The sequence below is a fragment of the Eucalyptus grandis genome, chromosome 11 (genome assembly GCF_016545825.1).
Source record: "Eucalyptus grandis isolate ANBG69807.140 chromosome 11, ASM1654582v1, whole genome shotgun sequence".
NCBI classification, from domain to species: Eukaryota; Viridiplantae; Streptophyta; class Magnoliopsida; order Myrtales; family Myrtaceae; genus Eucalyptus; species Eucalyptus grandis.
Window position 1 is genome coordinate 7,582,557 of NC_052622.1, and position 69,274 is coordinate 7,651,830.

A 69,274-nucleotide genomic window follows, 5' to 3' on the forward strand; every position below is an offset into this window, starting at 1 on the left:
TATGCGACACAAGAGGGAAGAAGATGACAGCTATGAAGAATCTGGATCGGTTCGTGTGTCAGGTAAGACAGTACCCGAAATGGAAATGCCCATCTGATCTGTTCGTGCGGCGTAGCTTCCGCATAGATTAGATCGATATTTGCGTGGGGGACGGAGGATAGATAAGCCCACGAAAATGTTTGTAAAGCTGTAAAGCTTCAACCCAAACGAAATAGACCCTGGAATGGAGGACAGAGAGGCAACGGTGGGGTTTTAGGACTCGAGCAGAGCTGGATATCTTGTCTCTGTCTTGCCTTTTCCACCTCTTTGGAGGAGAAGGAGGGTCAGGAAAGGGAAAAAGGACACGGTGGTTGTGATGTGATGATCAATCTGCTGCTCCGCTCATAGGAAGATTGACCTTTTTCTCCGGGTCGCTGGGGCTGAGGTCTGCGTAGCTCTCCATTCGGCGCTTGACTTTTAAAGTGTAACATGGACGCGATGGGAGACGTGCGTCTTCCCGTGATTTTGCGGAAGATTTTCTTGACCCAGAAATGGCAATTGCGGATATAGATTGATGGGCTAGTTGTGTGCACTTTTGGGGGGGAGTTCTTGCTGGATCGACAGGGACAGGTGGGCTGGTGAAAACGATGGGGGCATCTCGTGGATAAGCAGTAGGATAAAGGTGCTGAGAACGATGTCGGTTCTTGAGGATCGAGAACTAACTCGTGGATGATTTCAGGGTAAGCCCAAGTTTAAGAACCCAAAACGAGGAGAGGCCTCAGGAACCGCTCAGTGCATTAGTGGGTGCCTTCCCATCTGCCCTCGATTGGGCTTTAAGCTGTTCAGGACAGGACTAATTTTCACATTTGAAAAGATTTGGTTTCCATGCCATTATTCGGGAACATATTCTATTCAAAAATATATATTTTTTTCTATTTTTATTCTTTAGATACGCTCTTGAGCAAAAGAAAACATGTGGTAATTGTACAAAATTTATATTTCCGAAATAGATACGTGTTTGGTATGACACCTAAATAATTTTATGACTTATAATTTCTTTTAATTTTTAAAATAATTTTATGAATTTTTTTTCTTCTCTCTCTTTTCCTTTTCTTCTTCTCCTTCTCCCTTTGATCGGTTGTTGGCCTCGTCGGAGTGGGCCAGCTCATGGTGAGGTTAAGCTTGTCCAATCGCTGTTGAGGCTAATCTTGTGATGGCTTAGCAAGGTCGATCCTACCTAGCCAAGGTGAGGTCGAGCCTTACCTAGCCATGGCGAGGCTCAAGGTGACCTCACTAGGGACTGGTGATGCTCCGGTGAGGTCATTGGGCCTCGTTTGGCTAAATGCCAGCCATCGTTGAGGCCAACGATCGGCTTGGGGAAGAAAAGGAGGGAGAGAAAAAGAAAATTGGGTTTGATTCTTGAGTTGTTGTTGGAAACAACGAAGTAAATTTTTTTTTTATTGTTTTTGTTTCATATCTATTTTTAGGAACAAATTTGTTCTCAACAAAAAAAAATCTAGACAAATGGATTTTTGTTTTATTTCTGTTTCGAGGAAAAAAAAATAGAAAAACGGGAATATTACCAACACATTCTTAGTTTTGTAGCCTGAAACATGTTTTCATCTTATTTTTGACCCAAGGGATGGATCTGGTCGACCTAATTACCGGTTCCTGGTTTTGAAGCCGGTACTAAACTAGTACTAATAACTCTGGAGTGAAGCTGCATACGGGAATGGTCGGCGCATGTCTCGTGCTTTGCTGCACTGACTCGACACGCACAGCATGTTGACCCAACAAATGGGTGGCCGACACCAGAGAGCGAAGGCGCGGCTCGTGGCATGTTCTGTCCCCAGAGGCGGCTGTGTCCGAGGGAAAGCGGACTTTGTCTGTCGTCTAGGATGCCCTCCCCTTTAAAGATCTCATTCCCCTGTTCGCCAAAAGATAAGCGCAAAGTGAGATGGCATTCTGTGCAGGCCTGCTCAATTTTTTACATGCTTAAACAAGCCCAATTCTATTGATCAGCGTGATGCATTCCGACTTAGGAATTAAAAGATTTAGGTCCTTTTGTTTCGTGAAAAATATCACATTTTCGAAAAATATTTCTAGAAAGTCATTTTTCAAAAAAAAAAAAAAATAACTATATTTTCTGGTATATAGCTGAAATTTGAAATTTGAATGGATAATATTTTTCATTATTCGTTACCTAATTTCATTTTTTGGAAAAATTACCAAAATTTTTAATTTTAATATATATATATTAAAAAATTGAATTTTGATTATTTTTATTTTTAAAAATCGAATTTTTAATATTTTAAATTCAATTTAAAAAAAGAAAAAGAAAACATAAAAATAAAGAAGAAGAGGGATAACAAAGAAAATGACCAATAGTTTGAATTAAAAAAAAAAAAAAAGAAGGAAGAAGGAGGAGCTTAACATTAGTACGAGTAGGAGCTTAACATGAAAATGGTGACACTGCTACAATAAGAACATCAAGCAATCTGCATAGTGAAGAACCATGGAATGCCGATGTATCCACTCATGTCCAATCCTCAACTGTACTCCAAAGTCCAGTGGGCGTAATGCGATTGTAGAGTATGGGTAAAAGAGACGATTCTCGTTAGCCCACTTGTTGGATACGTTGGGCTTTGATTGTTCAAAATCTTATTCGCGGTTCTTGGCAAATCTAAAAATTATACTTTCGACTCACTAAATTATTGGAAAATTGCTTGTTAATGTGGTTGTGGATTTTTTTTTTCTTTTCCAAATTTTCGATTGCGACCATGTGTCGAATTTTCTTATTTATTCATTAGCAAATCCCAAAAGTGAACATATTCGACAATTAAAAGTTAGGGAAAGTAAATTTATTGCATTTTTGCCAATTGAGTTTATTTGAAAAGCGTTATATTGATCGTACTACATGGCACGAAAGGTGCTGATATAGATAAATTTTACAATTTTTTTATGTTATTTTTATTTTATTTTTTATTATGGTTGTAGTAGACCTATTAAACTGGTAGGTCGGGTCGGGTTTAGGTCGGGTCATAAATGGTCCGACCCAAATCGATCCATTTAACCCGTTTATGACCCATTTATTACAATACAAAATTTTAGACCCATACTCGACTCGACCCATACCCAATCTATACCCGACCCGTTTAACTAAATTTAATAAAGCTTATTATATATATATATATATAATTTTTAAAAAATAGTATTGCTAAAATAGTTTTATACAACATAAATTTAATGAATAATTTTTATAATTTTTAAAAAATTATTTTAAAAATTGAATTTTAATTATTTTCATATTTAATTATTTTTTTTATTTTTAGATATAATTTTCATTTTTCATTTTTTATTTTTCTTCTTCTTCTTTTTTTGGCTAGCCATCGGCCATAGGCCAGGCGAGCCTTGAGCCTTGCTCGACACGAGTCTCGCCAGCGAGGCTCAAGCCTCTCAAGATTTGGTAAGCTTGAGGCTTACTGGCGTCGGGCAAGCTCGAGCTCGCCCCTCGCTCGACATCGATGAGTTCGTGTCTCACTAGATTGGTGAGGCTCGAGCCTCACCGGCGTCGTGAGACCTCCGCCTCGCCGGTCGGCAAGCTCAAGCTCACCCGATGTTGGTGAGCTCGAGGCTCGCCTAGCCAATTGCCGACCATCGTCGTGCGGCGGCCGGAAGGAGGAAGGAGAAAGAAAAAAAAAAATTATAATTTAATTTCGATTTTTATAAAAAATATTTTTGAAAAGTTAAAGAGAAAAGAAAGAAATTATAAGGCTTTGGTCAAAAATGGATTATTAATCCAACTCATTTAAGACTAACTTAAGACCCACTTAAGACCTACATATCTTTAACATTTAATTATGAAACACATTTAATTACTATTATCTAAAAACAAGTGACCCATATATGACCCATTTTAACACCTCATTGGTTGACAAGAGCTCTCGCCACCAAGCCCTTGCTAGATTTGGCAAAAGTGGACCTCACTTGGCTGTGGGGGTTGAGCTTTCTGAATTTGGCAAGGTCGGCCCTTGCCTGCAGCCTATTATGGCTTGGGCAAGGGCTACGACTCTTGCCAACGATTAACGAGACCACATTAAAAAAGAAAAAAATAATAAAAAATTCACAAAAGAATATTTACAAAATTTTAAAATTTGCAAATATTGGTACTTGTCATGTCATATGGGATAACCTGCATCTAAATCAATAATTTTTAGTCAAAATTGGAAGGATTGACTTAATTGCAACAATGCAAAAAGTCTAATCGAAAGTCTTTATACTAAATCGGTTGATTTTTCTAGTACTTTCACATCCGAGTTACCATTACTTTTTCGAAATACGTCAACTCTCATTATTTGATTTTAATTCAACGTGAAGCATGAAGATTATTGAATATATACGGATATTCACATGTAGTTCGCGGCTTCTATAGTCTCCTGAAATTTAGAGCGTCTTTTCAAAAATTTCCATATTTTAGAAAAAAAAAATCATTTACCAAAAGCGATAAATAATTCTTTTGTGTAATTTAAGCCGGCCGAAAGAAGAAAAGGAAAACAAAGAAAAAAGAAAAAGAAAAGAGAAGCCTAGCCTCTATATTAATTTCATTATCATACCAAATTAATAATCTCATAAAAAAATCATAATTCCAGTAGGAATCAAACGCGTAAACCGCACGAGAAAACGCCACTCCTCGCGTCGGCGGCCACCGCCCATCATCATCTTCTTCTTCTTCTTCTCCAATTGGGGCCAGAATCGGAACCCTAATCGCACCTCCCTCCCCCAAATTCCCTCAAAGCTCCGATCTTTCTCTCTCCAGCAACGATGCTCCTCTCTCCCGGCCACTCCCCCGCCACCTCTCCTCGCCGTCCCCCTCGCCGGCCCCCGCCGAACCCCTAAATCAGCAACCCCCGCCGCCGCCGCGGCCCTCCGCCTCCGCCGCGGCCCCGAACCCCCGGAAGCGGGCCGCGGTCCTCGACGAGGACGCCTACGTGTCGGCCATCGAGGGGATCATCGAGCGCGACTTCTTCCCCGACATATCCAAGCTCCGCGACCGCCTCGACTGGCTCGAGGCCGTCCGGACCGGCGACCCCATCCAGATCCGCGATGCCCAGTTGAAGATCATGGAGCGCCGCGGCAGGAGGGCGGCCGGCGGCTCGAGCGTCCGGGGCCGGACGCAGACGCAGACCCCCGGCTCGACCTTCGCGCGCAGTTTCACTCCTCTCGACGAGTTCGACGGTAAGACCCCGAGGACTCCGGGCGCTCTGGGTGGGGACGGGGTAGGTGGTTTAGAAGCCGGGGAGGGTGATTCCGGCGTCGACGTCTCGCTGTCGTTGGACGAGTTCTTTAGGCGGTACACGAGCGAGGACAACGAGAGCTTTTCGAAGATTCTGGAGAAGGTCAATAAGAAGAGGAAGGAGAAGTACGGGTACTTGCTGGAAGGCCAGAATGAGGGTGTGCAGGCAATTGAGGATGCCGAGAGGGACAGAATTACCGATGGGTATGGGACGTCGGATCAGCCGGCGAGTACTTTAGAAGGGTGGAAATACACGGCGAAGAATCTTTTGATGTACCATCCTGCTGATCGGGGGGAGGCTCCGTTGACGGCGGAGGAAATGGCTGTTAGGCTCAACGGTCTGACTAAGGAAGTGAGTTATGCTAATACTAGGTTTCATGGTAAAATAATGGATTCGAGGCCGAAAGATGATGGTACAGTTGAGGTCTTGTATGCGCCGATTGCGGGTGCTTCTCCGATGCTAAAGTCAGCTAGGGATGGGGACAATGTTAAGAAGTACGACCTGGATGACTTGAGGAAGACCCCCAATCCGTTTTATGTGGAGTCAGGTAAAAAGGCTGATAATGGATATAGTTTTGTTAGAACTCCTTCGCCTATGCCAGGTGCTGATGAGTCGCCGTTCATCACTTGGGGTGAAATTGAGGGAACTCCGTTGAGGTTGGAGCCCGAGGACACACCTATTGATATCGGCGGTAGTGGAGACGGGCCTCACTTCAGGATCCCATCGGCACCAGCACGAGATGTAAAGGCTCATTTGCTTTCTAGAGAGGCTGCTCGAAAGTTGAGGGACAGGTCTAAAATGTTCCAGAAGCCACCACTGCCATCACCTGTCAGAGGGGGAAGTGCCAGTCCAAGTATGCGGACTCTTTCTCCCGCTGCCCAGAAGTTCGTGAGAAATGCAATTTCTAGGTCGTCATCTTCAGTTGATGAATCACTTCGAGCTAGTTATCGAGGTGCAAGCCCCGCTCGGACTCCCAAAAGTGTCAGGAGCATGTCCAGGTTTGGTAGAGATGGGAGTCTGGAGTCCAGATCTCCTTCTGTAAAAGAGAATTTGAACCCTCCTAGGTAATAGGTTGTGTGCTAAAAATAAGCAAACTGTGATAGTCTCTGGAAGTCTGGCTTTATGTTATTACTGGAGCATATATGTTCTTTTACTTTCTAAAAGATGTGGCTGTTTCTTGTTTAGTATCTCTATTTTCGTAATTATCACATTGTTAAAGATATTTGGTCAAAGGCTACAGTTTCAATGTAAATTCTAAGGATACTTAAGGACCCAGGGAAGCTTCCTTATTTAGCAGTACAGTATACTGTTGTTTTTTTCCCAGAGAGAAAAGAAGGTAAAACTGAATCCAAAAAAGGTCGACTGGGAGCCTCTGGTTAGATTATCGGCTGATGCATTTTGAAATTCGAGATTGTGATTGGAATAAAACTGAATCATTTGTGGCTGAAGAGCAAGAAAAGGTATATATATAAAGAAAGAAAAATAGGTAAGCCGTGTATAATGTTTGTTTTCAACATCTTCTAGGATGGGGAATTTGGAACTTTAATCTGCTCGAGGCTTATGCATATAAGCTAATCTAACCTTATCACTTTGAATATGGAGTTTTCAGCTTCAGTCATTAGGACTCCTTGCAGCGGTTGGATGTGTAGTCATCTTCATCAACTTTATATATGTCTATGCTGAGGTTGAGGGGGCTGTATCTCAGAAGTTGCTATATCTGTGTTTTTGTCGCTTCTGATGATGTTTCTGTCGTCACTTTTAGAACCATTATGTCGAATGAGCTAAAAGCTACTTTTCTATTTTTTCCTTCTTTCTTTTTCCTTAAATGCTATGGTGCCAGTGTTTAAGATTTTTCCTTAACAGCTGTGGTCATAGCTAGGTTGGCAACTGTCTGTAAAACCAAGTAATAGTGTTGACAATGAATGGAGAAAGATTTTTTGAAAGCCAGGGCTGCTGAAGTTTTAGCAGTGTCACTTGCTTTCCAGGATGTTGCAGTAATCAGTTTTTGAAAGTTTTGCAGACTGTTTAAAAGCTTTACATTGTTACCATAGCAAAATTGGTCACAGCGGGAACCAAACAAATGACATTTTTATGTGAATATGAGATTTTCTACCCTTGGTTTTTGCTTATGGTCTTTCTTGAAATGGGACTGCAAGCTAGAATCTACAGATGTGGTGTTTGTGGAGGATTTTGGCATGTGGGATTGGTAATTTTTTGGCACTAGTGAAGGATGGATGCTGCTTCTGTATTCTTAAAACTCTGCTTCTTTGCTGCAATCATCGATTTAGTAAACTTAGCGAGGGGGTAGGGGCTTTTTACGGTCACCGGAAGTTCGTCATTTGTTTCTTCTGTGGTAGTTTTGCTCGCGTGGGTTGGTACTGAAGGTGGCTGCTTCTGTTCTCATACGTTGCTGGTTTGAAGGTAAAGGTGGGCTTGAAAATTAAAACAGAGGTATTGAGCATCAGCTATTGGCAGTGAACGCCAGACTGGTCTTCTAAATGAAGAGGTCTTATGTTTGAAGCACGCGCAGCGATGCAAACTAATCGACGATGGACATAATTACGCGTATCTGAATTCTGATCTGAACTACTCGGGCACATAATCTGCAACCCGCAATGAGCTTCTTGTCTTTGTTCTAACAAGTAGTGTAGACAAACTGAGTCTCCGGTAGACAGTATGCAACTAATAACGCCGTACCATTATATTTCTTTTAAAACTCTCCGCCTAAATACAACTTAGGAATCGAGACTCGATCAATGAGTGGGTTTGAGTGGGGTCGGATCATGCCGGGCCGAGTTGGTGCCCGAGCTTGCAAGTGCTTGCTCAAGTCCTGCCCCTTGTACATTAACTTATCAAATGTCAAATGTCATTCACAGGCTACAATGACAGTATTAGGGTTGCTGAGAGAGAGAGAGAGAGAGAGAGAGAGAGAGAGAGAGAGAGATTGTTTGCCTGCCTTTTGGATAGAAAGAGAGTGGAGGTGGGGGTTGGATGCTTCATAATCACATGATGAGCTCAAAGAGCAAAGGGCTCTTTCTTCCTCTTTCTTTTCACATGTGGATGTGGGTGAGAGCTGTGATTGCTGTGTGAGTGGGTAACACAAGAATTATGCCTCACCGGTATCCCCTTCTCTCTCTCTCTCTCTCTCTCTCATTAAATATTTATTTTGGGGGCTTCCCTAGGATAATTAGTTATTAATTACATCAGAAAAATAGATTACTTATACATTCATTGCACTCCTCAACCTATGTCTGCCTGTAAAAAGCAAGGTGCTGTCTGCTGCAGTAGAGTGGAATGTACCATCATCAACCAACCCTAGCCACCAAATTGAATAATGGAATGGAATGAAACATGAGATGAAGTCGGTGGTAATGGACGGAGTTAAGAGACTTAAAAAAGCAAGATGGGTTTGATATTTTACCTCGTCCTCGACTATCTTTTTAGGGTACCAGCGATCCATTTAGATAAAATACATCTTGCTGAGTCGCACCATACGAGAAATGCATGTTCGTAGAAGAGACGAAATGTTTAGGGTGAGTTTGAGAGAACCTTAGCATTTCAGAAAGCTCGTTTGGAGAAAAATGGTACTTTCTGTTTTATGAGGTCTTTAATGTGACGAATTTGAGCTTTTTACTTTTAAATTTGTTTAAAATTGAAAGAAACAATGATTGCAATTTTTACAGTTTGAGTATTCAAAATAACAAATCTATAAATGTAAACGAAAAATCATACACGACAAACATAGCATTGTATTAACAAATTGATGAATGTAAAAGGAAATCACATTGAAGTGGGCTCTTTCTCAATTGAAAATGGAGTAAGTTTGTTATGACAAATATGGTCACATATGCCCTGTGGGAGAGAAGGCAAACTTTCCAAAATTATAAGCATCCTCAATTATTTACTACAACCTATACCAATCTTCGTAAACTCATTATGTCATACAATACATTATAATTTGAAGTACTAGCCTCTCATTTAAATCAATGGTTCAAATACGTATCCAACATTAGGATCCAACTTTACCTTTGTAAAATGAGTACCATTCATGGTGTTTCTTTGTATATAATTATGTAAAGTCAATGCCATTGCCAATGACTTTTAGTTGCCTTTTATACGGGTAGACTATCATTTTTTTTTCAGAATCTTCAACTTTGTTTATAATATGCTAAGGGCTTGCTTAATTTTTAAGCACAATGAATAATGGGAATAATGGGCTTGGTTGAACACTTCATGATAGCCTATAAACCTAAAGTCTCATTGAAACTCCAATGGATGAAATTAAATTTCTTTATATGCCTCGAAATACACTTTGGAATATGAATATCCAGTATTCATTAAATGATATCTACCCACACTAATATAATGCAAAACTAAATGGAATGTACCACATATATACTAATGCTTTTGACTTGGTACTCTGGAGATTAGCTAAATGCTTGTGGCTATTACCCTACGAATCATCTTTACCCTTGGTAACTCTAAATCTGAACTAAACAATTAAGGTCAAAACGCATTCATTAGTGTCGCCAATTATAAAATGTCAAAAGCACTCTTGGCAACTTGCAATCAATTCTCTTGATCTCGAAGCACCCAATGATTGCTTTCGAGTGTTGAGTTGTTGTTTGTTGTGTGGGTAAAAAATAGAAGGGTCGCAGATATTAATGTGCATAAATCAGGCGTTCATAAAGAGGCAAAGCCAAGAACATCGTGGTGAATTAAAAATTAACCTCGTTGCGGAAGAACAGCTAACATGCCAGCTTCTATCTTATCATTCTTGAGCTTGACAACCCCAACATATATATTATATGTATATATAAACCTGTAAGTCTCTCCTATCCATCCAAAGATTCTAAGTTAAAAGAGTATTGGCCCAAAAAAAATATACTTTGCCTATGCTTTGTATATGTTATTTCCACATCATTTATATGTGAAATATCATTGAACTTTCTCCCCCTTCTTTAAATACAATATCCGTTGTATTGTCGGTCTCACACCTCAATATTAGTTGACAATTTTAAATACTTGCTATTTAAAATACACCATATTAAATACTTTATTAGATACATGCTTTTTAAAATACATTATCAACTATATGACATGAGTACATGACTCAGCTGCGGTATAGAATTAGTAAATTTGGGTTTGCAATTTCTGTGCGATAATTACGTTAGCTCTAGCGACACAATTAATAAACTAATGCATGATTACCTGAAAGTAACTGGTTTAGTCCATTTTTGCAAAAGATTATGTAAGATCGCATAAGTCGTGCATCCATAATTACACTTAGTATATATATATGATATTTCGACTCTTAATTATAACTATGTTTCGGTTACCCTTTTGTTTCTTTCTCTTATATATTTACTATTGAATTTCATTTTTGACTGCGTGAAGCTAAAGCATAATAACCAATCCTGAAAAATGGGCAGTTTTACTTTTTTTACGATAATTTTGACTGATATGACTTCGAGAGCGAAAAATCATTTGCCGTGTACAACTGAAGCTTAGATGAAGAAAAGAAGAAAAAAGAAACAAATGCCAGCATTTTCTTCTTGAAAATTATTGCGTAAGGCACGTTATTCTTCCTCCTGAATAAGTCCATGTGCTTGAATTTATTCAGGCATTGCAGGCTGACTAGACGAGGACTTTCTTTTCTTCTTTTCTTTATTATTATTTTTATTTTTTTGCTTATTCTCCAATAAAATTATATTTGAACATGAGGCAGAGAGAAAGCAGACCCATTCAAAATCTCATTTAATTAATGCTTCATCGGTTACTATTAGGATGAGAATTCATCACAAACGTGACAAGCAAGTGATGATGTACGATATCTTAATGTAAGATAAGTTCATCAATAAAACCCTCACGACAAATCTCAAATCGAGAAAATCCGATTTCGGTCATACCCTCGGTTGAATTCTTTTTGATGGTATTCCAGTTTCAAGCAGTCTGAATTCTTTTTCTTTTTCAGAGGTGCTATGAGCTCCTTCTTTCCATAAAAATCTCCAAAATGCCACGATTTCAGACCGTTCGAAAAAGCTATTGGATCAAGTCAAAAACCGATCTGTTTCACACTAGAGTTCATCTGGAAATTTGTGGATAAACCGAGCCCTTTCGCTTGGATCCATAATTGAATTCGGTGTTGACCTCCGGATTGATCATAAGCCATTTTTATAAAAATTAATATCTCTTTGAATATATAAAAAGATAAGAAGAAAAAGGACATTGAGATGAAACGTTCTTGCATGCGATCGCAAAAGGGCGTCGTCATGAATAGCTGAGAAAAAGCAAGGCCGGCCATTTGCCACCGAAAAATCCCTGAAAAGAGAGGCTTTTTTGAGTGGGGTGCACGAAGGGGCGGTGCTTGACCTAATTTTGCCATATAGATTCAGTCAATCATTTCAATTTATTAATTTTTTTTGCCCATTTATAAATGATTTCGTTTATTAAAAATTTCAACAAAAAATTGGGTTTTCTTCATCCTCTTTTGGAAGCCCAGTTGCACAAAATAAGTTGATATCGTTAATCCATGATCTAGTGACTTAAAGATAAAGTAATCAATTTAAGCAAAAACAAAGTCTGCCCGATTTAGCCAGAGCGTCAATAAGAGGAAAACTTAAAGTTTCAATGCTAAGGAGTCTCGGGTATTATCTTTATTTCCCAAGAAATTATATATTTTTGGCAGTTAAACCCATAAAAACACTATTAATTTTGGGCACATCTCCTTAAATAAAAAACATGAAGATGGATGCTAGGATTCAGGAAATAAAAAGGGAAATCAGACAGTAGAAGAAAAGTCGTTATTACAGAAATTAATGAATTTTGTGTTTGGACGTCACAAGAGAAAAAGAAAATAGCGCAAGAAAATGACCATCGAAAATGTAAAAAGAGGGGTACGCACGATAGAAGAAAATGACCCCCAGACAAATTAATATCGACGCAACTCCCTCTCTCCGCGTACGGGAAAAGGCAGAGAGGAAAGGAAAAAGTGGGGGCAAAAAGACTGCATTGACCCTTCAAAGTCAACGCAATTCTCAATGTATGCCACCCCAAAATTCAACATCATCCGCGAGAGATTTCCATACAACCTTGTTTCCCTAACAACCTTTGCAATCAAAAACATTCTCCTGGCCACTTCCCTTGATTTGTCCCCCCCCTCTTTTGATGTGTATTTTTGCCCCTTTCTCCTCCAATGTAATGTAAGAGGCCCTCTCGCACGATCATTGTGTCCATGGCTTTGGCTAAAAGAGGCAAAGTAATCTTTCATTCTTTCCCCATATGGAGTGCGCATCGAAATGGAGAGAATCGTGCCCTTCTGATCGGAAGGGAGAATTCCGTATTTAAGCCTAGATGAATGACCGGAATTTCGAAATTGGATCTACTAGGGATATGGCGTAACGATGAAAGAGTTGCTTGTAGTCAAGCTGTGTTGGCGAGTGAGGTTGATATGGTAAATTGGTGAAATTGCACAATTGTTGCCTTGTTTGGAGTGGCTTTCCAACTTCTAGCATGGGCTTGTTAATCTCATGACTATCCTTTTTATCGAGGAGATACGAAAACATCTAACACATCAACATGTTTGGAATGTGACATTCATATCTTGTTTAGCGAGATAAATTTAGGAATGGGGATGTAAAATCATAATTACATACCCCCGATGTCGAGTTTTAATTGGACACTACTTGCCAAGTCGGGTGATGATAGGATACATAGTAATTGGGCTTGTACTCTTGAGAAGGTAACACTTATCTTGTTTGGTTTAAGGATGAGGATGTAGAGTCACGATTACATATCGAATTTTTATTGGACACCACTTACCAAGTCGGGTGATGACGTGACATATAGCAATTGAGCTCATACTGTTTGGAAGGTAACACTCTCATCTTGTTTGGCGAGATAAATTTAAGGACGTGGAAATTGGATCATGATAACATACCCCTGAATGTCGTGTTTTTATCATATGCCACTTACCAAGACGGGCGACGATGTGACAGGTAGCAACTGGGCTCGTATTATTTAAAAGGTAACGCTCACATCTTGTCTAACGAGATAAATTTAGAAATGGAAGCGCATAGTCGAGATCACATACTCAAGAATGTCGCCACTTGCTAAGTTGGGTGGTGACGGGACAACGTAGCAACCATGCTCATACATCGATCCCGAAGCCAAGGATCCCGATCCGATCGGGCGATCGCGGCCGCCCGTGGCGATCGACTCCCGAAGAGAAGTCAGCAAGATCAACGGCGGAGGCTCCTGGGCCAATGGGATCGCGGGGAGGGGGACAGATCGGTGTGAGCACGCAAACACGGCCGTCTCTCTCCAATAAGTATAAAAGGGGACGAAAAGCCAACCCTCTTCTCTCTCTTTCTCTTCCTCCATTTTTATCACCAGATCCCGCATAAATACCGAGGAAAAAATTCCTCTTTTTGCTGCGCTCTCCTCCTCCTTCTTCCTCCTCCACCATTTCGAGTCTTTTTCTATTTCCTTAAGAAAGGGGGAAAAAAAATCGAATTTTTATCGAGAAATTGTGAAAAAGATTTAATTTTTTTTAAAATTTTATTTATTATCAAAGTCTATATATACTCCATTCACCGGATGCTGCAATCCTTCTCCCTTTCTCCTCTGCTCTTCCTCCTCGTCCTCTTCTCTCTCTCTATCTGAGGAAAAAGAAGGAAGAAAGTGGGAGGAAAAAAAAAAAAAAAAAGAAAAAAAATAATACGGGAAAAAAGCATATTGTTTTCCTGGGCACTTGAATATGCATTTGGAATTTATCGGGGAATAAAAACGATTGATTCACGGACACGGGCGGCTGTGGTCGGGAGGGGGCATATGGAGATCATGCCCTCGGTTGCGGTTGTTGTTGTTGTTGTTGTTGGTGGTGGTGTTGTTCCTGTCAGATCTTAGGCGGTGGCCGTCGCGAGATTCGGCGTCTCCCCCGGGGTCTGAGCTCCGATCGGTGCGAATCTGGAGTTGGGTCGTTTCGATTTTCAGGAATTTTGGGTTGGTTCTTGGATCTTGATGGATGTGGGTTCGGTTGTTGTCTGATTAGGTGGGATTGCGTTCTTGGGTCGGCTGGACGAGGATCTTATGTTTCGGTCTTGAATCTGAAGATTGGTTCTTTTGTTTTTTGATATAAATTTTTTTTCGTTTGGCTTGGCATCGAGCTCGCGGTTCGTACTCATCTGTCGACAGAAGGTATTGATATGCGTTCTGGGATTGGTCGTGTGCGTGCATTTTTTATTGTTCCTTTCCCTTTTTGGAGTGGATGGTGTTTGGGCGAATTCGATTCTGGTTCCTGGGTAGCTTTTGTTTGCTCGATTTGGATGGTTCATCGGTTTTCAATTGTGGATTGAAATCGGGTGGATCTTATACAGACTGTGTGGTTTCTAGTGGAAATGGGTTTTTCATTCCGTCTTTAAAGGGCTCGCCTTTTGCTTTCTTGGTATCGTAAGTGTTTTGGATTGAGTGGCGTGTGTTTTGATTGATGCGATGGTAATTTTTAATTGTAGAGGCAATGCAATCTGATAATGGGAAGCTATTTATCGGTGGAATATCATGGGACACAAATGAGGAGAGACTGAAAGAGTATTTTGGTGCTTATGGAGAGGTGGTGGAGGCAATCATCATGAAGGATCGAACCACAGGGCGTGCCCGCGGTTTCGGTTTTGTCGTTTTTGCGGATCCGGCTGTTGCCGAAAGAGTCATCAAGGATAAGCACAGCATTGATGGCCGGATGGTAAGTGAGTGATCTCCGCAAGTCTACTTATTACTGTGGCATTTCTTTTTTGAGGGTTAATTATGATTTGTTATACCTGATGATGTAAATTCTTCAACTTTCTATTGAGATTACAAGTCCAACATTGTGATTGCAGGATTCTGTATTCAACTAAATTTGAAACTCAATGTAATATTTGTCAACACTTCCTTTTTCGTTTTTCCCCTTCTCCTTCTGTATGAGTACATCCTTTCTCCCATATTCATTCAATTGGCGGTTTCTTTTCTAGTACATTACAGTTACATGAGGTGTATTCTTGATCATCAAGTTCTGTATCCTCAGGTCGAGGCTAAGAAAGCTGTTCCTAGGGACGACCAGAACATTCTGAGTAGGAACAGCAGCAGTGTTCATAGTTCTCCTGGCCCTGGCCGTACCAAGAAGATTTTTGTAGGAGGTTTAGCATCCACAGTAACTGAGAGTGACTTTAAGAAGTACTTTGAGCAATTTGGTACGGTCACAGATGTCGTCGTAATGTATGATCACAACACCCAGAGGCCCAGAGGCTTTGGGTTTATCACTTATGACACAGAGGAAGCTGTGGACAAGGCGTTGCTCGGTACCTTTCATGAACTGAATGGCAAAATGGTTGAGGTGAAGAGAGCAGTTCCCAAGGAGCTATCACCAGGTCCAAGTCGTAGCCCACTTGGTGGGTATAACTATGGGATGAGTCGTGTCAATAACTTTCTTAGTGGATACACTCAGGGATATAACCCAAGTGCCGTGGGAGGATATGGACTTAGGATGGATGGTAGGTTTAGTCCGGTTGCAGGAAGTCGAAGTGGATACCCAGCCTTCGGCATGAATTTTGAGACAGGGCTTAACCCAAATTATGGCGGGACTACAAATTTCAGTAACAACATCAGCTATGGCCGGGGACTGAATCCTTATTACATTGGCAATTCCAATAGATTTAACAATACAGTTGGATATGATGGAGGCAATGGAGGAAGCTCTTCTTTCTTCAGCTCAGTGACTCGGAATCTCTGGGGAAATGGGGGCCTGAATCAGGCCACGAACCCTACAAGCTCTAACACCAATACGGGAGGAAATTTGAGCATTGGAGGAAGCAGCTTTGGCGGTAGTGCCGTTAATTGGGCCTCTTCACCAATTACTGCTCAAGGTGGTGGTGGTGGAAACAGCGCCTCCAATGATAGTGCGAATTTTGGTTATGGAGGTGGTAGCAACAGCTACGCATTGGGCAGTGTGGGGTATGGAAGAAACAACAGATCTGGTGGGCCTCTGACATCATCATATGGTACATCAAATGGTGCCTACGATGGTGCCTTTGCAGACCTCTATGGAAGTGCTTCAGTGTATGGTGATTCTACTTGGCGCCCGCAAAATCCTGAGAGGGGAGGATCTGGTTCATTTGGTTATGGAATTGGCAATGCTGCTTCAGATGTTTCAGCTAAAAGTTCTCCAGGTTATGTTGGTGATTACAGCGTCAATAAGAGAGTGAACTAGAGGTAATGTCTCACTTTAAGATCTCCATGTAATTTCTTAAATTTGTTTTAGTACCTCTTAACGATTTCTCAATAAAGACTTTTTTTTTTTGGGAAAGAAAGTTTTATTTTTCCTTTTCATATGTTGAGGGAAGGACAATTCCTTTATCCTGTTGTGTTTGTTTGATCATTCTGCTAGGACGCATTTCGGCTTAGCCAGTTGTTTTGGTTCTAATGTCTGCAAAATTTGAACAATATTGCTTTGAGACAAATGGTCTACACTGTTAAAAGTAGTACTCATTATCCATTAATTTCGTCTCCCCTATCTCTATTACAGCCTATCACAAATGCAACCAGTTCTTCCCTTCTTTTGAATTGCTAGCTATCATTCTTCTGCTGTGACTAAGCCTGTTCCTGAAGGAGATGATTCTTTGTCCTCAAATTAAGAAGAAAAATATATTAACTGTTACCCGAGATTCTAATCTGTTGGGAATCAGGATCTTTTCTTAGCATGATCATGAATGATGAAATCCCAGGGATTGATGTGTCCCACTGATACCACCGATCCATTGTCCTAGAAAATTAGTTTACTTAATTAGGTATTTACTTTGTTTACTTACGAGGGTGCTTGGTATGTGGAAGTTTTACATATGGGCTAAGTACCCTATTATGTCATCCCTGAAGATCCTTTGGACCATCCAATTTGACAGTGTTGGCTGTTAAGTTCTGGTGTTGCTACACCATGCTGCCATGATTTATCCTTGGCATTTGGTGATATGCTGATTGCACTGTTTACTCCTTCATAGTGTAATGTCTGCATGTGATTCTGTTGTTGGGTGGATAAGTAAGTGCGTGAGAAGCTTAATTTTCCCCTGGTGAAGCTTTTCCAACAGCGTACGGGCTGAGAATTTTCTCTGAGGCTTTATCTCCTACTACGGTTGAGTTTGGTGAGTTTGTGTTGGGCCAGATAGTTGTGTTAAGAAGCTTAATTTGAGCTTTTAGGTAGCAGCTGTATGTGCAGGAGAACTTTCATGAACTTCTGTAATGAATGAAGTTGCACATGCATTCAGAATTGAAAATTGCAAATTGAACCCTTATTTTGTGGTTGTCTTAAAATTCCATTGCAAGCATTTTCAGGGATAATCAGGTTAAACGTAAAATTTGTCTGTCTGCTCTTTTGGTGCAATCAGTACCAGCTGTGCTGTGATTCCTGGGTTAACACTCACAAATTCATCTGACCCTTGATTCTGGATTGGGATGTCAAAATGTTTAAGCTTGTCTCGGGTACTATTTGCCCTTTGCATGTACTTAATATGACCCAGAAGTGTAACTAAGATCCCTCACTCAAGTGGAACTGAGGTCATGAAACTGTCAAAACTTTCATGAATGAAATGGTCAATACTTATTTTTTATTTTTCTACTCATGTTTTGAGATAGTACCTTGGAAAATTTTACATAATTTGCAACAAGATTTATCCAATCAATTGATTCAGCTCGGTTTTAGAAGTCTGTGAGTGAGAATGTACGTGCATCTGGATGCAAGGAGCGCATCTAGATCTATCTAGTACTAGTTTCTGGTTGATTAGTGGATAATACAAAACACCAAAAACTTTTTCATGTCTATGTGTACGGTCTGATTGCTTAATATACTAGTGCAGGTTAATTTTTTCCCCCATCGTAACAGAGCACAGAATGAAAATGTCAACTTGTGAAATCATGAACTTTGTGCTGTTTTTGGCTTAACTTTAACTTTTTTTTGAAATTGTGTTTAAAATGCTAGTTTCTAGTCCATAGTGACATTCAAGTTTTCATGCTAGGGAGCATGTGTCATAGTGCTATTGTCACCCTCATATTGACAGCTTCTGGCACATCTGTTGTTGTGCGCCTCCCTCCCTCCCTCCCTCCCTCTCCCTCTCCCTCTCCCTCTCCCTCCCTCTCTCTCTCTCTCTCTCTCTCTCTCTCTCAGAGGTGGCAACCGCTAATGTATTAGAAATGTTATTTGAAGTGCTTTTATGTTCCAAGTGTCTGTTGCATTGACTTTGTCTGCTCTGCAATCCATGTGTAGTATGCTCATTTCTTTGTTTCCTACTTGAAAAAAAGGGAATACGCCATAAGAGCACCCCGTTTAATGAAAGTTGATGGACACCCCATGCTTTCTGAAATCTGCTTTGCACACCCGTTAAATGTGGAGGATTGGTTCCTTTTTAAAGGGAAATACCCCTTGTGTGTTGGACTGCAGTAGCAAAATACCTCCTAATTTCATTAGAGTAGAGAGAGTTCATGAAATTATCTTTATAATATTACATTCAATTAGGCTTTGGGTTTGTTTAATTCAATCTGGGATTGATCCGTTATGGCCACACAGGAGAAAATTCTTTCATTTTTCTTTTACTGAAACTGACAATATAGTTAAGGTCCTGTATGCGCATTCAATTATATCTTGATATCCATCTAGTATGATGTATAGAATATATGACAAGGGTGGGGAGTTGGAGGATGTCGATTGATAGGTCATGTCTTAGACGCCCGAATTGTATGTTCAAATGCTTATTTCTACACCAACTAATACTCCATGTTTGTTTATGTTAGTGTAGGGGAAAAGGATAATCTATGGTCTTTCCAAACCATGTGAGAGTGTTTAATGTACATATGTAATTATAAATTGTAATGTCCCAAAGTTGCTTCTGAATTTGCTTTGATCAATTTAGAAGAAGAGAGGTGCATTTTCTTAATCAAGGAAAGTGGAGCCAGGAGTGTGATATTAGATTTTGACATGTTGATATTAGGGAGGAGATGGTTATAACATTATACATGCAATGAGGGCATTGAATACTTGTTGCATCTGAAGTTGAATTGCTTTTATAGTGTGCGGTTGTGGTTGATGGACTTTGTTGTGCTTAAGCATTTATCTATTGGGATAAATTAGTAATTAATGTTTTCCATATCATATTAATAATTTATAACCATTTCATGGTCCAAGTTAAAAGTTTGAATCACCTTTTTCACACGAGACATCTTAGCTAGTACTTATTGGTTTTTTCCTGATGGTTGTGTGTAACATATATGCATATGTGTTTCACGAATGCTTCTGTAGTGGTGTCAATTTCCTGTGAATGAGGTTGATGTCCTTCTGCCCTTGTCTACAGGTTGAAGTTCAGGCAACCTCATATATGTAGAAAGTTTATTTCTTGTTGGAAAGTGAAAATCTTTTGTATCACCATTTCATGTTAGAAGTTGCTTTTATTTTCAGCAGTAATTTTTCATTACACATAGATCCATCGTTTCTCTCTTCAGTCCAAGTATTTAGTAATTGTGTATACAAAATATTCGGCATTTTAATCTAACAAGGTTGCTTTTTCTTTTTCATCAGGCATTGCTTCCTAGGGAGATTGTCTCCATACATTCAGAATTCGATAGGTGAAGAAGAGTTTGGTGAAGCTGGTGAACTATGATTTGGGATATCTCTCTAAAACTTTGGTCAAAGAAATTGGTTGTTTAGAGCTAACGGGAGTGTCTTTTGGAAAATTAAACTTACAGATAGAAGTTACACAAGGATTTTGTGTTGAGGCTTGATTTTTTTGAGGTACAACTTTAGGTTGTTTTCTGCTACTTGAGTGATGTAAAATTAGATTTCGGATATAGTCGGAAATGTATCATGCATCTTTGGTGAGGTCGCGATACATAGAAGCATAGACTGATAAAATTTTTCCCCTAGATTTTTATTTGCTCAATTGTCTGGCAAGGCTGTGAGTTCTTGTCCAGGTTCCTTTCTTTCTGCAGATTGTAACTGGAATTCTTGATTTACTAGTGTGAAAACGTTAAGGGATACCCATGTAGGGTCCCGGGAATAAGCTACTACATAATTCGATTCTTTCTTCCGTGGATACAATTAATGAGACACATTTCAGCTTTATTTGATTGCAAAGTCTTAAGTTTGTGTCCTCAAGTAGTCATTTATACACTCCATATTCGCTTGGTTAGAACTCTATTTCATCTCGTGGTATGAAGTATTTTCTCAACATAATGCTTATATGGTTAGCTTGTGGTGATCCAGGATTTCGTGCAGATGAGTTTCTTGTTCTTGGGAAAAGTTGTTTTAATCCTTGTGAACTTAACTTTTGCTTTCGTACACATTTCATTCTGTTGACCAGTTTCTGTCGCTCTGGTTATTGTGGTTGTCATCTAATTTAGTTTCCTCACTGGGTTAGCCAGATCTCTAGGATAAGCATCAGTCGCTGATGTGTTTGTATACATAAGATGTCAACCTTGATTTCCTTTTCATGTGGGGATTTTCCAGCACAGTGCTCTCTCACTGGTAATCATGTGTTTGGTGGCCTAACATAGAAGAAAGTGTATGGGACAGAGCAGATTTGTAAGTTGTGATGGATCTCTCAGGTCCCCCATTGGCTCAGTAATATTTTCTTCTTAGGGACAATGAGATGATGATGATGATGACTGAATCTTCTCCTGGTCCAACAGATCATACTCTAGCTATGCTCAGGTCCCAATAAGAAGTTTTCTTTATGAAAGACATCTCTGTCCCTCTCTCTAGCGGTCACCCTTTATTGCACCATCTCTTTGAAATTCATCTAATGATGAAGATGACCTAAAGAGAGACCGCCTTGTCTTCGCCGTAATTGATGGCGATTTCCATGTCGAAAGAAGCATCATGATTTTACAAAAGAAGGCACTTCTGAAGGTGGAATGTCCTTTGTACTCTTTTCAGTCTTAAATCTAAATTTGTGGCCAAAATTCCTGGCGTCACAACAGCGGATAATCGATTTTATGTCCTTTTCATTAACGAAAGCTGGTGATACAAAATTTGAGCTAGTAATTATCCACTAACTAGTTGGGAATGTCGTCTTCCTTCCGCAATCTCAAATCCTTGTTACATAAATACTGTCACCTCTCATTGGAGGTTTTGATTCTCTTGAGCAATGTCATTATATCATTAAAGAGAAGGCTAGATCCAAAACGGCGCGCAGCGGAGCATGAGGAACCATATTGCTGATCTCTTGCGATAGGACCTTTTTGGCTGCTGCTGTCGTCGAGTTGCTCTAGAACCTCGATGAAGTGCTTTGAATGTGCAATTCACTTCTCATCAGTGAGAATTCATTAGCTAAAAAATTGTGTTTTGGACTAAAGTACAGAATCCTCCCATTCAGCTGTCATGTTAAGTGTACTCTAATGTGAGTCGACGAGTTTGGTTCTAAAACCGAGTCCTAAAACCGACGAGTTTGGTTCTAAGACCGACTGCGCAAGAGCAAATGCACCAGATCGAAAAGATGGATAAAATCAGTCGCAAAACCACATACGACATCATCGGCTCTCGCATAATTAGGAATGAGGATAACAGAGGAAATGGATTTCTTGACATGAAAGTTTGCATCTGATGAGATTCTTTAATCAGACAATACTTATATTTCTTAATGCGATCGACCGATTTAGGAAAAATGAAAGAAAAAGTTTCACATTACACTCAAGAGTTGCTATCAAACTTTTCTGTGTGTTAATTCAATCTGTAGGTTCCACTCTCTTTCTCAGAACCACCAATCAGTCCCTCTCTCCTCATCTTGTCTTCCTTGGACTTCCTACAGAAAATCACCCAGCTGTTGACCTCTAACGCTATGCAGGCACCAATCAAAGTGGACAGGCAGAGACAATAGCTCAGCTTCTCATAGGACCTGCCTAAGCCCATTGCTTCAAATCCTTGGAAGACATTCACGACTCCTATTACCACACAAGCATACCCAACAAAATGGTGGTACGATTTCCAGTACTTCCTGAACTTGTTCGTGGTCCGAGGCCTGAAAAGAAGCGCCAGCGTCTGGAGCGCGCCGAGGCAAAATGCCGTGAACCCGAGTTTCCGGTGGAGCCCGTAAACCACTCCTGGAGACAATTCCCCGAGCCTAATCCCGATGCCGAACCCGACGGTTCCTAGGAAGAAAGCGGACAGTTGTATCCCGGCATGAGCATAGAACCACGAGGGTCCTAGCGCCTGCACGTGCCTCAGGTACCGGGCGATCACCGCTCCACCAGGGAGAAGGATTCCCCAGGCGATGGCGTTTATGATCCCGTGAGCCGTCTTTAGAGTTCCAATGTTGCCGTGCTGAGAGGCGGCGGATCCCGACAGGACATCGATCGTGGCGATGGACGAGAGATCGTTCTCGGTGGTTGGGTGAATGGTCGGCGAATAGCCTTGAACATATAGTCCGCGGTTCCAAACAAAATGGATCCTGGTCTTGTTCGGAGTCAGCTTTAGTGTGACATAAATTTGTATTTGAGCTCCATTGTGGACCGTGGCCAGTTTCCCGCCGTAGAGCGTGGCCGAAGACGACAAGAGGTGGATGTCGTCGATCGGCTGAGAGAGAAGTGGCGCCTTTTGGAGCTTAACCGTTGGGTCCAGGACGAACGGGAGGAGCACGATCTGGCCCGAGTTCGGGTCCGGGAAGGCGATGAGCGCGCGAGTCCCGGTCATCTCGGCGGAGGTGGGATTGATCCCCCACCCGACCCAACCGGATGGAGAGATGAAGGAACCGAAGAAGGCGAGGTCGAGGGTGGCGTTGCGGGGGTGGAAGGTCCAAGCCAGGGAAGCCTGCTGGGTGGGGAGGGAGGTGCATTTGTGGAATGACTTGGTGGATGTTGTGGTGGTGCAGTGGGCAGAGAAGGCAGGCTCAGGGCAGGAGGACAGGAGGAGGAGGAGGGAGAGGAAGATCAGATGATGAGGGATTGGCATGGTGAATTGTGAATTGTGAATTGTGGAAGAGAAGATGGGGGTGGGATGATGGAGTTGGAAGATGAGCTGAGTGCTCTTGAGTGACAAGCTCTTGGTGGGCATTTTTATGTGGTGGGTTGGTTGGTTCAGCAATTTTTGGGAAGTGAAAGTGATTGCTCATGATAGCAACCCAGTAAGCTCATGAGAGAAATGCCTTTCTCAGTGCTTGGCTTTGAAGGTAAGATAGTCCTTAAAGATGGCAATTCTTATCTCTTTTTTACTTCTACAAATGTTCTTTTCATTTGACATAAGTTCATCATGTTTTGCTTCACTTTGAAGCTAAGCTAAGCTAAATTATTACACGTCTAAAAAGCTCTTTAATTCTTGGCATGAGAATAAGAGATTCGGCATTCTTTGGGTAAGCATCGTACCCTAATAGAATATTGTAATTAATGCGACGATAAGGACTGATTGTCAAAAACCTTCCTACGGAATCTTGAGTAGGCATTATGAAATTCACCATAAATAATTGATAATGATTACTTAGGATAATCATGAGATAAATTCAAATGGTTCTTCCAATCATGGCGTTTTGCAATATGATAATGCTATTTTCATTATATTCGTTTGATCATTTATAATTGCGCAATCTCGAGTGTAAAATGCAATTTAACGAATATCATATCAATCGATCCAAATCTTGACAAATCTATAGATATGAATGTATTTTCATTATCGATACCGTTGATTACCATCTAACGTAATTTCTGCGATGGTGATAAATTACCGTCAGTTTGTCCCAAAAAATAATTAAATCACGTTGATCTTGGTGGTTATTCGATCGGGCTTTCTGCGAGCGACGGCGGGTCAAAAAGGCCCGACCCGTCTCGTTCGAAGACGACATCCGCGGCGGCCGTCGAGTTCGAAGTTCGAACCCCGTAAACCGAAACGAAGGAGAAGAAGAAGGAGAAGGAGATGGGGAAGGAAGCGAGCTTGGAGGGGGAGAGGGTGGCGCTGGTGCCGTACACGGCGGCGCACGTGCCCAAGTACCACGAGTGGATGCAGGACCCGGCCCTCCTCGCCGCCACCGGCTCCGAGCCGCTCTCCCTCGATCAGGAGTTCCAGATGCAGCGTTCTTGGACCCTCGACCCACTCAGTCGGTCCTCTAATCTCTCTCCGTGCGTCGTGCGTGTTGGGTGTGCGTGTTTTGATCTGGGTTTGTACATGTATGTACGTTCGAATCGATTCGCGCTTGCCAGGTTCCCTGAATTGCGCCGGAGGATCTGAAGGGGGCGGTTCTTGCGGCTCGAATTGTTGATTAGGCTTTCAAATTTCGTTTTTTTCTTTTAACCCTTGTTTCTGAGCAGTGAGCTGACTGTCGGGGTTTAGGGTTCTTTCCTGGCTGAGTAGGTGTGGTTGTTTCGGGATTGTGTCGTTGCTTCTGCATAATTGACATTGCTAGCATGGTTCTTGCAGAGCAGACGTTTATCATATTGGACAAGGAAATGGTGGACGGGAAGTATATGCAAGGAGATCCCCATGTGGAAGGTGAGCGTTGCGGCTATCCATTTCTTCATGTATATTTTCTCGTTAGTTAGACAAGGAATTTCCCGAGAAGGGCTGGGAAAATTGGAGCTTTGCGATGCTGTTCTCCAGGGTCAGAAAAAGGAAGGTTCGCCTTACCCATTATTGATCAAATGAAGGGTCTGATGGTCTGCAGTAAAATGGTGCTTGTGTGGACCATGTGTATTTAGTCGGGGATGCTTATTTTTCGCGCCAAAAATATCAACTTTAATGTGATTTCTTGTTCGGTCATGAACGATTTGGACCTTCCAGTTGAAGTAGGATAATACTCTGTTGAATGTAATCAACCGATGCTGCAATTCTATAGTTAAAAGAGTTCTAATCTTATGATGCTTAATCCAGCCATGGTTGGTGATGTGAACATATACATGAATGATTTGGACGATCCCCAGATGGCAGAGATTGAGATAATGATTGCAGAGCCCAAGAGGTACTTGATTTTCTTTTCGAGCATTCCTGATTGATAGGATGAGATTGCTAATTGGTAGCTTAACTTACCTTCTTAGGTGAGGCAACATGTTGAATTGAATGAGTATCCTGAGCAATCAAATTTATTGGCTTAAATATTATTCTAGATGTGATGGTCCTCTCAAAGATTTTCTGAAGCTTTTTCTTTAACAATCAGTTACCTAATTGGTCCAATCCTATTTCTAAAATATCAAAAAAACAAGTGCAGGTTTTCAACATGACAAGATTTTCTTTGAAACATATAAGAAAACTGATGAGTGCCGAAACCAAATGTTGAGCAAATGGCTGGATTTAATTTTAAATGTAATATTTTTATCCCGTTTTTGCAGGGCATTGTGATGAATCATAAACTGCATTGATCACTACTCTTAGCAGTTGCAAACTTTCTTTTGTCTCTTCCATAATATGAATCTACAGGAAGATCATATTTACTACCTTAGTTATTTTGAGATCTCTTTGGTTATCTGTTCCTGTTGGTCCTAGGAGTGCATAACTTTCTATAAGTGACATGAGTTTGTCTATTCAGAACATTAGGGAAATCATCCATACTCAATTAGTTTGGTATAATTAAATTCTCTGTTGACTTTTTATGTTTGAATTGGTATTAGCTGCATTTACTATTGTCTCATATCTTCTAGCTTAGCCGTGGCAAGGGACTTGGAAAGGAATCTGTTCTGATGATGATGGCTTTTGCAATGAAAAACTTTGGGATCCACACTTTTCGTGCAAAAATTGGAGAATCGAACAGAGCATCTCTTCATATGTTCCAGAAATTGGTCTCTCTCTCTTTCTCACTCTCTCCCCTTCTCTCTCTTGGTGCATGTGCATGCTTGTGGGAGTGTGCGACTTTGGCCCACATCATGGTGATAATACCTTGAGATTGTTGTTGCAGGGCTTTGTGGAGTCGTCTTACAGCGAAATCTTCAAGGAGGTTAGAATCTTTCCCCTTCAGCTGGCACAGATCCTGCTGTATAGTTTTCATTTGTTCTGTATGTACCAGTATATGAAAAGTGAAAGTGTTAGTCGTCTGTTTGTTGTGCATACATTTTCTGGATTTGTATTTTATGTTTGAGTGCTGGCACGTGGATTGTCAGTTGGCCGCTGGAAATTTTCACGAAACAGCAGAACTGTCGTCCCAGTTCTATGCTTTTAACTCAATGGCACTCATCGGAATGTTGCTCCATGATATGTTCATTTCTTTATTTTTGCTTATGAATGAAATGGAATTCCCATATTCTGAGCTGTTTTACAGGTGACCTTGGAATTAGATGTTACGAAGGCGAAGCAGGAGGAGCTACAGTGTCTACTTGGTGATGTTAACCACGAATAAGAGTGAACGAATGTGGTCGCCCTTCTTATTTAGCTGTGAGCAGTTATCTTCATTTGGGGGAGTGTTGCTGACGTGCACAATGATTGGCGCTGTAAAGAGTTGAACAGACAAAGTAACAGTTTGTACTACATCGTATTTTTTCTCCCCCATTATGTACATAGCAATTTGCGTGCCCCACAGATCGCTGTTCATCTCTTCATTGACAAGTATAGAGGCAAAGTAGGCGAGTTATGGCAATATCTTTTCGGCTACATCGAGGGTCACTAGGGCATTTTTAGCAGCAAGCAAGATGAGAGTAAAGTCAGAAACGCCCTCATGAAGATGGCCGGATGGTTCACTGCTAACCAGATTCCACTGGGTAGCTGAGTTCGGTATTGAGTATAGGTTCTTACATTGCCTTCAAGTATAAGAAATCCCAACATAAGCTCTAGATGTTGATTGAAAATTAGGGAAGTGCACGCGCAACGAGTTTGGAATGCTGCGGACTTTCTAGGATAGTATTAGCATCAAGTAAGTACAAGCAATACGGAGAAAGGCGGCAGCATGGTGTAGCCTTGTCTAGTTTTGCTCCGTTCTTGAGTAGCTTTTCTCGTGATTATTCCCATTGGAGAATTACCGATGGAATTTCACGTGGTTGAAAGTCATTTGGGTTCTTCTGGATCATCAAGATCGCTTGTACAGTCAGTCACCCATTTCTCGTGCACTTTTCATCTAGATCAATAAGGGCCTGTTTGTTAAAAACGATTTATGTTCCCCGGAACAAAAATTTTTTGTTTTAAAGAGCGAAAAAATAATATAAACGTGTTTGGTAAAATTTTTGTTTTCGGGAATAGATTTAGAACAGAAACAAGAAGTAGAAAAATGTGGCTTAAAAATTTCTAGAACTAATTTTTCTCTCTTTTCTTTTTTCTTGTCTTTCTTTTCTTCTTCTTCTTCTTCTTCTTCCTTGTGCCAGGGCCGGCAACCTCTGACGAGGTCAAGTTCGCCCAGCCATCGGCGAGGCTTAGCCTTGCTAGGCCAGGGTGAGGTTGACCTCGCGCCACTTGAGCCTTGCCTAGATTTGGCGAGGCTTTGCCGAGCTCGCTGGACATTGTCCAGTTGGTTGTCGGTCGCCGCCATGGCTAGCGACCACCAAGGAGGAAGAAGAAAAAAAAAGAAAAAAGAAAAGAAAGAAGAAAGAAAAAAAAAAGGAAAAATATAATAAAAATATTAAAAAATTAAAAGAAACAACAAAATTATACAATTTTACCAAACACATTTCTATTCCGGGAATAAAATTTTTTATAGTTATTAAGTGCGTTTTTATACTCAAAAATTGTTCCCGAGAACAAAAATAAAAAAAAACTATTTCTTATAAAAAAATATTTTCCAGAACAAAATCGTTACTAAACGTGTCACTATTCAAGAACTGTGCTTGAGAGAGGATGAGTCTTTTAAGGTGTATCAGCAATCTGAAAAAAACAAGGGGTTGCAGCTCAGGAGCATCGTGCCGTGAGTAGGATTTGGTTGTGTTTCATCGAGAGCTAGTCTTGCATTTGCGGCGACCACCCCAGGGGGCATGTGAACGAGTTCTTGATCGATGCTTCGGAAGCAAGGAAGCAAGCTGCATCAGGTTTCATCCGCGCAGAGGGGGGAAAGAACGTGCATCCGAAGCATGTGCGTCGTCGTCGGTGTGGACGCGACCGGAAGCATGTCTCGATTCAATGTTCTTGCGCAACTTGTAAACAAAGTTTGGCTTCCTCATTATAATAATCGACTGCAAAGGCTCCATGTTGGTTCAGCTGAAAGCCAATGAAGCAGCGGGGAAGGGACGTGCTTGTCACTAGCTGCTTTATTATATTCGTTTCTAACATCTTGAAATGGGACCTATTTGATTGCTCGGGCGATGATGCCATCTCGGCGTAATACAGAACAAACTGTGGGCCAAAGTTTTAATACAGAATAAACTGTGGGCGAAAGTTTTACTTTTTACGCCTGGTTGGAACTTGGAAGCGAGGAAATTGCTTATTTTAATAGCATCGCTTACTCGAAAATGCCTCTTTCTGATGCAATCCCTTCGAGATAAGGCGTAGTCAAACTCGCCTTCCTTAAATTCCTCCTCCTCTTGTCGATGAAGCTGATTGGTCATCCGGAAAAAAAGAAATAAAAATAGAAAACAGAGGCAGACCAAGAAAAAAAAAAGATAATTATATATACATATATATATTAAGGTTAATACAATGAAAAGTCTTAAACTGATATATTTATGATACATTTATCAAAAACTAATTTTTAACTACAAAAAAATCTAAATTAATTAGCTTGTGAGACTAATTTATCTTTCATTAATTTTCCATTAAATTTTACTATTGAATTGCCGAGTTGGATGATATATGATAGTTTGGGGTTAATTTAATTTAATGAAAATTAACAGAAAGTAAATTTGTCACAAATATACTTATTTGAGATTTTCTGTGGTTAAAAAATCAATTTGAGTTAAATTTGTTCATGTGTACTTATTTGGGGATTTTAGTGGTCTAAAAATTAATAAATTAATCACAATTATATTGATTTGAGGCTTTTTGTGGTTTCAATCCAATATTCTAATGGCTAACAACAAGTACAATTCCACGTGGTCAAGAATGTGGTGCAGCTAAAAAAACGACAAGGCAAGACAGAGCACTTGACGTGGCTGTTGCCTCACGTTCTTGGCCAGGCTGTCGATCTAGCTGTCTATTGCTTATTTTTTACTGCAAATATTTGGAATAACATCAAACCTTATAGTTACGCCTACGGTTTCTCTTTTTTTTTTTTTAATTGGGCAGCGCATGGGAGCCACACGCCATTCTATAAATTTTCCTTTTATTTTGGTGGGACGCATTCAGTTCTAGGTTGTATCTTGAATAATTAACCATCTTTGTTTATTTTTCTAATTTCTTATTTAGACCCCCCACCTCGGATAAAGAGAAAGTTCAAAAGCGAAAGGGACCCCACACCCACATGCCCGACACACGCCACTGATTTTTTTTAATATTTTCGGACGCGGAATCAACCTGACTCCGCACATAGAAAGGAGAACCCGAGGACTCCCTACTAAACTAAATTATCACATATTATTATTAATTATTATTATTATTATTATTCAATCGCCAATTTTTCCCTTTGACCAAATGCAATCTTAAGTCATATATTCACAGAGAAGAAAAAAAGTAATTCTCTATTCTTTTTTATCTGTTTTATAATTTATATCCCACACACTTTCAAATTTTATCTTGATATATAACTTAACACACACGATAGGCTAATAATCAAATAATGTAATTTTTCTTGGCTTATTTTCCCTGAAAATCCTTGATTTTTCTTACGCTTATCTATTGTGAGAATATTCATTTATAGAAAAATAACATTAAAAACCAACATAAGGAATGACAATAAAGTGCTGCAACGGAATGTTCGCTCGTCTTTCCTTTGATTCTTCTCGACGGAGTCAAAATAAACGACGCTTTGGCAGCGGCTGGAAGTATGATTTCCCAAACAAGTTGACATATAAAACCCTAAAGAAATTCAGGAAATTTCTAGAACAAGGAAGGAAGACTTTCTAGGCAAATTCCCACTTCCCGCAACACACCTTACCCAGTACTCACCTTTTATGTATATAAATCTTGATTAATTCTCTGGTGGTGGGAAAAAAGAAAGAAAGAAGAAGAACAATAGAACGATCTTGGCCACTCATCATGAAAGAGACACCACTCTATATAAGGAACCTAGTCTTAGAAGGATCAGTCATTAATATCAAACCCTAACTCGATCACTTCTCCTCCATTTCTTGATCATCTCATCTTGCATTTTTCGTCCACCAAACTTAAAAAATTCTCTTTAGAAAAGGTACTATGCAGAGTGCTTCGATGAGGTCCGTGTTTTTTCTATGGGCCCTCATGGTGTTTTCTCTTTGCGTTTCGCGCTCTCGTGCGCAGACCTGCCGGAACTACACGTTCACCAACAAGAACACCTACGCCTTGTGCGTCGACCTCCCCGTGCTGAGCTCCTTCCTCCACTGGAACTACACGCAATCGACCGGCACGGCCGACGTCGCGTTCCGGCACACGGGCGCCTCGACTTCGAGGTGGATCTCGTGGGCGATAAACCCCAAGGGGCAGAGGATGGTGGGGTGCCAGGCGCTCGTGGCCTACATGACCACGAGTGGGTCGATGTACGCCTACACGTCGAGCGTCGACAGCTACAGCACGGACTTGCCGGAGGGGGCCCTGAGCTTCGGGGTGCCGAGTATATCGGCGACGTATGAGAACGGCGAGATGACGATATTCGCGAGGTTGAAACTCGGGACGAGCATGACGAGCGTGAGCCAGGTGTGGGAAGAGGGTCCGATGAATGGGCCCGGAACCCCCGGCAGGCATTCCATGGGAGGAGCCAATGTGCGATCGACGGGGACGCTCAACTTCTTGTCTACGTCTAGCACGTCGGGTGGCGGATCGCCATCGGGATCATCGGGAATCAGCTCGACGGAGCGGAAAAAGAATGTAAGGTTTCGTTGCGTGAATTAGCTTTGAATCTACCTCTTTGGCAAGGTTGACTTTTTGTTTTACCCTCTTTACGTCTATGATGGCTTCGTATCTTGTTACGCATGCATGTGCAACCATATAATCTATTGAATGAACTAGTCCATCTATACTTAGGTCGTGCAGGCCATTTACAGCAATTATAGGCGGAAAATAATATAAACATATATAATATATATAATTAGCTATACTTGTACATGTACTGAGTGAATGGTGTAAATATTTTTGTTGTCATCGTAGCTACTATACATATAAAGTGGTCGGTCTATTATTCATTTGATTGCTTACTTCTTTTTTTGGTTGGGAAAATTTGTGCAGGTTCATGGGGTTTTGAATGCTGTGAGCTGGGGAGTACTGATGCCAACGGGAGTGCTGTTGGCGAGGTACTTGAAGGTGTTCAAGTCAGCAAATCCAGCTTGGTTTTATCTCCACGTGACGTGCCAGACATCTGCCTATGCCGTTGGCATCGCCGGTTGGGTCACCGGCCTGCGGCTCGGCGACGAGGGCGGAGGCAGCAGCGTGGGCACTCATGGCAACATTGGCATGGCCCTCTTCATCCTCGCAACTCTTCAGGTAAAATTTTACTTTATATTTTGGCAGTCATGACTATCAACTATTCAAAAACTATATCACAATTTGGTGGTCACAAATTTAACCTAGTAGTCAAATTGCAGCCAATGGAATCTTTTTCATGTTCAAATAACTTCTTTTATAGATATGATTTGAATCATGTCTATCTCCTCTAGAAAAAAGAACAATGCTAGGAAATCGCCCATAGTATTGTCCCTCTAAAAAGATTCCCACTTACCCTTAAACGCTTACTTTCCACACTGTTCTGACTCTAGTATAATAATTAGTTAAGTGGAAATGAAAGGATGATAAGAAAATGTAATTACCTGGTTCCGCCCATAATAATATATATCAGTGGCGTAACCATAGGTTTTTAATAAATTTATGAGCATAGAGAAATGATTACATGAAAGTATTTAATTTAGTGTGAGAATAACAATATGTGTTAGACAAAAAAAATTAAATAATAAATAATTATAAATTGTTATTGAACCCATTTCTTAAAAAATTTGTGACTCACAAAAAATAATTATTTTTACAGTAACCTAAAAATTGTTATATTGGCAAAGCTCGTAAATATAATACAAAGTCTTCACAGGAATCTCAGCCGTTTGAAAGCGGCATGGGTGATGTCTCTCCTCAAAAGTCCTTGCTTTCCTTTTCATTTAGGTCGATTTCTAAGTGAGGCATCGTCGCGTGATTAATGGGTCAAAGCATCTGAATTTCGCCTCTTTCGGTTAGTGGGTCGATTTGTGCCGTCTCATTTTAAGTAAAGTCAACTTGCATTACATATTGCAAATTTGCGAAGCGATGCGTCTTGAGCGATCTCGCTCTCGTGATTTTCTACTAACTCATTCACCAATCCTGTATGGCACGTTGCGATTCTTTAGTAATGCTGACTTACCCATTTGCTTAATCGATCATAAGAATCGATACGGCAAAATGGTTGTTCCGTAGCACCATCACGAACAGATCCATTCTCAGAAGAAGAGTTCATAATACTCCCAAAAGAGTCTGTCGAATTGCTCAGTCCCAAAGATCAATCCTGCGAATATTTGTTTATTCTGATCACCGAGATTTACGATTATATTTGGTGAAATTAACTGGATGGAACGTAATAAGGGCAAGGATTATTGACGAAAAGAGTACCAGTTGGAGAACCAAACGTGTCATATATCCTTATTTTGTGGATTCTTCTTCTGACAAAACGAGGGAAAAACTCTTGCAACTAATGAATGTGCTTTGGATTATTTTCTCTAGGTTTTTGCTCTTCTCCTGAGGCCTAAGCCGGACCACAAGTACAGACTCTACTGGAACATATACCACCACTCTTGTGGGTACACTGCGATCGCGCTGAGCATCGTCAACGTGTTCATTGGCTTGGACCTTTTGGACCCGACGAAGGTGTGGAAGCGGACGTACATCATCATCCTTGTAGTCCTAGGCTGCGTCGCCCTGATCATGGAGCCGGTTACGTGGGCCGTCGTGATCAAGAAAAGGAGGAGAGAGAGATCCCAGAAGCACCCGGCCGTCGGCATGAACGGTGCTCATAGCAATGGCTATAACGGCAGATCCCATGAGGACGGTGTTTAGATCCGTTGGTATCGTGTTTGATTAGCATATGTACCGCGTTACGAGCAGCTATTGCGTTCGTACCGAGGACACTCACGTCTTTTATTTTGACCGTTTCTTGTTCTTCTTCCGTTTCGATAGATCCCGTGTTGGTAGGTCGTACATGTCCGATATGGCTATCGTTGATACTTTGTACTTTATTGGGTAGGTATATCATATCATCATGGTTATTCATGACGACGATTTTGTACCTATTAGGCATTGACAGCGCTTTATTTATCATAATGTATCATGTCAATCGATACGCTTTCTCCTACTTTTCTTTTCTTATTTCTTTGTTAGGGTTTTGACTATCGTCCCAATTAGATAAAATAAAGAGGAGGAGGATGAGGAATAAAAGAATAATCTCTGGCATCATCGATTGGGTTTTTCCAGGACAATGAGGTAGGTTAATTCATCTAACATTGAAGGACTATTTCTTTTAATTAGTATGTCTAATCAAGGAGCAAATTGAGGGTGGTTATATCACGTTGGCGCACATGCAATTCTTCTCCACAAATCACCAGCATCTCCCCTTCGAATTTTCTATTATGGACAGACCAAATATAATGAGTTCATTCTTAGAAAAGTGAAGGGTCCATATATGTGCCTGGTTTTATGTCCATTGGCCCAATTAAGGAGCACGATTTTGCTCCAAAGGAAAGCCAAATTACTCCTCCGCGCCGCTCACCAAATTCATGGACGAAAGGGATAATCACCTAAAATTAGGTTAAATGTTTTGCGGTGCTCATCGCCTTCTATCACACTATAAATGAAACCCCTACTGGTGTTCTTGATTCATGAGATCAATTTAGCTATTGAATAGGGCAAAAGCACAAAAAAGGAAAAAAAATCACAAAACAAAAACCGCCAGAAAAACAGAATAAAAAGATAGAAGAAAAGACACAAGAGAAGAGGAGGGAACAGATTCTCAAACATGGGTTCCAAGATGATGGCCAGAGCTGCAATTTTCCTTTATCTGCTCTCCCTAGCGGCTGCCATGAGAACTGGAGGTGTTTCCATGATAGGTCAAGCCGAAATCGACGTGAGAAAATTTGGAGCGAAAGCCGACGGAAGATCCGACGATAGCCAGGTAAATACGAACTTCATCAATCATCTGCTTTGATTGTTTTTGTTAATATATATTTGAGACGGATTGTTTAATTATCAATTCCATCCGGATCGTCTACAAGCACACGTATGAAAACACAAATTGTAATTTCCATATAAACGATTCAAGAGCTGTAATTCTCCTTTTTGTTTTGAAGCCCTAAATAAGAATTTTTTTCTTGTAGATTATTGTGAATGCCTGGAATAAGGCATGCACGTCTCCAAGCCCTAGCACGGTTGTGATATCCAAAGGGAGTTACCTGGCGGGCCCGCTGAAATTCCAAGGGCCATGCAAGGCGGACGTCAACCTGAAGGTCGAAGGGGCCGTCAAAGCACCGGCGGACTTGAACAAGTTCAAGTCGCAAGGCTCCTGGGTCCTGTTCCAGAACATCGAAGGCTTGACCCTTTCCGGCGGCGGGTCGTTTGATGGCCAAGGTGCGGCCGCCTGGAAAGAGAACAACTGCGCTCAGACCGGCAAATGCAATTCCCTCCCCACGGTAATTCTCTCCCGTAATGACTATTTGAGCTTGGTTAGAAGACAATGAGCGCGACATAACCTTTTGATTTTTAACAGAATCTGCAGTTCACCTCGATCAACAACTCGCACGTCCAAGACATCACCTCCCTCAACAGCAAGCTGTTCCACGTGGAGCTCCTGAACTGTAATAACGTGACGCTCCAGCACGTCACCATCGACGCGCCGGAAGACAGCCTTAACACCGACGGGATCCACGTGGGCCGCTCCACGGGGGTCAACATCATTGGTGCCGACATCAGGACTGGCGATGACTGTGTCTCGCTCGGTGACGGAAGCCAGCAGGTGCACATCGAGGGCGTGACGTGCGGGCCTGGCCATGGCATCAGCGTCGGGAGCCTCGGCAAGTACCACGATGAGCAGCCTGTGGTCGGCGTGACCGTGCGCAACTGCACCCTCACCAACACGATGAACGGGATCCGCGTCAAGACGTGGCCTAACTCCCCGAGCGGCGTAGCCAGCGGCATGCACTTCGAGGACATCACGGTGAATAACGTGTCCACGCCTATTCTCATCGATCAAAACTACTGCCCGTATAACAATTGCCAGCAGAAGGTAGTCTGATGTCATCCGCCGTTTCATGAGCTCAAATTGCCATCACAAGTGATCCCATATCGAATGATGTATGAATTATGTCAATCCCATGATTTTTCTTTTCCCATTTTCAGATTCCTTCAAAGGTCAAGATCTCAGATGTGAGCTTTAGGAACATCCGAGGAACGTCTGCAACACCACTTGCTGTGAAGCTTGTGTGCAGCAGAGGAGTCCCTTGCCAGAAAGTGGAGCTTGCTGATATTAACCTGAGGTATAATGGGAGAAACGGGACTGCCACATCGCAGTGCGAGAACGTGAAGCCTACGATCGCCGGGAAATTGTCTCTGCCCATTTGCGCGGGGCCACGAAGTTGATCACTCTTGATATTCATGTGATCGTCGGAGTATTTAGAGGAGTTCGATTGATACGATGCACCCCCTTCATGCTCCAGGGCACGATGAGAGACCGGTGAAATAGAGCTGCAAATAAAAAATACCTCTTTTGGCGTTTTTACTATCTTTAGAAATAAAGCTATGTACTCCTCTACATGCTTTTGCTAGTTATACAATACAGAAGGTGCTTATTGCTTAGTACCAACAAGACATTGTGAAGAGATTTCTGGAGAAATCAATGAGATTTTCAATTTCCTATCACTTTGTAATTTTCTTGCATAGAAGTCATATTCTATTCAGAACATGAACATGTTCATGGGAGTTTATTACGTCAGTTTCGACCTTCAATTGATAAGCTTCAAATTCCAAAAAAGAAAAGGAAAAAAAGGGAAAAGTTTTCATGTAGCTCTAATTGGGTCGCTTTTTGGTTCTATGTGATGAAGAAAATTACTTGAATTAACAAGTACATAACTAAATGACAAAAAAAATTATCTGAATTGAATAAATGGGTTTGGATTTTTTTTTTAATTTTTTTCCTGAGGTCCAACTGTAATGGGAATTTAAGAAATGGTTTTAAAAGTTGATGGCCATTTACATTTGTCTTTTTTTGCCATAGCCAATTGACAGATTATACAACTAAACAGTAGTCATGGGTGCTCATATGTTTGCGTTAAATATGACATTCTAAGAAAAAGAATCACCACAAATTAAGTAAAAAAGGGAGTCTCGGTTACAGAAAGGTCAAATGCCAAAAGCCGATTAGTGTTATGTATATTTAAGGAATTAATTGATGTGAAAATTTATTGATCGATAAAGATATGTAACAGATCATAAGAGCAAATGATTTCCTCAACTCATGAATGGAAATCATTTGTTTCCATTAATTAACCATCTAAAAGTACATAATCAATATAACCAGAAATTTCTACTCTTCTATGTAATTTTTATAATTAATATATGAGATTATAAATTAAAATTAATGACATTGTCTAGGAAAAATGATAATATGATACATGGATTCATGGGGAGGTAATTTTTTTTTTTTTTTGGGTGTAATTTGATGAGAGAGAGAGAGAGAGAGAGAGAGAGAGAGAGAGAGAGAGAGAGAGAGAGATTTCGGTAAAGTGTTTCAGCCAAAATTAAGGTGGAAATAACATTGCTCCTTTTAAAAAAAATAAATAAATTGGAAATAGATTTAAATTTATAGGTAAAATGGGTTTTTGGTATTATCTATCATTTAAAAGCAAAAGTGAAGATGAGAGATTTGTATATCAAATTTTTTTTGTATTTCTCTATCTAGTCACCTAATAAATGCCATCTTGAAAACCTTCTTCAACAAGAGTCGTGGGTTCAATCCAATAGGAGTCAAACTTGGAATCAGAATGCGTTATCGAAGAGTGTTGATTCGGTCGGGGTACTTGAAGCCTTCAAAGAAGAATGGAGAGAAAACAAAAATGATGGATTGCAGTTTGAGGATGAGACCTGATATGAGTTTTTGATAGTAAGCGAGGCATTTGTGTCGCGGTAACTTTGGAAAGCTAGCTCAAAATAACACCGGATGGCAAGGATAGGAAGATGGATCAGCTAGTTCAAGATAACACCGGACGGCAAGGATAGGAAGATGGATCGATTCTCCGCAATTACAACCCCCCCGGTTTCAAGATCAGCCATGATATAGAAAATCCAGGGCCCCTGGACATGGATGTTGATGATAAGGAGGCGACCGTGGATGAGCTAATGATAGGGGGAGCCAGGGACGAGGAGGGAAATTGCGGGGACTTCTTGGCACCCGCTCTATCCCTGGGGGATATTCCTTGAAATTGGCTAAAAGCTGTAGATGGCGTTCCAAGCTTCCCCCCACGGATGAGGTATAAAAGGCCCCCAGCGCCAAAGGGGAAAGATCAACCGAACAGCTTCCTCTTTCTTTCTTCTTGGAAGTTCCGTCAAGCACCGAGAGGAGAGAGAGAGGGAGACCAAGAATCCTCGTAGTAGAAAGGGAAAAGATGGCAATCAAATCCTACATTGGCGCGCTGCTGCTGCTGCTGCTGTCTTTTTCTTCTACCATCAACGCCCAGGTCTTTCAAGTCGAGAATTACAGTGCAAAGGGCGGTGGCATTCCTGACATAACCCAGGTGCGTATATTCTTTAGTGAATTGCTTTACGGCATCCTTTCCTAAATCTTTGCCGCTATCGAGGGCTTGCTTGTTACGAATTCTTTTGAAGTCATTGCTAGGTGCATGGAAAAAGGCGTGCGCATCCACTACTCGTGCTAAAGTGTTTATCGCGGGAGGGACTTTTGCACTGTCGGAGGTGGTTCTAGAAGGCCCCTGCAAGGCTCACGTGGAGTTCGAGATCCGTGGTAGGCTGCAGGCCCCGGCGGACCCAAGCCGTTTCAAGACCGACGGTTGGGTCGTGTTCCAACGCATTGACGGCCTCACCGTGTCGGGCGGCGGGACCTTTGACGGCCAGGGCAAGATAGCCTGGGGGCAGAACGACTGTGACAAGAACACGAACTGCCGTACTCTCCCCACCGTAAGCACCCGTCGGTGTTATTCGTTTCTATGTCGATTTCGAACCGCACGGTCATTAGAATAACGGATACGCTGATGGGGGTATATCCAAACTAAGACAACGCGATTAACTGAGTTTTGAGCACCGGGGGCATTGCTAACACCCATTGAATTTCGACAGAATTTGAGGTTCAACTTCGTCAGCAATGCCATAATCCATAACGTAACGACGCTCGACAGCAAGAATTTCCACGTAAACGTCTTGGGCGCCAAGAACCTGACGTTCAAAAATTTCCACGTGAATGCGCCGGGCGACAGCGTCAACACGGACGGGATCCACATTGGACGGTCGCTCGGGGTCAACATCCTCCACACCAACATCAAGACCGGGGACGACTGTGTCTCCCTTGGTGACGGGAGCCGGCAGATCACTGTCAGGGGGGTGACCTGCGGTCCGGGCCACGGCATCAGCGTTGGCAGCCTCGGGAAGTACGACAATGAAGAGCCCGTGTCAGGTGTCTTTGTCACGAACTGCACCATCACCGGCGCGACCAACGGCGCGAGGATCAAAACGTGGCTCGCATCAAAGATCGGCATAGCCACCGACATGCATTTCCAGGACGTCCAGATGAACGATGTTGCCAACCCTGTGCTCATAGACCAGGGATACTGCCCATTCAACCAGTGCCAAGCACAGGTAGACAGCAATGCTTGTTTTGCTCACAATTCTCAAGTCAGGAAACAAAAACTAATCGCACAATCGATAAACCATATACATGTCGGACCTAATCTGTATGTTATTCGATTTGTTCAGATTCCTTCCCTTGTTAAGATCAGCAACGTCAGCTTCAAGAGAATCAGGGGAACCTCTTCGACCAAGGTCGCAGTGAAGATCGCCTGCAGCAAGCGCATTCCTTGCGAGGGCGTCGAGATCGCGGACATTAACCTTGTGTATAAAGGCCCTGATGGCCCCGCCACGTCGGAGTGTTCCAACGTCAGGCCTTTGATCTCCGGCATGCAAAACCCTCTGGCTTGTGCCGAGATTGTGAGCTAAAGACTTCGCTCTTTCTCAGTGAAGACGAATTGACGCCGAACGTTTCTTTATAAAGGATGTGAAAGGTCGAGCTTTGAAGACTAGGATCCTTGATCGAAACTGTTTGGTTTTTGTACTCTTTTGTGTACCCATGTAATTTACACATTATTAATGATACGAATATGTCTGATTGCATACCACGTTGGATTCCGTCTGAAGAAAATTATCACTCGTACACCCCACTTAGTTATTAATTTATATTTGGTCTGCCAAAAATATAAGAGTAGCCTCCATAAATTTTCACTACTCTAGGCTTAAGTTTTCCCATACACATGTTGTGGAGTTTAAATTTCACGTTACGGTGCATCAAAAGGCTCGGGTAATCTCCTTTACTCAATCAATTCATCATCGTAAAATCCATCTGGGTGTTTTAAAGACTTTTCTCCAAACTCCAACTGACCTCTTCTATGTCTTCCACGATTGATTCTAATTGATTTTTATTTGGTATCGTAATATTTTATTATTTTAGATAGTTATCTAGGACAGCCTATAAATAGGCTCTTGTATCATTAGTATCGGAGGTGTGCAAAAGAATCAAGAATCATTCGGACTGCCCAGAATCGGATCGGACCATATTAGAACCAACAATTCCCAAGGGAGCTGGTTTGGATCTTAGTTCCACTTTATTGGAATCGGTGGGTACTGGCTTAGTTCTCGGTTCTCAATGTGGAACCACCCACTCACCCATTTGGACCGGACTAGTAATATAAAATATATATTTAATTTTTAAGAAAAGTTTAAGATCAAAAAACAATTTAAGAAAAATGAAAACCCAAAAATCCTTAATTTGGAGCTCAACACCCATTCTCATCTTGTCTCCCTCTTACCTCGTTTAAGCCATCTCACTATCTCTTATTCACGGCCTTCACTCTCAAACTCAACATCCATCGATTCATGGCATTGACTATCAACTTTAAATATGAGTTCAATCTTTTTATTGATATTGCAACTAAGAATATGGAAATTCTGTCTTTTTACTTTACTTTAGCTTGCTGGAAAATGTTGCATTAAGTGTGTGAAGTTTGGTGGGACTAGTTTCATGGACCCACCCAAGAACTAGCCCACGCTAGGGTTTCCAGGTGGATCCACGGAACCAACGAGTGGTTGTCGGTTCCAAATTTTCGAAGCCGATCTTTAGTGGGCGGTTCTTGGTTCTAAAATGAGAACCGATCACTTGGATCATGCTCACTCCTAATCAGTGTTAGATGTACAAAAATATATAGAAATTCTCTTTTCTACTTTATTCTAACAGACATGATCTCAGGGTGAATTCGTAATTAAACCCGTTTTTATTGTAATTTTGGGTCATCAATCGTGTCCATGTACTCTATTAAATTAATAAAAATGAATCCCATCACGTTGACTAGTGCGGTAGGCCTAGAAGCATTGATGAAATAGTTTTGCCGTTCTTGATTTTGGGTGCAAATCTCGGGATAATGCGCTGATATCCTCAATAAAATAATTGGGAGGACGTGAATTAAAGTGGGTTTAACGTCCAAATTTCTAATTAGCCACTCATTCCCCACAAAGGTCAAGATCTCAGATGTGAGCTTTAGGGACATCCGAGGAACGTCTGCAACACCACTTGCTGAGAAGCTTGGTTGCGGAAGAGGAGTGCCTTGCCAGAAACTAGAGCTTGCTGATATTAACTTGAGGTATAATGGGAGGAACGGGGCCTCCACGTCGCAGCCCGCGAACATGAAGCCGACGATCACTGGGAAATCGTCCCTGCCCATCTGTGCGGGGTCTTAAAGTTGAAGCCTACGACTGGAGCCGATTGAAATTGACATGTTTTAAGTGAATGTCTGGGATTGATTGAATGGATCCACATCGCAATTTGAATTAGGATTTTTGACACGGCAACCCGAATTGGAGTCCAAATTTGGCCAATGAGGAACGAAGGATAATGGATAACAGCTAGGTAACCGGCTTGAAAAAGAGATCGCACATCGCGATCTTGAAAGGACCGTGATTGCCGGGGCATGCTTGAAGCCACGAGGAGGAAAATCGGTGGAATTTCTTCCACAATTAAAGGATTCACAATTTGAAAGTGCGGCCGGCAAGGGAGCAGGGATGGATTTTTGGCAAGATACTGAGGAATGGAAAGAAAAGAAGATGACTTTTGAAGAGATGAAGTGAGGGGAAAGAGTCAAGATATTTGCGTAAGTTAGTGCGGGAAAATTGTCCAAAAAGTCATAAACTTATTGTACTTTTGCTAATTTAGTCATAAATCTTTTAACTTTGTTAATTCAGTCCTAAACCTTTTCACTTTTGTCGATTCTGTCCATCCGGCCAATTTTGGCCGGAAAATGCTGATATAGACGCGGGTGGTGCCACGTTGGACCGCCGGCGCTAGTGTGGACAATTTTTAATAATAATTTAATATTTTTGAATTTTTATTATTTTTTTCTTCTGTTTCCTTTTTTTTTTGTGGCTTTTTTTCTTTCCTTTTCCGATGGCTGCTACCGGCCACGAGCGGCGGCTAGCCACCGGCCGTCATGAACTCATGCCCGAACCACGTCGCCGTCGCCGCTATCATCGTCTTTGTCTCTCCATCTCTTTTGCTTGGGTCCTCCCGCCTCGCTCTCGTCGTCCCTCCATCTCTTACGCTCGAGTCCTCTCGCCTCGACCCCGACTCGCTCGACTCGCCGCCGGGAATTGACAATGTTAGCGGGGTGGAAGGGCCGTCGTCATCTTCCCGATTGTCCATGCCCCGCTGGCCAGGGGCGAGCGCCGGCCTCGCCAGATCTGGTTTGGGCGAGGTGATGCTTGCTTGGGTGAGGGCGAGCCACCGGCGAGGCTGGCCCTTGCCTAGGCCGGGCAGCCTCACTCGGTGTCGGCTGTCGCTTGGCCGACGCTCGCGAGGCCGCCACGGCTGGGTGAGGGTTGGCCTTGCCCAGACGACCCTTGCCGGGTTGCGCTTGGGTGAGGGCTCCCCTCATCGGGGCTCCTCCTCGCCGGCCGGGCCTTGCCTATGGCGGGCAAGGCTAGCTGGCGGGTTGTGACCGGTGGTTGGCCGTTGCCTGTGGCCAGTGGCCGGCCATCGGAAAAGTAAAGAAAAAAGCCAAAAAGAAAAGAAAGAAAAGAAAAAAAAAAGGAAAAATTGAAAAAAATAATAAAAATTCAAAAAATATTAAAATATTATTTATTAATTGTCCACATCGGTCACCAACGGTTGTTTAGGACTGAATCGGCAAAGTTAAAAGGTTTAGAACTGAATTGACAAAAGTGCAATAGGTTTAGGACTTTTTGGACAATTTTCCCAAGTTAGTGCTCCCGAAATTAGCAAGCCGTGAAGCCGCAAGGTTAGTGAGCAAATTCGGGGAAAGATAGAGAGACGTCTTTATCATCATCACGGTGGTTTTCCTCTATGAGTCTCCAATACGGGAGAGAAACCATCGTTAAAAAAAAAAAACCATTGCAGAGAGACCAAAAATTCTTTCTTCCTGCTGAAGGTCACGTCCACCCACTAGAGAGACCCGGCAGCCCGATTTCCTTTTTTTACCATCATTACCACATTTTTCTTCGCCGTGCACGATCAGCGATCCCTACCCTCCTCCATCAATTCCTGCGAAGCCCCGGCAATTTATTCACTTTTTGGTGACATTGCAGCTCTCCATCCGCTACCATCCAGCCCCGGCGAAGCCCTCTGCAGGTCATTCCAACGAGCTTGGGTCCCCCTGCAGCAATGAAACGATCCGGTGATGACCCTAGTGTCCTACGTCCACGCCATCCCGCCATCCACTGCTGAAGCTCATGCTGCCGTTGCCTCATTGCCATCCCCAGCAAGTTCCTAGGTGACACCAGCGAGTTTCCGCTCACGCCTGGTCCTCTTCCATTTCCAGCGAGAGCTAGATCTCCGTGGATCCCCTCCGAACAACAGCCCGCCCCTCTGCGTCTCCTGCTGGCCGAGCAACAACCAGCAATGCGTCCAGCATTTCCAGAGTAGCCCATTACTTTGTTTACTCATTGCAGGTCGTCTGGGTGAACTTTGCAGTACGGTAGTACCCTTATTCTGGCCAGCTGTTCAGTTCCTCCATCATCGTTGCTCAGTTCATCCCGGAAAGCTTCGACTAGCTAGGCTGTTTCTTCACTGCAACATCCTTTCTGTGCCCCTTGCTGGTTTAACACCAAACCCGGTGGCCACGCTCCTTTACGTCTTGTCCTATTAGTCTCATATCCCTCGGGCCAATTCTAGTCAAGGTGAGGATGAGGTATGTTTGAGTGGATGATTGACGGTCCCAGTATGTAATTTATGTTCATGTTTATAGTTGATAAAGCCTTAGTTCACTGTCGTTTTTAATTTTGTTTCATGCACCAACAAAGACATATTCAGCTTTCTGACCTTTAGACATTAAGGTCGATTGTGGGGATCGCTATGGTTGAGCATGTTGTGATTAATTTGTACATTGTCATTGCACGTCAGTGTATCATGCATATTGGAGTTTAAAGTACATTCATAATTTACAATTTGGGGTTTTCATATTTAGGGCCATGCATGATTAATTTCATAATACATATGGATTTTGAGCATGTTAATTTAGAATCCAAATAAATTTCAGATAATTTTCATAATAAAACCAAGTAAAAAAATGTCATTTAGATTTCACCAACATTGCAAATAGACCAAGATTTAATTAGTCTTATACCATATAATGTAAATCACTTAAAAAATAATATAGTTGCTAATTGCATTACATCATCTGCATTGCACATAGTTAACATCAATACCTAGTTCATTAGATCACATTATAGTCCTAGGATTTAAGTTTGCTGTTTTCATAAAATTAGAAATAAAGATAGCACTTTATATTGATTTGTATCATAGGTTAATCCATGGTTAGTCCTAGAATAGAAAATGCATGCACATTTAATTTTTAGACTTGAGGGGCATTTGTCTTTTTACTAAGAAAGGAGAACAAAAGTACATTAGTCGGTCTCATATACGCTGCATTAATTAGGAGAAATAATTTAGTACAGATTGCATATTAGTTAGTCATTGTATCATACATAACTTTCATGCATTTTGTTTGCATATTTTTCTAAAATGGTAGTATGCAAAAATCTCGTGATGGCGGATAGGGACACACTTTGCTTGCTTAGTGCATCTAGGTTCTTAAAATCTTCTGCAATCTATTTACTATTTTGATCATTGGGTGCTACATTTCTTGATTGCGTACCCATCTGATCACCCCTCAAATATTAGTGGCAAGGTAAAGATGGACAAAGACTGCATGCAAATCATTTTCGAAATAAAGAGAAAACGTACCAAAGGGGTGTTAAGTTAATCTAGCATAACTAAGTTCCCGTATTATGAATCTCTAGTTTGAGAAGTAAAATATACTATCGCATTTTACTTGGGTGTCTAATTGACCCATAATCGATCATGATGGCTCTAAGTTTAATCACATGTTGAATTGAGTACCAAGTTGTGATTGGTAAGGCTTGAGAGAGCTAGCACTAGATGCAAGTGGTAGCCTCATGAGAGGAAACTTCGTTCCTGTTGAATAGTCCATTAGCTTTTCCCCAGCTCATCCACCCTTGGGAGGGTCATGACAAGAACATGAACATGTTCACGGTAGATCACTATGCTAGTTTCGAACTGTACTTGATAAGCTTCAAATTCAAAAAAAAGAAAAAAAGGGGAGGAAAGTTTTCTAGTAGCTCTAATTGGGTCGCTTCGGGGCTCTATGTGTTTACCGATCGATGAAAAGAATTACTTGAATTAACAAGTTCATAGCTAAATGACAAATTTTTTTTTTTTTTATTTGAATTGATTAAAGAGGCTCTCAAAGTAGACTTATTGGGAGTAAATGGGTTTGGAAGTTAATATCTTTTCTTCCTGAGGTCCAAATTTATTGGGAATTTAAGAAATGGTTTTAAAAGTTGATGGCTATTTACAGTTTGTCTTTTTTTTTTTTTTTTGCCATGGCCAATTTACAGACTATACAACTAAATAGTAGTGCTTATGTTTCACGAGTGCTCATTAGTTTGCATTAAATAAGATATTTAAGAATAAGAATAACCGCAAATTAAGTGAAAAGGGAGTCTCGTTAACAAGAAGGTCAAATGTCAAAAGCCGGTTGCTCATTATGTATATTTAATGGATTAATTGATGTGAAAATTGATTGATTAATGAAAATATCTAACAAATTATAAGAGTAAGTGATTTCCTAAGGAAATGATTAATTGAAGCCCATGGTGATAAGTGTTTTTAATTGGTTAATCATTTGTTTCCATTAATTAACATCTAAAAGTAGGGGTGAACAATTTTATGTTTTGTATAGATTCCACCAAAAATTTGGAAGCTATTTGTTGGAACAAGTTCCTCATTTTTAGGAATCTGGAACGTATCGTACATACCCTAAAACCTGGAACTTATCTCGTCACAAGTTCCAAGGTCGGTTTTAGAATCTACCCACGTTATGCTTTTGTTATTAATTGAACGATTAGGGTGAATTATCACTTTTAATAACCATCACTTACTATTATAATTCACTGACCATAACTTATATTTATACATACAAGAAATATGAAATATTAGTGATGTAAAAGTCTTAGTTATAAAATGGAAACTCGGACTAGTGGGTTCAAATTATATACTTATCATCGAATGCCATGAAATACCACAAGATCTTGTGAAGAACTTGGAACCTAAAACTTACCTATCGAAATAGGTTTTCCAATTTTTGAAACTTAGAATTTACTTTGCTTACCTTGGAACCTAGAGCGTCATAGGTTTCCACTGATTCGGGTTTTGCCCTGGAATTATGCTTACGCCTATCTAAAAGTGCATAATGAATATCCCATTTTTGAAATTTGGCCTTTCTATTATTGAGACATTTTTCCACTTTACTTAATTTTCTCTCTTTTTCTCTAAAAAATTAAGTAGTTCTATTTATATGTTCCTTAAAATTTTGACAACTTTAATTTTTCATATAATAATTCCTATTTATTTCTTCCAATATTAACATTCTAATCACATTATGCTTGCTTAATTTTTTCCCTACTAGAAGTCAAGAGTAAAAGAGATATTTCCTTTGAAAGAGATGAAAAATACATCTTTATTCTTTAAAACTCATGTGCATTTCACATGCTGAGGAATATATAACGGAAGGCTAACCGCCTTAAAAAAAATGAAAGTTCAGGAGGGTGATATCTAAAGTGTGACAGTTAATTATTTAGGGGTAACCGTGTACTATGTCAGGTTGAAAAGAGTTTTGTATATTATATGCATCAGGTAAAGTCACTCTCAAATTATGTGAAAACGAGGTTTATCTATAATTAACATCGATGGGTAAAATTTCTCGTTTTTGTAGAATCATTTCTTAATATAGCCTCGTCATCAAGTGCTAATCCCCTATTAGTAATATACAGCAATAGAATTTTAATTACATGAATGAAGAAAAGGATAAGGAGTGAGCAATGCTAGTATAATGACATCGTTATCGCTTGAAAATGGCCGTGCAATCTCAACCGTCACTTTCGCTTCAAGAGAAACTGGCTATTGATTTTGTGTAAATCAAAATTTAATTCATAGAATTTACACTAATAATAGTAATATCTATTGTTTATTTAAATGGGTTGCTTTAACAACTCTTTATTTCAGTTCTCTTGATCCCAAATCACGCTGCACGAGGTACGTTGCACAGCTTTCTTTCTTCCCATCTTTTTCCTTGGTAACACTTCCCAAAGCCAGAAGTCGTCGACGCGGACTTTTTATTGCTGCTGCCTCGCCTCCGTTGCGCCCTTTGCCAGTACAAATATTTCTTTCTAATTTTACAAATTTAGAAAGATCCGCCCACAAACCTCCGGACACGCTCCGACGCGCGTGTCGGAAAGAGTTGACCACGTGTCGAAAACTCCGACACGTGTTGACCGCGTGTCCGAGCGTGTCCGGCCGTGTCCGAGTGTGTCTATGCAAAGCTGGAGTGTTACTAGTTAAAAGACAACATTTGAAATCTTTTTCCTTGGGACTTTTTATTGTCCAGTACAAATATTTCTTTCTAATTTTACAAATTTAGATATCAAAGCATTTGAAAAGACAACATTTGACAATCATATCACATTTGACAACAGTGACCGTGATCGGTGGCGATGGTGGGGGCAACTAGCGGCGGCAGGCAATGACTGGTGGTGCCGACCAACAACCAATGGAGGCAGCCGGAAAAGTGGTGTTTTTCATAGTTTTATGGTTTTACAAATGTGATAATGGAATTGCAGTATTGACTGAAAAAACGCAAATCTGATGAAAGCTTTTTGCAGATTATAATTATAGTCTTACACATGACATAGAATATGTCAATTAAACGAAATTTTTAGAAATTTTGTATAGAATATGTTTGTATTATTTAATTCTGATGATATGCTTGTTAATCGTGAACAACTTTGTGATCTGATTAGCTAATCATCCGGTCTCTCAGAGTAAGGACCTTGCGAATCATAAACGTCCCTTGGCAACTAACGGACGATCAGGCAAGCATTTCGTTTTAGAAACTGGAAAATTTATTACACTTTTGTTACTCTAGTTTTAGATCTTTAATTTTACCAATTGAGTCCAAACATTTTCAAGGTTTACCAATTGAGTCAATTCGCCTAATTTTGACTGGAAATAGCTAGCATAACATTCTAGTTAGCATTGGCCGTTCTACATGCCATGGCCAACCTTGATGTGGACAAATTTTAATAATTTTTTTTTTTTTTTTTTCCATTTCCTTTTGTTTTCTTTCTACTCTTTTTTTATTTCAAAGGGCTGGTGGGGCCATTGGCCCCTGGGTAAGGGCCATGAAACCCTCGCCAATTGAGGCAAGGGTTGTGACCCTTGTTAGATCTAACAAGGGCTCGTGAGCCTTTGTTGACCATAATGAGGGTAGGCGAGGGCCATAGTGCAATTCTATGGCAAGCGAGAGCTCACGATATCCTTGCCAACCACAATGAGATCTTGTGAGCCCTTGATGGCCATAGTGAGGGTGGGCAAGGGCCGCAATCCCCTGGTTGTGGCCTACAAGGGCTTGCAATGCCCTCGCCAACCTTAGCGGGGGGCTGCGACCCCATGCTTGCGATTGGTGAGGGCTTCATGGCCCTCTCCTAGGGGGTGGTGCGGGTTGCTAATTTTCGATTAGTGGTTGGTGGAGGTCGCCGTCCCTCAGCCAATGGCTCTCAACCCTTTGAAGCCAAATATAAAAAGAAAAAAACAAAGAAAAGAAAGAAAAGAGAAAAAAATTAATAAAAAATTTCAAAAATATTATTAAAAATTATTTACATTTGTGATTTATGGTCAAAATTAGCTAGATGGTTTTGGTTGGCAAATTTTGAAAATTTTTAGGACTCAATTGATAAAATTAAAATGTTTAGTATTGAATTGATAAAAATGCAATAGGTTTAACACTTTTTGGATAATTTTCCTTTTAAAAACAACTCGTTTTTCTATTTTCAATTTTGTAGTTATGGAGAATGACAACAATTTTTCTTTTTAAAAATGGAAACAAATTTTGGCTAATAGATAAAATGGGATTCCGGTATCATTATCATTTAAAAATAAAAATGAAAATGAGAGATCATCAAGCGGTTTTAGTATTTCCCTATTTAGAGCCTGTTTGTTAATGTTCTTTATTTTTGTTTATGAACAAAATTTCTGTTTTTTTGTTCCAATGAACAAAAAAGAAAGAAACACGTTTGTTTACGTTTTTGTTTCAAATTTATTTTTTTGTTCTCGAACACATTTGGAACAGAAACAAGAAATAATAAAAATGTGTTTTATGTTTCTAGAACAATTTTTAAGAACAAATTTTCTCTCATCTCTTTTTCTTCTCTTTTTTTTCTTCTTTTCTTTTTCTTTTTTCTTTGGCCGGTGACGTCATCGAGGCTGGCGAAGGCAAGGTTGGGTGAGCTCGGGCTTTCCGGATCTGGGCGAGCCCGAGCTCGCCCAGCCAAGGTGAGGCCGAGCCTCGCCCAACCACGGTGAGCCTCGCTGTGGTTGGGCGAAGCTGCCCGCCCTCATCGGCCGGTCGCCGGCCATGGCGAGGTCGGCGACCGGCCAAAAGAAGAAAAAAAGAAAAAAAAAAAAAAAAAGAAAAAATTAAAAGAAACAAAAAGGAACACAAATTTATCAAACGTGTTTCTCTTCATTTTTATTCTTGGAACAAGTTTACCAAATGCATTTTTTTATTCAAAAATTGTTACTTGGAATATAAACACTTTTTTCTATTTCTGTTCCCTGGAACAATTTTTAAATATAAATGTTACCAAATGCGCCCTTAGTCACCTAATAAATGTTGTCTCGAAGACCTTCTTAACGAGAGAGTTGTCGGTTCAATCCGATAGTAGGTAAACCCAGAATCAGAGCACAATATTGAAGAGCAGTTGATTTGGTTGGGGTACTTGAAGCCTTCAAAGAAGAATGGAGAGAAAAAAAATGATGGATTGAAGTTTGAGGATGAGATATGCTCTGAGTTTGATAGTAAGCGAAGCATTTTGGTGGTAAGTTTGGAAAGCTAGCTTGGGATAACACTGGACAGCAACGATAGGAAGATGGATCGATTCTCCGAAGATAGAACCCCCCTGGTTTCAAGATTAGGCAGGATAGAGAAAGTGCCCCAGGACATGGATGTTGATGACAAGGAGGCAACCGTGGGAAAGCTAACAATAGCAGACGGAGGACAGCCAGGAACCTAGAGGGAAAACGTGGGGACTCTCGCCCACTCTATTCCCGGGGGATATACCTTAGAATTGGCTAAATGCTGTAAATGGCGTTCCAAGCTTTCCCCCACGGATGCAGTATAAGAAGGCTCCAGCGCCAAGGGGAAAGATCAACCAAACAGCATCCTCTCTCTTTCTTCTTGGAAGTTCCAGCAACACCAAGGAGAGGGAGAGAGAGACCAAGAATGCTCGTAGTAGAAAGGAAAAAGATGGCAATTAAATCTTTCGTTGGTGCGCTCCTGCTGCTTCTGCTGTCTTTTTCTTCCACCATCAAAGCTCAGGTCTTTCAAATCGAGAATTATAATGTAACGGGCGGTGGCATACCAGACATAACCCAGGTGCGTATACTCTTTAGTGAATAGGTTTACGGCATCATTTCCTAAACCTCTACTGCTAACAAGGCTTGTTACGCATTCTTTTGAAGTCATTGCTAGATGCATGGAAAAAGGCGTGTGCATCCACTACTCGTCCTAAAGTGCTCATCCCGGGAGGAACGTTTACACTATCGGAGGTGGTCCTAGAAGGCCCCTGCAAGGCCCATGTGGAATTCGAGGTCCACGCCAGGCTTCTGGCCCCGCCAGAACTAACCCGCTTCAAGACCGACGGTTGGGTCGTGTTCCACAATATCGACGGCCTCACCATGTTGGGCGGGACCTTTGATGGCCAGGGCAAGATGGCCTGGGCGCAGAACGACTGCATCAAGAACAAGAATTGCCGTATGCTCCCCATGGTAAGCGCCCCATCCACGTTATTCGCTTCTATATACATTTTGAATCGCATAGTCATTAGAATAACAGGTACGCCAATTAGGGGTGTGCATAGTCCGGGTGGGCGTTTCTCGGCCTAGAATGGAGAATTGCCTGCTAAGGACCGGTTCCAAAAAATTGGAACCGGGAACCACTCGTTAGTTGCATAGATCCACCCGAGAACCAGACCATCGGTCTAGTCCGGTTCCCGAGTAGATCCATGGAATTGGTTTCACCAATAATAATATCGTTTTCCAAATCCCGCCGTGAGTACTTTTCATATCAAGTAATATTTTTCTTTAAATTGAACTAGCTTAATTAAGGTACCATTTTTCTTTATTTTATTGAAAACACTACCAAAGAAGAGAAATATGTTTTTTTTTTCTTATTTTTGAATCATTTCAATTGAAATCTAAAATATTCTTTAAGTTCAAGGTTTTGGATGATTGTCATATGTAGATTGTTTTTTTCTTTATCCCCTAACATTGTTCAATCTCTTACAATCTTTGCTTTACTGAATTCTTTTTGTAAAAATAATTCCACCGGTACTCCACATTTTCTTGAACACGGTGTCCTATGTGAGTCTCGAAAATATCCTTTGAATGAGCCATTTGTTGAGTTGCTGAAAGACAGCTTACACACTTTACTAAATTCTTATAAAAATATGGAAACATAAGAGGAGATGGAGCCATAAAATTTAAGTTTGCTAATTGGTAATTTCGAAATTTATTTTAATATTAAAAATTAATATATTATTATAATATAATTGGTTCAGTCCGAGTGGACGGATCCGCCCATGGAATTGAGAATTGGATGGGTACCCATTGGTTCTCATAAATTAGAACTGGGAACCGGACCGATTCCCTCAAGAACCATTGGTTCCAGGTAGTTTAAGTTGGGGGTCCCAATTTTTATGCAGACCTCTAATGCCAATGGATATATCCAAACTTAGACAATGCGATTAACTGAGCTCTGAGCATGGGGGTAATTGCTAACACACATTGAATTTCGACAGAATTTGAGGTTCAACGTCGTCAGCAATGCCATAATCCACGATGTAACCTCGGTCGACAGCAAGTATTTCCACGTAACCGTCTTGGGCTGCAAGAACGTGACGTTCCAACATTTCCACGTGAATGCGCCGGGCAACAGCGTCAACACGGACGGGATCCACATCGGACGGTCGCTCGGGGTCAACATCCTCGACACCGACATCAAGACCGGGGACGACTGCGTCTCCCTTGGTGACGGGAGCCGGCAGGTCACTGTCAAGGGGTTGACCTGCGGTCCGGGCCATGGCATCAGCGTTGGCAGCCTCGGGAAGTATGACAACGAAGAGCCCGTGTCAGGCGTCTTTGTCACGAACTGCACCATCAATGGTGCCACCAACGGCGTGAGGATCAAGACATGGCCCGCGTCGAAGATCGGCATAGCCACCGATATGCATTTTGAGGACATCCAGATGAACAATGTCTTCAACCCTGTGCTCATAGACCAGGGATACTGCCCATGGAACCAGTGCCAAGCACAGGTGGACGCATGAACTGAGAATTAGCATAGGTCATGCACATTAGAAACGAAATGCATTTGATCAGTCTGCCAAAAGAAATCAATTTAATTTCGAACGAAACTTAAATGCTTGTTTTGCTCGCAATTCTCAAGTCAGTTAGGAAACGAAAACTAATCGCACAATCGGCCCTAATCTTTATGTTATTCAATTTGTTCAGATTCCTTCCCTTGTTAAGATCAGCAATGTCAGCTTCAAGAGAATCAGGGGAACCTCGGCGACCAAGGTCGCAGTGAAGATCGCCTGCAGCAAGCGCATTCCATGCGAGGGCGTCGAGATCGCGGACATTAACCTGGTGTATAAAGGCCCTGATGGCCCCGCCACGTCGGAGTGTTCCAACGTCAGGCCTTTGATCTCCGGCATGCAAAACCCTCGGGCTTGTGCCAAGATTGTGAGCTAAAGACTTTGCTCTTTCTCAGTGAAGACGAATGGATGCCGAACGTTTCTTTATAAAGGATGTGGAAAGGTCGAGCTTTGAAGACTAGGATTCTTGAGCGAAACTGTTTGGTTTTTGTACTCTTTTTGTGTACCCCATGTAATATAGACATTATAAATAATAGGAAGATGTCTGATTGCACGGTATTCTGATACCATGCCGGATTCCGTTTGAAGAAAATCCTCACTAGTACACCTCACTTAGTTATTAATATATATTTGGTTTGCGAAAAAAATAAGATTAGCCTCCATAAATTCTTACCTACTCCGGACCTAAGTTTCACCGTACACACATTATGAAGTTTAAATTTCACGACATGATGAGAGATTGGTGAAATAGGCTGCAAATAAAAGTAGAACTTTTGCCTTTTTATTTTTATATTTTGTATACTTAGAAAAAGCTATGTACATCTCTTTATGCTTTTGCTAGTTATACAGATGATGCTTAGTACCACCAAGAAATTGTGAAGAGACTTCTGGAGAAATCAATAAGATGTTCAATTTCTTGCTACTTTGTAATTTTCTTGCACATAAGTCATATTTTATTCAGAACATGAACATGTATATAGCTAAATGACCAAAAAAAAAAAAAAAAAAATACTTGAATTGAATAAATGGGTTCTCAAAGTAGACTTATTGGGAATTAATGCGTTTGGAAGTTATTTTAATAACCATTTTCCTGAAGTCCAAATTGATTAAGAATTTAAGAAATGGTTTTAAAAGTTGATGGCTATCTACAGTTTGCCTTTTTTTTTTTTTTTTTTTTTTTTTAAATGGCCAATTTACAGATTATACAACTAAGTAGCACTCGCTTATGTTTCATAAGTGCTCATTTGTTTGCAGTAAACAAGATATTTTGAGAAAAAGAATAACAGCCGATTAAGTAAAAAGGAAGTCTCGATTAGAAAAAAGTCAAATGTCAATAGCTGGTTACTCATTATGTATATTTAAGGGATTATTTGATGTGAAAATTGATTGATCAATGAAAATATCTAACAAATTATAAGAGTAAATGATTTGCTCAACGCATCAAAGGAAATGATTAACTGAACTCCGTGATAATTTTTTAAGTATTTTTAATTGCTAATTCATTTGTTTCCATTATTAACCATATAAAAATACATAATGAATGTCCCATTCTTGAAATTTGACCTTTCTGTTACGGAAACATATTTTCACTTTCTTAATTTTCTTTCTTCTTCTTAAAAAAATATCATTAGTTCTATTAATATGTTTCTTAAATTTTAGACAATTTCATTTTTTAATATTGTAATTCCTATTTATTTCTTCCAATATAACATTATAATTAATATGTGCTTCCTTCATTTTTTTCCATAGAAGTCAAGAGTAAAAGAGATATTTCCGCTGAAAGAGATGAAAATACATCTTTAATGCTTTAAAACTCATGCATATTTCACACGCTAAGAAATATACAGTGGAAGAATAACGGCCCTAAGAAAATGAAAAAGTTTAAGAGGTTGATATTTCAAGTGGGACATTTGATAATTTAGGGTTAATTGTGTATTATGTTAGGTTGCGAAGAGTTTTGTATAATTTTCTAGAGATATCATATGCATCACTTAAAAAGTCATCTCTCATACTGGGTAAAAACGAGGGATAATGAGACAAACAATCTTTGAATTTTGGCTTGGTTGATGAACTTTTAATTTGTTTAATGTGGTCCTTGAACTTTTGCCCAATGTGCAATATAGTTTATGAACTTTTAATTTGTTCAAAGTAGTCTTTGAACTTTTGATACGTGTTCAATATAATCCTTGAACTATATGAAAAAGTTCAACATAGTCATTGGTCTTGAATTAATGAAAAAAGATTATATTGAACATTTTCATATAGTTCAAGGACTATGTTGAATATGTATCAAAAGTTCAGGGACTATATAAAACAAATTAAAAGTTTAGGGGCCACATTGCATATTGGCTAAAGTTCAAGGATCACATCAAATAAATTAAGAGTTCAATGACCAAATTGCACATTGAGTCAAAGTTCAAGGATTGTTCGTGTCATTTTTCCAGAAAACAAGGTTGATCTTTAATTAACATCAGTGGATAAAATTTCTCATTTTTGTAGAATTATTTCTTATTATAACCTTGTCATGAAGTGCTAATCCCCCATAGCGATGTACAACAAAATTTTTTAGTTACATGACTAAAGCTTATGATTAAATAGATGCATATCTAATGAAATTATTTTGCTAATTATAATTGTAGTTAACATATGGCGTAAAATAGGTTAATTGAAATTTTTTTAATAAATTGTTTAGAATATGTTTGTATGTATTATTGACTTTTGATGATATGCTCGTTAATTGTGAACAACTTTGAGATAGATCTCTATGAGAAAGGAACTTGTGAATCTTAAATGTCCGTTAACCACTGGGGTTTGCCCTAGTGACCATCTTTCAACATGAAAAGGGGGGAGATGGGGGTTCAAATCTCCACCTTCTCGGGGGGTTGGGGTGGAATGATTTAGTTTCAAGTGTGGGTTTTGACTCTCACGTCTTACAAGAAGATAAGGCAAAAGTTTGAGGGTGAGAGTTAGAGTAGGAGTAAAGTAAGATCGACAAAAAAAAAAAAAAAATCTAAATGTCTGTTATTCCCCTAGCAATTAATGGACAATCATGCAAGAATTTTCGCTTTAGAAATACAAAAACTGTCCAAAAAGTCCTACACCTATTACACTTTTGTCTAATAAGTCTTAAATATTTTAATTTTACTAATTAAATGCCAAACATTTTGAAATTTTGCTAATTGAGTTCATTCGATCAATTTTTATCAGAAACCACTAATGTGGCAGCTTAATCAACATCGATCATCTTACATGGTATGATCGGCACTAATGTAGATAAATTTTAATAATTTTTTAAACATATTTTGAATTTTATATCATTTATTTTTTTCTCTCCTTTTCTTTGGTTTAATGGGACGGAAACCCTTGCTAACCCTTGGGCAAGGGCCTTGCTAGTTGGGGATGAGGATGACCAAGCCCACACCAGTCAAAGGTGAGGGCTGTTAGCAAGGGCTAGTGAGCCCTTGTTGTGGTTGAGGGTTTGGGCAAGGGCTTGTGATGCCTTCACTAGCCTCAACAAGGCTAGTGAGCCCTTGCCAGATTTGGCGAAGCAGGGCATGGTGGCCCTCACCAGCAAAGTGAGGGTGGACGAGGGGTCGCAACGCCCTTGTTGACCTTAGCAGATGTCCATGAACTTGTGCTTGTTTTCGGTGAGGGCTTTGTGGCCCTTGCCTAGAGGCTGCTGGGGGTTGTCGACCCTCAGTCAATAGTTGGTGTAGGTCATTGGGACGCAACTAGTGGCCAGTGGCCTTGTTGATCTTTTAAACCAAAAAAGAATAAAAAGAAAAATAAAGAAAAGAAAAGGAACATATCAAAATTAATAAAATTGTCAACGTTGGCTGGCCATGTACGATAGATGGCTTCCACATCAATGATTTTTAGTTAAAATTAACCAGATTGGCTTAATTGGCAAATTGTGAAAATGTTTAGTATTCAACTAACAAAATTGAAAAGTTTAGACCTAAAGTGGCAAATGTGCAATAATTTTAAGACTTTTTGGATAATTTTCCTTTTAGAAACTACTCGTTTTCTATTTCTAATTTTTCAGTTATGGAGAATGAAAGTAGTTTTCCTTTTCTTATTTTAACTTAAAGACAGATTTGGGTTTATGGACAAATTGGGTTTTCGTTATCATTTATCATTTAAAAATAAGAATGAAAATGAGAGGCGTGCATATCAAGCTATTTCGGTATTTCCTTGTTTGGTCACCTAATAAATGCCGTCCAGAAGGCCTTCTTCAACAAGAGAGTCGTGGGTTCAAATCCAGTAGTAGGAAAACCTAGAATCAGAATGCGTCTCGAAGGGCGTTGGTTCGATCGGTACTCGAAGCCTTCAATGAATCGATAGAAGCAAAATGATGGATTGAAGTTTGAGGATGAGATATGCTCGGAGTTTGATAGTAAGTGAAGCATTTTTGTAGTATAACTTTTAAAAGCTAGCTTACAACAACACCGGACGGCAATAACAGGAAGATGGATCGATTCTCCGCAAGCAGGACCCCCGGTTTCGAGATCTGGCATGATAGAGAAAATCCAGGGACCCAAAATATGGAAGTTGGCAATCAGCAGGCAACGGTGGGAAAGCTAATAATGGCAGACGGGGGAGAGCGAGGAACCAGGAGGGCAAACGTGGAGACTTTCTCGCGTGCGCTCAATTCCCGACGGATTTACCTTAAAATTGGCTAAAATCTGTTAATGGCGTTATAAGGTTCCCCCCACGGATGCAGTATAAATGGCTCCAGCGCCAAGGGGAAAGATCAACCCAACAGCGTCCTCTTTCTTTCTTCTTGGAAGGTCCAGCAAGCGCCCGGGAGAAAGAGAGAGACCAGGAATCCTAGTAGCAGAAGGGAAACGATGGCAATGAAATCGTACGTTGGTGCACTGCTGCTGCTGTTGTCTTTTTCTTCTTCCATCAACGCCCAGGTCTTTAACGTCGCGACTTACGGTGCAAAGGGCGATGGCAGTTCAGACATTAGCCAGGTGCGCGTATTCTTTAAAGAATAGCTTTACGGCATTCTTTCCTAAATCTCTGCGGCTAACGAGGGTTTTCGTCACAAATTATTTCGAAGGCCTTGCTGAGTGCATGGAAAGAGGCGTGCGCATCCACCACTCCTGCTAAAGTGCTGATCCCGGGGGGAACGTTCGCGCTGACGGAGGTTGCCCTGGACGGCCCCTGCAAGGCCCCGTGGAGTTCGAGCTCCAAGGCACATTGAAGGCCCCAGCGGACCCGAGCCTCTTCAAGACCGACGGTTGGGTCGTGTTCCAACACATTGACGGCCTCACCATGTCGGGCGGCGGGACCTTTGACGGCCAGGGCAAGACAGCCTGGGGGCAGAACGACTGCGCCAAGAACACGAACTGCCGTACTCTCCCCACCGTAAGCACCCGTCGGTATTATTCGTTTCTATGTCGATTTCGAACCGCACGGTCATTAGAATAACGGATACGCTGATGGGGGTATATCCAAACTAAGACAACGCGATTAACCGAGTTTTGAGCACCAGGGGGAATTGCTAACACCCATTGAATTTCGACAGAATTTGAGGTTCAACTTCGTCACCAATGCCTTAATCCATGACGTAACGACGCTCGACAGCAAGTATTTCCAGGTAAACGTCTTGGGCGCCAAGAACATGACGTTCCAGAATTTCCACGTGAATGCGCCGGCCGACAGCATCAACACGGACGGGATCCACATTGGACGGTCGGACGGGGTCAACATCCTCGACAGCGACATCAAGACAGGGGACGACTGTGTCTCCCTTGGTGACGGGAGCCGGCAGATCACTGTCAAGGGGTGACCTGCGGTCCGGGCCACGGCATCAGCGTCGGCAGCCTCGGGAAGTATGAAAACGAAGAGCCCGTGGAGGGTGTCTTCGTCACGAACTGCACCATCATTGGTGCGGATAACGGTGTGAGGATCAAGACTTGGCCTGCGTCGAAACCCGGCACGGCTTCTGACATGCATTTCGAGGATATCCAGATGGACAACGTCCTCAACCCTGTGATCCTAGACCAGGGATACTGCCCATTTAACCAGTGCAAAGCAGGGGTAAGCACATGAACAGGAGAATTAGCATAGGTCATGCACATTAGAAACGAAATGCATATTGACCCGTCCGCTAAACGAAATCAATTTAATTTCGAACGAACTGGAACGCTGGTTTTGCTCACAATTCTAAAGTCGGTTAGGAAACAAAAACGAATCGCACAATCGTTAAACCTTTTACATGTCGGCCCTAATCTGTATGTCATTCGATTTGTTCAGGTTCCTTCCCTTATCAAGATAAGCAAAGTCAGCTTCAAGAAAATCAGGGAACCTCAGCATCCCAGGTCGCGGTGAAGGTCTTGTGCAGCCAAAGCGTGCCGTGCCAAGAAGTCGAGATTGCGGACATCGACCTCGTGTATAATGGCCCCGAAGGCCCCGCCACATCTGAGTGTGCCAACGTCAAGCCTGTGCTCTCTGGCAAGCTAAACCCTGCGGCTTGTGCCAAGGTCGTGAGCTAAAGAGTTCGCTTTTTCTCAGAGAAGATGAATCAACGCCGAACGTTTCTTTATAAAGGATTTCTTGAGCGAAACCGTTTGGTTTTTGTACTCTTTTTGTATACCCCATGTAATAGACATTATAAATGATAGGAAGATGTCTGATTGCACGGGATTCTTATACCACGTCGGATTCCGTTTGAAGAAAATCCTCACTTGTACACCTCGCTTAGTTTTTAATATATATTTGGTTTGCGAGAAAAATAAGATTAGCCTCAATAAATTCTTATCTACTCCGGACCTAAGTTGCACCATACACGAATTATGAAGTTTAAATTTCACATTACGTACAATACACAAATTATGAAGTTTAAATTTCACATTACCAACAATACACAAATTATGAATTTTAAATTTCACATTACATACATCAAAAGGGTTAAATAGTCTCATGTACTCGATCGGTTCATTATCGTAAAATCATGACACATCTAGCGAATAGTGCGAGTCACCCCGCTCGTGTAAACTTGGACGATAATCAATCGACTTGATCTCAGGACGCATCATAATTAAGCCCATTTTTCTTGTACTTGCAATTTTGGGTCATCATCTCCGTTTACTAAATTGATAAACAATGAATCCCGTCACATTAACTAGCGCAGTAGGCCTAGGAGCATTGATGAAATAGTTTTGCTGTTCTTGATTTTGGGTGCAAATCTTTGGTTTAACGTCCAAATTTTAATTCGCTACACATTCCCACAAAGGTCAAGATCTCATATGTGAGCTTTAGGTGTTAAATTGCTAAAAGAAGGAGAGATGAGGCTAAAGCTTCATCTTACGTACAGAACAACCAAGTCTTTTACAAAAGACAAAATACATAATGTAAAACACACCATAACTACCCATGTTCAGCATAAAGCACTTGCCCCACTAATACCTAAAAATTAGGATAACTAACATACATGACTCCACTAACTCTAATAACTGAAAAACCAAATCAGCAACACATGCAAAAGGAAATAACTATTATATCAATAATCCCTCCCTTAAACTGATGTTTGTTAACATTCGGTTTAAAGAGTTGACTTTTTTCACCGTGCAAACACCTAGTAACCTTATGAGGTTCACAAATGACTCCATCTTGAGGGCATTGGTGAATATATCAGCAACTTGATCTTCACTCCTACGGTAGATTAGATCAATTGTTCCATCATTGCTAAGATCTCTCAAGAAATAAAATTTCACATCAATGTGCTTACTTCTTCCATGTAACACCGGATTCTTGGAGAGTTTTATTGTTGAGTTATTGTCACACATTTTTTTAGTAGGTCTCGATTGCTTGAATTGTAGCTCCTCAAGAATTCTCCTTAGCCAAATAGTTTGACAAACACTAGCTGTTGCAGCAACAAATTCAGCTTATGTACTTGACAATGTGAAAATTGGTTGCTTCTTGGATGACCACGAAAGAGAACCTGTTCCAAACATAAAAGTATAACCCGAAGTGCTCCTCTTATCATCTTGATCTCCTACATAGTCACTATCAGTAAATCCTAACAAATTAGACTTTTCACCATTCTTGTAAAATAGCCCTAAGTCTCTAGTTCCTTGCAAGTGACGAAGGATTCTCTTGATAGCTAACAAATGCATTTGTGTAGGATTCTCCATATATATATCTATTGATTAAACTCACAAAATACATTATGTCTGGTCTTGTTGTAGTTAAATATATCAAACAGCCCTCAATTTGTTTATAAAGTGTGCTATCAACCTTCCTCTCTTCACGATCTTTGTATAACTTTAAGCCAAACTCAACTGGAGTGTTTACAAGATTACAATCCTTCATCTGAAACCTGTCCAAAATTTCTCCCACATTTTTTTTTTTTTTAGAAATAAAGATCCCATCATTCGATTGTACCACTTCTATGCCAAGGAAGTAATGCATCATACCAAGATCATACATTTCAAATTAATCCATTATAGGTTTTTTGAATTCTTCAAACATGCCATCACAACTTTCAGTAAATATAAGATCGTCAACATACAAGTAGACAATAAGCATTTTTCCTTTATCTCCAATCTTGACAAAAAGCGTATGCTCATAAGGACATGTTGAAAAACCAACTTTAAGAAAATAAATTTCAATGCGACTATACCAAACTCGAGGGGCTTGTTTTAGCCCATAAAGAGCTTTCTTCAATCTATAAACTTTATGCTTATTTCCAATCTTGACATAACTAGGGGTTGCTCGACAAATACCTGTTTCTCCAAGTACCCATGCAAGAATGCCGATTTGACATCTAGTTGGAAAATAGGCCAAGAATCTTGTGCCGCCAATGCAAGCACCAATCTGATCGTGTCATGTCTCGCAACTAGAGAAAAACCTTTGTATAGTCGATCCCATAGTGCTACTTGTATCCCTTGGCTACCAAACGTGCTTTAATTTGTCAACTTTACCATTTTCTTTCAATTTTGTTTTAAAGACCCACTTTACACCAATGGTTTTTTGTCCATCCAGAAGATCGGATAACTCCCAAGTATCATTTCTTTCAATGGCATTAATTTCATCATTCATCGCTTTTCGCAATTTTTCTTCTTTGACAGCACTCTCAAAAGTTGTAAGCTCATAGTCTGAAAATAAGGCAAAGTGAGTAATTGAATCTCCAATTCCAGTTACCTCATAATTTTCCATCCAAGCAGGCTTTCTTCTAACGCGGCGAAGAGATTGGGCTTCTTCTTCATTGACTTCAAAGCCTGTCAGTGAAATTCCAGTAGCTGTAGAAGTCGCATTTGATGAATTTTGAGGCATACAAAGTGCTGAAATTTGCTCCTATTCAGCATCATTGTCATAAAGAACTTGGGTATGTTGCTGCCTATTCCAATCCCAAGTGTTCTCTTCATCAAAACCAACATCCCTGCTAGTCACAATATTCTTTCTTAGTGGATTGAATAATTTATATGCTTTGGATGCTTCACTTACATCAAGAAAGACACATTCTTCAGTCTTGTTATCAAGTTTCTTCCTTTTTACATCTGGGACATGGGCATATGCGATGCATCCAAAGATTCTGAAGTGATCTACAACCAGTCTTTTCCCACTCCAAGCCTCTTCAGGTGTCATATTCTGAATAGCAAAAGTTGGACTTCTATTCAAAACATGAATACTCCAATTTACTGCTTCTGGCCAGAAAGTCTTTGGAACTCTTCCTCTTGCCAATAAGCTTCTCAGCATATTAAGAATGGTTCTATTCTTCCTCTCAGATACACCATTTTGTTGTGGTGTATATGCAGCAGTAAGCTCTCTTCAAATGCCATGCTCTGCACAAAAAACTTCAAATTCTTTTGAGCAATATTCACCACCACGATCCGTTCGAAGAGTCTTAATGGTCTTTCCTGCGTCATTTTCAACACGAGTTTTGAAGTTTTTAAATGTGGAGAAAGCTTATGATTTTTCCTATAAAAAATAAACCCAAGTTTTTCTGGAAAAATTATCAATGAAGGTAATTAAATATCTTTTACTTCCATTAGAAGATGGGTTTATGGGACTACAAATGTCCAAAAACACCAGCTGCAAAACATCCTTTACTCTCCATGACTTTTCTTTTGAAAATTAAGAACAATGTTGTTTGCTAACAACTCATTTTCGCAGACTTGGGAAGAAACGGTAATTTGAGGAAGACCCGTCAGCATGTTTTTCTGTTGGAGGGTCTTCAATCCGCCAAAACTCAAGTGACCATAGCGAAAATGTCATAGCCATGAAGAATCTTTCTTTTCAGCCATCAAACAAGACTGAATATTTTCAATCTTTAATGGAAACAATTTATTTGAACTCATAGGAACAACTGCAACAACACCTTTAACAGAATTATAAATTTCACAAGCACCCCTTTGAATGGTGATTACACCCCTTTGAATGAATTTTTCCTTGTTCGGTTTAAAAATGGAAATAAAGAAAGTTTTTTTTTTCTTACGTTGATAATGAATTTTTATCAAATGCATCTATCTTTTCTTCAAATTTTTCCTGATCGGTAGTAAAAAGTATACTATGAATCTTATTTATCCAACTTGTCTTGATGTAATTTTTTATGGACATTTTATTTAGGATTTGGGATGAAAAAAAAAATTGACCCTTCCACGATAGGGCCCATTCAAAAAGGGCATATATTTTAGGCAAGTATTCTTTTTTTATTTTCATCATTACACAATCTAGTTCTTTTTTTGAATATATCTAGAGTAATGGATCCTTTATTTAGAGTTTCCATTCGATTTCGAAATTTTTTGCTCAAGTTGTTCTTTTTTTACTATAGCGAAAATGCCATAGCCATGAGGGATCTTTCTTTTCAGCCATCAAACAAGACTGAATATTTTCAATCTTTAATGGAAACAATCTATTTGAACTCATAGGAACAACTGTAATAGTACCTTTAACAGAATTATAAATTTCACAAGCACCTCTTTGAATGGTGATTACATAACCATTTTCTTGTAATTGGCCAACACTCAATAAGTTAGTTATACAACACATTAGAGATCGTTTCCACAAAATCATTCTTGATTCTTATCTTAATATCACATTTTCCCATCACTTTCACGGTAGAATGATCCCCAAAACTCACGGTGGAATGAAAATCTTCATTTATATGAGAAAAGAAGACTTACTTCCACTCATGTGGTTACTTGCAGCCTGTATCCACATACCAAATATCTGACTCGCACTTCTTTTCATCTTGAACAGCCATCAACAACGTTTCTGCTTCATTTTCTTCAACAAAATTTGAACTATCTACCTTTTCTTTATTATTAGGCAGCCTAGTATAACATTTAGATGCATAATGACCAAATTTATGACATCTAAAACACTATATTTTGGATTTATTAGGATCCTGTCCTCTTCCTTTGCCTTGAAATTGGTCATTATTAGCTTTGAAATTCCTGCCAACATCTCTATTTCCTCGATCTCCCCTACCTCTACCCCTTCCTCTGAAATTGTTGGAATGAGTATTGGTAGAAGCCTTCAACGCTTGCTCCTCTACTGTTGAACTTTCGTTCATCTTCTGTTCATGGACCAATAAGGAGCTTTGCAATTCATCAAGAGAGAGCGCATCTATGTCTTTTGACTCTTCAATTGAGCAGACAACATAATTAAACTTTGGTGTCAAGGAACGCAAAATCTTCTCCACAATGGTGACATCATCCATTGTGACATTCTGAATTTTGACCCCGTCCTGAATATATGAAATGGGCATTTCACTAGCACGTCTATGGTCTTTTTTCTCTGAGCTGATCACTCACGAGTTAACCAATCTATTGGGTGAAGCCGTTAAGGGATATAACCGCGGTAAAATCCCTAAAAGCTACTCTATAGGTCGGATTGGACTAGAATTTGCATTCGGTTCATTTTAACCACGAAATGGAATTCGGTTTCGGAAATCGGACATTCGAGCATGTCACGGTTCATGTATAGGACGTCGTCTTGTCTTTTGGAGAAATTCCATCGAGTTCGGGATTTTTACAAAAAATCGTTGCGGACGATTCGAAAATAAACGGAAACTTCGGATTTGCCAATTTGAAGAGACTTTCGGCATCTAGTGTAAGCAAATCGGTGAATGGAAGTTGTTTGGGCTTTTCGATTTCAAATTGGATCTCAACTGGATTTGTTTGTTCGAGAAAATCGAATACTAGAAAATTAAATGGAAGTAGATTTTGAAGAAAATTCGTGGGATCAAAAGACCGCCTTCAATTGGATTTCAAATGTGCAATTGATGAAGAATTTGGCGTTGAGTGAATTGTTTTCGTGTTGAAGTTGAACAAAATTCTAAATTAGTTTTGTTCTAGTCTCTCCTTCTCCTTCTAGAATTCATGCACCCATGCACGTAAACCCCCCTCTCTATTCCTTTTTCTCTTTTGGGCGTGTGCCCCTCCGGCCGACGTTGCCCCTATCTCACCCGCACATTTATTCTCTCTCCCTCTCTCTCTCTCTCTCTCTCACGGTTCGTTACCCCCACTGACAGCCTTTGCAAGTCTTCAATTCCATTTTCCCATTTGACTAGTCTTCTCTTATCCAAGCAAATCACACTTTTCTCTCTCTCTCTCTCTCTCTCTCTCTCTCTCCTGGCTTCAACGACAACTCTGGACACCCTCCACCTTATCCCTTCCATCTTGCTCTTATCTTCACATACAGCTGCCCCCAACTCATTTATTTTATTTTATGCTTTTCCTTTATTCGGTGGAAGACCTCAGCGCCCCACGATCTCTCTCTCCTTCGTCAATTTCCCTGCAGCTCCTGTTCTCCGTCTATTCTCCTTCGAAGACACCAGGAGGAGCAGCGCCGAAACTGCTTCTTCTCTGCAGCTCGCCCTCATGTCCCGCTCGATCAACACCTCACGCTCGCAAAGCCACCGTCCGCCATCTCCACTCTCGGTCAAACCCCCAGCATCGAAGACCCCTGCAGCAACTCCCACGTTGACGCCTGCTGCTCCTCTGCGACGTTCACGCGAAACCCACACCGAGTCAGCCCTTTCTTTCCCACCGTTGATTGAAGCTGCTTCATCCCCTGCCGTGCGTCTCTACCGAGTTTGACTGCCACTCGTCCGCTTGCTGCCAGCATCTTCCACCTTCACTGGTTTCACTTGATCGAAGCCACCTCCACCGCTTCTCCTCTGCCACCGAAGCAACGGCCCAGTGAGCTCCAGTCCATTTGAAATCCACGGGCCCAACATCTCCCTGAATTTCGGGCCCAACAAAGTCCATCAGCAGCCCATCAATTGAGTCTTCAGCCCATTCCAGAAAAAAACCCGCAAGTCAGCCCATTTTCAGCAGCCCAACTTTGGCGAGCCCAATTCAGTGAGGCCCAGCAAGTTTCTGTTTTCAGCAAGCCCAAGCCCGTTCAATCTAAGCCCAGCAATTTTTGTGGGCTTGCAAGTTTCTTGGCCTGGTCCAAGCTCGTTGGTGTTGTTGCGAGCCCAAGTTCGGCTTGTGCCGTTTGCGGTGATTCGGTCTCCACTTTTAACGAAGTGAGTAATCTCACTAATCCTTGCTTTTAGTAGACTAATGATCTTAATGTTGACATCTAAATTTTAACTTTTTTTATTTTTTATTTTTTTTATTTATTTTTAGGGTAACAATGATATTTAACTTATCTCTTAAAAAGGTTGTTAAAAAATATTTTATGGAGGAATGAGATTTTGAAAGATTTTCGGATAACGAATTCATATCAAAAGTTAAGTGAATTATCTTTAAAAAAATCTTCATAAAAAATTTGGGGGTTATTTTCTTGTTAAGCACATCTCTCCGTTTCGAAGGATGATCCTTAGCGATTAGGTCAATATACGCAAATCTTCGTACGTAGAACCGACTGGGGTTTTCTCTCTATAAATAGGGGGGCTTTTTGCTAGGAAAAGGGGGTTTTTTTTTGGAAGAAAAGAAAAAAAAAGTTGAAAAGTGAGAGAGAAACCGGTGAAGAAAAGCTGCCGAGGAAAGGAAGTAAAAAAGGAGAAGTGAAAAGGAGAGGACGTGAGAGTGACAGGAAGAGACAGAGGAGAAGCGGAAAAAAAAAAAGGGGGGTGATTTGACCCCTACTGTTCATCGTCTCTCAAGTTGGCTGCCCCACGTTGCTGCTCCATTCGCGACTACCCGGAGCTCCTACGCCTCACCACGCGACTACCGCCGTTCACCGCACCCGCGTGGCTGCCCCGAGAGCCCGTCGTACCTGCAGCGCCTCCATCTCCGACGCCCCTGCAGCTGCCAAGCCTCTGCATCATCGCGCAATCCACCACCACACTGCTGCGCCTCTCTTCAGCAGCGCCGAGACCCAACGCTCCTGCTCACCGAATGCCGCATCACCATTCCTCAAATCACCGTCGCGCCTCCGCTTCACCGGCAACCTGCGAGATCCCGGCAGGCTGCTGCTGCACCACTCAGTTCGTGATCTGCTCGCCCAGCTGTGCCCCGCCGACGCTGCTGCTGAATCGCTCCTCCCCCCCGATGCTCAGCTGCCGACGTGCCGCTGTTCTTACCGCAAACCGACGCCGCCAGAGCCCACATTGCTTTTGCTCGCGTCTCCTCGGTGCCCGACAGCAAGCCTCGCGCTCTGCGATGCCCACTCGCTGGTGCCCTGCTTCGCCAAAGTCCCTTGCCGGCGTCAATCCTCGCTACCTTGCGCCAGACGCCCACCTGCCTTGTCTCACCGGAATCCCCCCTTCGCCGGCGATCCCCCTGCTGGGCCTCTGACCGGCTGTCTTTCGATGACCCACCATTAGCTGCGTGCAACAAAAGAAAATCATTTAGGTAGTTCTTTTTTTTTTTTTATTTACTTTATTTTTTTATGTTATTCTCACTTATTTACTTTTTTTTTTCTTTAGTAGGATTATTCCTAAATATATGATTGAGATTTCAACATGAAATAATCCCTCAAGCTAGGGATTGATAGTCCGATTTTCGCACCAAATCCGACTCGCAATCCCTTATAAAAATCGACAATCGTCTCAAGCTCGAGATTTGATTCGCGATTTAATTTAAAATTAGTGCCAGATCTCATGCGCGAGATATGGTTCGCCAATTTTCAGATATCAATCTCATCTTGTTTGATTTTGCTTGTCGTCAAGTTGGTTGAGTTAATCGAATTTTTAAAGAAAAATCCAAAAAAATCTGAATAATGATTAGGTTTGTTTTTATTATCTTGCATATTTAGGATTGCAATTTTATTTCGAATTTTTAAATAAAAAAATCCAAAAAATACATAGGATGTTAGTTTTAAATTTGAATTACACGTTTAATTATTTAGAAATTTTAATTTCGAATTTTATAAAAAACACAAAAGAAAGTCATCATGCATATGTCATATATAATTAGGACATTGTCATGGCATATTAGATAAAATTGCATTTTCATTTTAAGTTTAGATTAATTTTCTAGATAGATTGCATCTTAGGTTAGAGATTTGCTAGGTTAAGATAATATCTTAGTTTTAATTAGGATTTAGTCGACGATTAATATAAGCTGGATAAAATCTTAATCTAGATAAATAATTTTTGCATTTCATGAAAAATACAAAAATTGCCTTAGAATAAATTCATTTCATTATCTAGGATAGATATGTCATATAGAATTAGGACATTGTCATGGCATATTAGACTAGAATTACATGTTTCATTTTAAATTTAGATCATCTTTTTTAGATAAATTGCATTTTAGATTTAGATAATGTCTTAGTTTAAATTAGGATTTAATATGACTTAATCCCTAGTTTAAATTAGATAGAATCTTAATCTAGCTAGATCATTCAAATTTCATAAAATTTGTCTTAGGATAAATTAGTTGCAATTTCTAGGATAGATTGCATTTTTAAAATAAAAAATGTCATTTGCATGTCATATAGAATTAGGTTCATGAAATGCATGTCATTTTAGTGATTATTGTTAGGTTCATTTCTAATTAGAAATTGTCTGTCATTAGATTATGTCATTTAATAAATGTTGCGTGACATATAGCTCGCGTATTAAATTATATGCTGCATGTCATCTTAGTTTAAATAATTTTGTATGTCATCGCATCGCATTGCATGTCATTAGAACTAGGTCATTTAGATTGCATTTAATTATTGCATTTCTTCATGTCATATAGTTTAGGTCATGCTACCATGTCATATTAAATTATTAGAATGCATCGCATGATTTTCATAAAGAAAAGTGAAAACATAAAATTGAGTGATTGCTTATTAATTAGAAACCATATCTAGGGTTGTTGATGTGGATTTTAATTTAACACTGCAATGCTTTCGTTGCTTTGAGGTAAGTCTTGCATTATTTAATTGTTTTCTTGGGTGTTAAATTGATGGTTTGTGCACCTGCATGAACACCTCACATGTTAGGGAACTAGTTTAAAATCAATTCAAGCTGTTTGCCAAACCTTTTTCAAAATAAAAAGAAAGGTACCGAAAGGGCGTTAGAGAAATCTAATGTAACCAAGTCCCCGTACCCTTAGTCTTTGGTTCGTAGGAGTAAAGTAAATCTCCTGTTACTTTACTTGGGTTTCTAATCGACCCACCAAAAATAGATTAGTGGCGACTCTAGTTAAAAAAATCAATTGCATGATAACAATTCAAATCTAAGTGGTGAATTGGTATGGGCTTGGGAGAGCCCGAGTTAAGCCTAAGCTTAAAATCCATTAGCCAAACCATAGGTGATTTATCCCGAAAAAATCTGGTCGTGATAGCTTGGCGACGCCGCTGGGGACCTTGAGTTAAAACTCTTAGTGGACTTAGG

General features: G+C 40.6%; 8 protein-coding genes and 1 non-coding gene across 12 annotated transcripts; 8 read left to right on the top strand and 1 right to left on the bottom strand.

Moving 5' to 3' along the window:
- Nucleotides 1-4,637: 4,637 nt before the first annotated feature.
- Nucleotides 4,638-6,588, top strand: LOC104424661 (splicing factor ESS-2 homolog). The gene is given in 2 exon segments (XM_010037142.3): nt 4,638-4,819; nt 4,822-6,588. Coding segments are annotated over 2 exon segments (1,539 nt in total). The 5' UTR covers nt 4,638-4,800; the 3' UTR covers nt 6,342-6,588.
- A 7,068-nt stretch (nt 6,589-13,656) lies between these two features.
- LOC104424662 (heterogeneous nuclear ribonucleoprotein 1) lies at nt 13,657-20,411 on the top strand. 4 transcript variants are annotated; one of them, XM_039304627.1, is made up of 5 exons: nt 13,658-14,232; nt 14,326-14,471; nt 14,786-15,012; nt 15,334-16,517; nt 19,864-20,411. In XM_039304627.1, exons 3-4 carry the CDS (start codon nt 14,791-14,793, stop codon nt 16,513-16,515), a joined length of 1,404 nt encoding a protein of 467 aa, XP_039160561.1. In that variant the 5' UTR covers nt 13,658-14,232; nt 14,326-14,471; nt 14,786-14,790; the 3' UTR covers nt 16,516-16,517; nt 19,864-20,411. The 4 variants fall into 4 exon arrangements, with proteins under 4 accessions (XP_039160562.1, XP_010035446.2, XP_039160561.1 ...); XM_039304628.1 differs by lacking the exon at nt 14,326-14,471 and having other exon boundaries at nt 13,657-14,276; XM_010037144.3 differs by lacking the exon at nt 14,326-14,471 and having other exon boundaries at nt 13,657-14,232.
- A 1,448-nt stretch (nt 20,412-21,859) lies between these two features.
- LOC104424663 (cytochrome b561 and DOMON domain-containing protein At2g04850) lies at nt 21,860-23,366 on the bottom strand. Its single transcript, XM_039305773.1, has one exon. It carries the CDS (start codon nt 23,329-23,331, stop codon nt 22,003-22,005), a length of 1,329 nt encoding a protein of 442 aa, XP_039161707.1. The 5' UTR covers nt 23,332-23,366; the 3' UTR covers nt 21,860-22,002.
- A 586-nt stretch (nt 23,367-23,952) lies between these two features.
- On the top strand, nt 23,953-26,769 carry LOC104424664 (N-acetyltransferase 9-like protein). The gene is made up of 6 exons (XM_010037147.2): nt 23,953-24,364; nt 24,685-24,756; nt 25,135-25,222; nt 25,904-26,036; nt 26,153-26,191; nt 26,513-26,769. Exons 1-6 carry the CDS (start codon nt 24,184-24,186, stop codon nt 26,588-26,590), a joined length of 591 nt encoding a protein of 196 aa, XP_010035449.1. The 5' UTR covers nt 23,953-24,183; the 3' UTR covers nt 26,591-26,769.
- Nucleotides 26,770-30,378: 3,609 nt separating this feature from the next.
- Nucleotides 30,379-33,579, top strand: LOC104424665 (cytochrome b561 and DOMON domain-containing protein At5g47530). The gene is made up of 3 exons (XM_010037148.3): nt 30,379-31,107; nt 31,465-31,719; nt 32,977-33,579. Exons 1-3 carry the CDS (start codon nt 30,460-30,462, stop codon nt 33,307-33,309), a joined length of 1,236 nt encoding a protein of 411 aa, XP_010035450.2. The 5' UTR covers nt 30,379-30,459; the 3' UTR covers nt 33,310-33,579.
- Nucleotides 33,580-34,264: 685 nt separating this feature from the next.
- Nucleotides 34,265-35,880, top strand: LOC104427119 (exopolygalacturonase). Its single transcript, XM_010040258.2, has 4 exons — nt 34,265-34,420; nt 34,623-34,934; nt 35,012-35,527; nt 35,641-35,880. Exons 1-4 carry the CDS (start codon nt 34,265-34,267, stop codon nt 35,878-35,880), a joined length of 1,224 nt encoding a protein of 407 aa, XP_010038560.2.
- Nucleotides 35,881-37,901: 2,021 nt separating this feature from the next.
- Nucleotides 37,902-41,253, top strand: LOC104427120 (exopolygalacturonase). The gene is made up of 5 exons (XM_039305020.1): nt 37,902-38,030; nt 38,122-38,430; nt 38,590-39,105; nt 39,223-39,453; nt 41,032-41,253. Exons 1-5 carry the CDS (start codon nt 37,902-37,904, stop codon nt 41,251-41,253), a joined length of 1,407 nt encoding a protein of 468 aa, XP_039160954.1.
- A 9,084-nt stretch (nt 41,254-50,337) lies between these two features.
- LOC104427121 (exopolygalacturonase) lies at nt 50,338-52,912 on the top strand. Its single transcript, XM_010040261.3, has 4 exons — nt 50,338-50,537; nt 50,624-50,929; nt 51,961-52,476; nt 52,673-52,912. The coding sequence occupies exons 1-4, from the start codon at nt 50,385-50,387 to the stop codon at nt 52,910-52,912; spliced, it is 1,215 nt and encodes a 404-aa protein (XP_010038563.2). The 5' UTR covers nt 50,338-50,384.
- Nucleotides 52,913-57,386: 4,474 nt separating this feature from the next.
- LOC104429337 lies at nt 57,387-59,039 on the top strand. The gene is made up of 4 exons (XR_005547771.1): nt 57,387-57,512; nt 57,602-57,909; nt 58,070-58,584; nt 58,801-59,039. It is a non-coding gene; the product is annotated as an exopolygalacturonase (transcript).
- Nucleotides 59,040-69,274: the final 10,235 nt, after the last annotated feature.

Excerpts from the sequence above, each read along its gene's own strand:
- LOC104424662 (XM_039304628.1), top strand. The coding sequence starts at position 14,791 with ATGCAATCTGATAATGGGAAGCTATTTATCGGTGGAATATCATGGGAC. Across the intron at positions 15,013-15,333 it reads ACAGCATTGATGGCCGGATG|GTCGAGGCTAAGAAAGCTGT; the intron begins GTAAGTGAGTGA and ends CTGTATCCTCAG.
- LOC104427119 (XM_010040258.2), top strand. The coding sequence starts at position 34,265 with ATGGGTTCCAAGATGATGGCCAGAGCTGCAATTTTCCTTTATCTGCTC. Across the intron at positions 34,421-34,622 it reads GAAGATCCGACGATAGCCAG|ATTATTGTGAATGCCTGGAA; the intron begins GTAAATACGAAC and ends TTTTTCTTGTAG. Across the intron at positions 35,528-35,640 it reads ATAACAATTGCCAGCAGAAG|ATTCCTTCAAAGGTCAAGAT; the intron begins GTAGTCTGATGT and ends TCCCATTTTCAG.
- LOC104427120 (XM_039305020.1), top strand. The coding sequence starts at position 37,902 with ATGGCAATCAAATCCTACATTGGCGCGCTGCTGCTGCTGCTGCTGTCT. Across the intron at positions 39,106-39,222 it reads TCAACCAGTGCCAAGCACAG|ATTCCTTCCCTTGTTAAGAT; the intron begins GTAGACAGCAAT and ends CGATTTGTTCAG. Across the intron at positions 39,454-41,031 it reads CTCTGGCTTGTGCCGAGATT|GTCAAGATCTCAGATGTGAG; the intron begins GTGAGCTAAAGA and ends TTCCCCACAAAG.
- LOC104424663 (XM_039305773.1), bottom strand. The coding sequence starts at position 23,331 with ATGCCCACCAAGAGCTTGTCACTCAAGAGCACTCAGCTCATCTTCCAA.
- LOC104424665 (XM_010037148.3), top strand. The coding sequence starts at position 30,460 with ATGCAGAGTGCTTCGATGAGGTCCGTGTTTTTTCTATGGGCCCTCATG. Across the intron at positions 31,108-31,464 it reads CGACGGAGCGGAAAAAGAAT|GTTCATGGGGTTTTGAATGC; the intron begins GTAAGGTTTCGT and ends AAATTTGTGCAG. Across the intron at positions 31,720-32,976 it reads TCATCCTCGCAACTCTTCAG|GTTTTTGCTCTTCTCCTGAG; the intron begins GTAAAATTTTAC and ends TATTTTCTCTAG.
- LOC104424664 (XM_010037147.2), top strand. The coding sequence starts at position 24,184 with ATGGGGAAGGAAGCGAGCTTGGAGGGGGAGAGGGTGGCGCTGGTGCCG. Across the intron at positions 24,365-24,684 it reads TTGGACCCTCGACCCACTCA|AGCAGACGTTTATCATATTG; the intron begins GTCGGTCCTCTA and ends TGGTTCTTGCAG. Across the intron at positions 26,192-26,512 it reads ACAGCGAAATCTTCAAGGAG|GTGACCTTGGAATTAGATGT; the intron begins GTTAGAATCTTT and ends GCTGTTTTACAG.
- LOC104427121 (XM_010040261.3), top strand. The coding sequence starts at position 50,385 with ATGCTCGTAGTAGAAAGGAAAAAGATGGCAATTAAATCTTTCGTTGGT. Across the intron at positions 50,930-51,960 it reads ATTGCCGTATGCTCCCCATG|AATTTGAGGTTCAACGTCGT; the intron begins GTAAGCGCCCCA and ends GAATTTCGACAG. Across the intron at positions 52,477-52,672 it reads GGAACCAGTGCCAAGCACAG|ATTCCTTCCCTTGTTAAGAT; the intron begins GTGGACGCATGA and ends CAATTTGTTCAG.